The sequence below is a fragment of the Bufo bufo genome, chromosome 2 (genome assembly GCF_905171765.1).
Source record: "Bufo bufo chromosome 2, aBufBuf1.1, whole genome shotgun sequence".
In the NCBI taxonomy this organism is placed as follows: domain Eukaryota; kingdom Metazoa; phylum Chordata; class Amphibia; order Anura; family Bufonidae; genus Bufo; species Bufo bufo.
The window spans coordinates 433,644,242-433,716,330 of NC_053390.1; positions in this window are offsets into that span (position 1 = coordinate 433,644,242).

Sequence of the window (72,089 nt, forward strand, 5' to 3'; positions counted from 1 at the left end):
TGGTTAAAGAACTGCCATGACGTCTATACACGTGGTAGCTGCACGGGGTATGTGCAGCTATCACGTATATAGATGGATTGCAGTCGTGAAGGGGTTAACCTCGCCGCTGCGAGTAATATTCTGACCAGAGACTTGGTGATTAACCCCTTAAAGGGACACTGACAGGCCCAATAAGCATATTTAGGTATATATATTACAGTACAGGTCTTCTAAAGTGTATTAAAAGCATATAAGTATACCCCCTGTCCACCTTATAAATACAGTAAACTGAAGTTTTATAACCTGGTTGAATCGTCTTCATTCTGCCCAAGGGCGGCGTTTCATCTCCACTTCTGCCTAGCCAGCCGCCCCCAACTGCCGTTTTGAAGCGCCGCCCAGCTCATCAATATTCACTTCGCTGGGCAGCTACTACTGTCCCCGACTTCACAAGATCCGGCGCATGCCCAATACAATCCTATGGGCATCAGCCTCCGTCTCATCTTCAGCGCATGCGCCCGGCACCTTCACTGGCCGGGATCACATCGCGCCTGCGTTCAGTCTGCATCTTAGAGGCCGCTACAGCCTCTGCGTTATGCGCATGCGCCGGGCACTGTTCAGAGCAGCGCTTCAGAGCGCTGCTCTCTTATACCTCAGAAGGGGTTAATACTAGTGGTGAAGATGAGACGGATTCAACCAGGTTATAAAACTTCAGTTTACTGTATTTATAAGGTGGACAGGGGGTATACTTATATGCTTTTAATACACTTTAGAAGACCTGTACTGTTATATATATATATATATATATATACCTAAATATGCTTTTTGGGCCTGTAAGTGTCCCTTTAAGGACTTGGCCCTATTTCACCTTACGGACTTGGCCATTTTTTGCAAATCTGACCAGTGTCACTTTAAGTGCTGATAACTTTAAAACGCTTATCCAGGCCATTCTGAGATAGTTTTTTCGTCATATATTGTACTTCATGACACTGCTAAAATGAAGTAAAAAAAATTCATTTTTATTTATAAATAAATACCAAATTTACCAAAAAAATTTAAAAAAATTGCAAATTGCAAATTTCCAAGTTTCAATTTCTCTACTTGTATAATACATAGTAATACCTGCAAAAATAGTTATTACTTTACATTCCCCATATGTCTACTTCATGTTTGGATCATTTTGGGAATGATATTTTATTTTTTGGGGATGTTACAAGGTTTAGAAGTTTAGAAGCAAATCTTGAAATTTTTCTGAAATTTTCAAAAAAACTATTTTTAGGGACCAGTTCAGGTCTGAAGTCACTTTGCGAGATTTATATAATAGAAACCACCCAAAAAGGACCCCATTCTATAAACGACACCCCTCAAGGTATTCAAAACTGATTTTACTAACTTTGTTAACCCTTTAGGTGTTCCACAAGAATTAATGTAAAATAGAGATACAATTTCAAAATTTCACTTTTTTGGCAGATTTTCCATTTTAATAATTTTTTTCCAGTTACAAAGCAAGGGTTAACAGCCAAACCAAACTCAATACCTAATATGTATACTTTTTTTTTTATTTATGTAAGGCCTCATGCACACGACCGTTTTTTTTTGCGGTCCGTTTTTCCGTGATCCGTGACAGTTTTTTCGTCTGTGGGTCTTCCTTGATTTTTGGAGGATCCACGGACATGAAAAAAAAGTTGTTTTGGTGTCCGCCTGGCCGTGCGGAGCCAAACGGATCCGTCCTGAATTACAATGCAAGTCAATGGGGACGGATCCGTTTGACGTTGACACAATATGGTGCAATTTCAAACGGATCCGTCCCCCATTGACTTTCAATGTAAAGTCAGGAGTTAATACAGTTGCAAGAAAAAGTATGTGAACCCTTTGGAATGATATGGATTTCTGCACAAATTGGTCATAAAATATGATCTGATCTTCATCTAAGTCACAACAATAGACAATCACAGTCTGCTTAAACTAATAACACACAAAGAATTAAATGTTACCATGTTTTTATTGAACACACCATGTTAATATTCACAGTGCAGATGGAAAAAGTATTTGAACCCCTAGACTAATGACATTTCCAAGAGCTAATTGGAGTGAGGTGTCAGCCAACTGGAGTCCAATCAATGAGTTGAGATTGGAGGTGTTGGTTACAGCTGCCCTTCCCTATAAAAAACACACACCAGTTCTGGGTTAGCTTTTCAGAAGAAGCATTGCCTGATGTGAATGATGCCTCGCACAAAAGAGCTCTCAGAAGATCTATGATTAAGAATTGTTGACTTGTATAAAGCTGGAAAGAGTTATAAAAGTATCTCCAAAAGCCTTGCTGTTCATCAGTCCATAGTAAGACAAATTGTCTATAATGGAGAAAGTTCAGCACTGCTGCTACTCTCCCAAGGAGTGGCCGTCATGTAAAGATGACTGCAAGAGCACAGTGCAGACTGCTCAATGAGGTGAAGAAGAATCCTAGAGCTTCAGCTAAAGACTTACAAAAGTATCTGACATATGCTAACATCCTTGTTAGCGAATCTACGATACGTAAAACACTAAACAAGAATGGATTTCATGGGAGGATACCACAGAGGAAGCCACTGTTGTCCAAAAAAACCATTGCTGCACGTTTACAGTTTGCACAAGAGCACCTGGATGTTCCACAGCAGTACTGGCAAAATATTCTGTGGACAGATGAAACCAAAGTTGAGTTGTTTGGAAGAAACACACAACACTGTGTGTGGAGAAAAAGAGGCACAGCACACCAACATCAAAACCTCATCCTAACTGAGAAGTATGATGGTGGGGGCATCATGGTTTGGGGCTGCTTTGCTGCATCAGGGCCTAGACGGATTGCTATAATCGAAGGAAAAATTAATTCCCAAGTTTATCAAGACATTTTGCAGGAGAACTTAAGGCCATCTGTCCACCAGCTGAAGCTCAACAGAAGATGGGGGTTGCAACAGGACAACAACCCAAAGCATAGAAGTAAATCAACAACAGAATGGCTTAAACAGAAGAAAATACGCCTTCTGGAGTGGCCCAGTCAGAGTCCTGACCTTAACCCTATTGAGATACTGTGGCATGACCCCAAGAAAGCGATTCACACCAGACATCACAAGAATATTGCTGAACTGAAACAGTTCTGTAAAGAGGAATGGTCAAGAATTACTCCTGACTGTTGTGCACATCTTATCTGCAACTACAGGAAACGTTTGGTTGAAGTTATTGCTGCCAAAGGAGCTTCAACCAGTTATTAAATCCAAGGATTCACATACTTTTTCCACCTGCACTGTGAATGTTTACATGGTGTGTTCAATAAAAAAATATGGTAACATTTAATTCTTTGTGTGTTATTAGTTTAAGCAGACTGTGATTGTCTATTGTTGTGACTTAGATAAAGATCAGATCACATTTTATGACCAATTTGTGCAGAAATCCATATAATTCCAAAGGGTTCACATACTTTTTCCTGCAACTGTATACCATAGGATCAGAGTTTTCTCCAATCCGATGGTATATTTTAACTTGAAGCGTCCCCATCACCATGGGAACGCCTCTATGTTAGAATATACCATCGGATTTGAGTTACATCGTGAAACTCAGATCCGACAGTATATTCTAACACAGAGGCGTTCCCATAGTGATGGGGGCGCTTCTAGTTAGAATATACTACAAACTGTGTACATGACTGCCCCCTGCTGCCTGGCAGCACCCGATCTTTTACAGGGGGCTGTGATCAGCACAATTAACCCTTCAGGTGCTGCACCTGAAGGGGTTAATTGTGCGTATCATAGCCCCCTGTAAGAGATCAGGGGCTGCCAGGCAGCAGGGGGCAGACCCCCCTCCCTCCCCAGTTTGAATGTCATTGGTGGCAAGTGTGCGCCCCCCCCCCCCCGCCCCCCCCCCTCTATTGTAATATCATTGGTGGCCAGTGTGCGGCCTCCGTCGGTCCCCCCCTCTATTGTAATTTCATTGGTGGCCACTGTGCGGCCTCCGTCGCCCCCCTCCCCCCCTCTATTGTAATTTCATTGGCGGCCGGTGTGCGTCCTCCGTCGGCCACCCTCCCCCCCTCTATTGTAATTTCATTGGTGGCCAGTGTGTGGCCTCCGTCGGCCCCCCTCCCCCCCTCTATTGTAATTTCATTGGTAGCCAGTGTGCGGCCTCCGTCGGCCCCCTCCCCCCCTCTATTGTAATTTCATTGGTGGCCAGTGTGCGGCCCCCCTCCCGGCCCCCCCTCTATTGTATTAATATCATTGGTGGCCAGTGTGCGGCCTCCCCTCTCCCCCCCCCCCCCAGATCATTGGTGGCAGCGGAGATTCTGATCGGAGTCCTAGTTTAATCGCTCTGGGGCTCTGATCGGTAACTATGGCAACCAGGACGCTACTGCAGGCCTGGTTGCCATGGTTACTTAGCAATATTACAATATTAGAAGCATCATACTTACCTGCTGGCTGCTGCGATGTCTGTGTCCGGCCGGGAGCTCCTCCTACTGGTAAGTGACAGATCATTAAGCAATGCGCCGCACAGACCTGTCACTTACCAGTAGGAGGAGCTCCTGGCCGGACACAGACAGCGCAGCAGCCAGCAGGTAAGTATGATGCTTCTAATATTGTAATATTGCTAAGTAACCATGGCAACCAGGCCTGCAGTAGCATCCTGGTTGTCATGGTTACCGATCGGAGCCCCAGAGCGATTAAACTGGAACTCCGATCGGAATCTCCGCTGCCACCAATGATCGGGGGGGGGAGAGAGGGGAGGCCGCACACTGGCCACCAATGATATTAATACAATAGAGGGGGGGCCGGGGGGGGCCGCACACTGGCCACCAATGAAATTACAATAGGGGGGGGCGGGGGGGCTGCACACTGGCCACCAATGATATTCAAACTGGGGAGGGAGGGGGGTCTGCCCCCTGCTGCCTGGTAGCCCCTGATCTCTTATAGGGGGCTATGATATGCACAATTAACCCCTCGGGTGCAGCACCTGAGGGGTTAATTGTGCGGATGACAGCCCCCTGTAAGAGATCGGGTGCTGCCAGGCAGCAGGGGGCAGTCATGTACACAGTTCGTAGTATATTCTAACTAGAAGCGTCCCCATCACTATGGGAACGCCTCTGTGTTAGAATATACTGTCGGTTCTGAGTTTTCACGAAGTGAAAACTCATCTCTGAATAAGCTTTTATGCAGACGGATCTTCGGATCCGTCTGCATGAAAGTAACCTACGGCCACGGATCACGGATGCGGATGCCAATCTTGTGTGCATCCGTGTTCTTTCACAGACCCATTGACTTGAATGGGTCCGTGAACCGTTGTCCGTCAAAAAAATAGGACAGGTCATATTTTTTTGACGGACAGGAAACACGAATCACGGATGCGGCTGCAAAACGGTGCATTTTTCGATTTTTCCACGGACCCATTGAAAGTCAATGGGTCCGCGAAAAAAAACGGAAAACGGCACAACGGCCACGGATGCACTCAACGGTCGTGTGCATGAGGCCTTAGTTTTACACAATAATATCATTTTTGAAACAAAAAAAAAATCATGTTTTAGTGTCTCCATATTGTGAGAGCCATAGTTTTTTCAGTTTTTGGGCGATTGTCTCAGGTAGGGGCTCATTTTTTGCGGGATGAGGTGACGGTTAGATTGGTACTATTTTGGTAGGCAAACACCTTTTTGATCGCTTGCTGTTGTACTTTTTGTGATGTAAGGTGACAAAAAAATTGTTTATTTAGCACAGTTTTTATTTTTAATTTTTTACGGTGTTCATCTGGGGGGTTAGGTCATGTGATATGTTTATAGAGCCGGTCGATACGGACGCGGCGATACCTAATATGTATACTTTTTTTCCCCCCTATTTTCTTACCAATTTTTTTTTACTTTATTTGGGGAAAATTAAGTTTTTGTTTACTTTTACTTGAAACTTTTAATTTTTTGGGGGGAAAATGAAGTTTTTTCAACTTTTTTTCACTTTATTTTTTGTCCCACTTTGGGACTTGAACTTTTGGGGTCTAATCCTTTACAATGCATTCCAATACTTCTGTATTGGAATGCATTGGCTGTATGAGTAACACTGTGTGTATTACTCATACAGCTTCCGGCCTGTGAGATCCAGGGGGCTGGATCTCACAGGCTCTTCACCGAAAGGCAGCGCAATGCCTTCCTTAGGCATCGCGCTGCCTTCCATGCCACCGGGTTCGCCCCACAGCCCCATGGGGACCCAATGGCACCGCCGACCGCACAATAAAAAGCCGCAAACCGCAGGTCTGAATTGACCTGCGGTTTGTGGCGATCGCCGACACTGGGGGGTCACGGGACCCCCCCGTGCATTTAGCCGTGGTGCCTGCTCAATGATTTGAGCAGGCACCGTGTTCCAATCACCGCCCGCCGGGCGGTGGTGATCGGCACTATAAATGAAGTACTGGTACGTCATGGGTCCTTAAGGACTCGGGATCTATGCCGTACCGGTACGCCATGGGTCCCTAAGGGGTTAAAGGTAATTCATCAGGTAGTATAGATAAGAGCGCAATCTTGGGACTGAATTGTAGTGGCACATCTGTTAACAAAAGCAGTGACCTGTTCTGTTTAAATATCTCGTCCCAGAATGCGGACAGCTTAGAGCAGGACCACCAGATATGCACAAAATCACCAATGCAGGTCTGACATCTCCAGCACAGGTTTGAGGTTGTTCCATATAACCTTTTCAGCTTGTCTGGCATCAAATACCATCTGGTAAGGATCTTAAATGCATTTTCTTGGATCACGGTACATCTGGAAATTATTTTCGGTGCTAATAGTGCAGTTTCAATTTCTCGTTCCGAGAATTTTACCCGTAAGTCCCTTTCCCATTCCCTGACTAAGTACAAGGAAGAAGGTAAATCTAGTACTAAGAGATTACGGCTAATCTTAGAGAGAATCTTTGTCGGTTGTTTTACTTGAGCAAGCAGTTTTTCAAACCAAGGGTCCTCTGTTTTGTTCCCTTGTGTTATGCTAGTTTTTATACAAGATTTAATATAGTCAAGTTGCAATGCGTTAAGGTTGGGTAGTTGAAATTTGAGGTAGGTCCTCTAAACTACCGAAAGAGCCCTGCTGATCTAATACAGCTTCGACATTCAGGGCACTCCTTTTTAAATTGAGTGGCAGTTAATGATAACCGTCATGAGAAGGATCCAGACAGTCTTTTAATTGTAGCAGAGGAGACGGAAATTTTGAACAATTGTTTCTAATCTCCGTTTTTTCCAAACTCTCTAGGTAGCGTTAATCAGGGGAGAGACCTCTGAAAGTGGCTTTAAGGTCCTCGGGTCTGAGAAAATCAGGTATCTCAAGGGTACCTGGGATATATCCTCCTCGAGTGCAATCCATTGTTTATGAGGAGGGCTTCTGATCCAGTCTATTATTCGTGCTAGGTGAACTGCGTGATATGTTTTAAGAATATCCGGGTAGCCTAGTCCTCCACGAGCAAATGGAAGTTGAAGGATCTTAAAAGCCATTCTGGGTTTTTTGTTTCCCCAGATATATTTGGAACTAAGTCTGGGAAGTGAGTGAAGAAATGAGCGGGAAGTTTAATTGGCAAAACCTGTAGGAGGTATGTTAGTTTAGGCAAGATCAGGGAGTTAAAGATATTTTTACGATCTAGCCAGGAGATGGAAGACGATGCCCAGGAACTCAGTATTGTGGGGATTTCTGCGAGTAGTGGTTTGTAGTTTAGATTGTAAAGCTTTGATGTGTCTGAGGTGATATTAACCCCCAAAAATGTGATAGAGCTTGTGGTCCATTGAAATGGGGAGTTGTCCCGGAGGACCCTCATCTCCCGGTTCGGTATGTGTATTCGAATTGCTTGCGATTTAGATGGGTTGATTTTATAATTGGATAAGTATCCAAACTCTTCAAATATCTGTACTAGTTTAGGGAAGGCTTGTGGGAAATATGTTTCTGTTGTATGGGTATCTAATGTTATTTTCTATTTTTCTATTTTCTCCAGTAGAAATGTTCTTGAGAAGCAGCATTTGACTGAAATCAAAATTTTCCTTTCATAGCAATTTTCTCCACATTACTAAATAGTTTTCATAATTGCATGGAATGTCTAGTAATTAAACTGTTAATCCATCTAACAATATTTGACTAACAGAATAACACTAAATGTAAGATAATAAACAGGTTTTAACTTACTTACATTGTGCATGAAGCATGGGCTCTTCTTGTGTTCACTCATTGATGAGGAAGCGTGTGGTCAATTGATGGACAGGAACAAGCTGCTGTGTTATGTGAGTATGTGCCATGTGTGTATGTATGAATGCTGTTCTAAGACCGAGCATACAATATTTGAGTTAGAAATGAATAAACAATACGTAGTTAAAAGAGGTCATATTACTTAGAATGACATATCAGATATATTGTAGCATTATACAACATATTTCATTATTTGTGTTACCAATTATATATCTAAACATTTATACTGGAAATAAGATAAAGGAAATTTGTCTAAATTGTGTTAAGAATAGGAATAATATTGATGCCTTATAATAACAATGTGATACATATGTACAACAAGACACTTGATTCTAGTGTTATAGATTAAATGTTCTGAATTTGTCTGTTGGGGGCAGTGTGGACCACTCCATCCTGTCATTAGACGCCGCAAATGCGTTTGACAGGATGGAGTGGGCTTTTTTGTGGGCAACGATGTCTCATTTCGGCCTTGGGAAATCTTTTTTGGAAAGGACTCAAATGCTATATGAACACCCGGTTGCATATATTAATATCAATGGTATTGGTACTTCTCCTGTTATGATGCGGAGAGGGATGAGACAGGGTTGTCCCCTGTCTCCTCTCCTCTTCGCGCTCTTTATAGAACCGTTGGCTTGTCGGATCCATTTAGAGAATAGTATAGATGGCTTCGGGGTGGCGGGAGTGAGCGATAAAATAAGCCTATATGCAGACGATGTGATTCTGTTTCTGGACCAGGGTTGGAAAATCCTCCCCTATGTTATAGAGGTAATAGAATATTATGGTAAATTATCAGGCTATTTGATCAACTGGACAAAGTCATCGCTCCTCCCGCTGAACCGGAAAGTTGTAGATGTGGGGAGCCGAGTTCGTGTTTTGGCTCCTAACGATACCTTAGATTACTTGGGGGTTAAGATTGGGGTTCCTATAAGTAGGTTTTATGAGCTCAATCTGGCCCCAGTTTTGGATAAAGTCAGGACCAAAGTTGGTGCTTGGCGGAAATTGATACTGGCACAGACAGATCGAATTGCACTGATCAGGATGATTATCTTGCCTATGGTTCTGTTCCCGATGTGTGCTTCCCCTATTTGGATTGATGATATCTTCTTTCACAGATTGGAGACCTTGATTAATGACCTAATTTGGGGGAGGAAGAGGGTTCGTATAAAGCAGAGATATCTATGGTTGTCGGAGGTAGATGGTGGACTGTCACTACCCTTTCTTCAAGGTTATTATTTTTGTGCACAGATTCAGCGGTGTTGTAATTGGAAAGATAGTTTACTTTCACGGTATTTGAATAAAGTTATTGATACACCAATAGGGAATATTTTTTCATGTTTGGAAACTGGGTCTATGGGAATGAGGAAGTCCTTGTTGATCCCTTTCTCAATACAGAGGGTGTGGAATAGGCTGAAGGAGCTCCTTAAAGTCCCCGGCCCGTTTGTTTTCACCCCTCTGTGGGGGAACGGGGGGCTGGAGGAATTTTTCAAAATTACAGAGTTTGGTTATTGGTCACGTAATGGTATCAATAGGGTGTCTCATCTATTTCACTTAGGCCATTTTAAATAACTTTCGGAATTTGGTTTTACTGACACTTCACCATTAGATTTATTTATCTATACACGTTTGAAACATTTATTTGAAGATTCTAGGAATAGGAGCCGTATTTTTCCACAAGAGAATATATTTTTTGATTACTGTGATGCTCAGAAGGACCAGAAGGTGGAATTATCTAGATTATATGCTAAACTCCGAATGGCACTGGCTACTGTTACACCTTTTAAAAGCCCAAGTAAATGGGAGCAAGAGTTGAATTGCCCCACTTTACAGTGGCCCACTATCTATAGGAATGTGAGAAAGGCGACAGTTTCCAGTGCTCACAGACTAATTCAATTTAAGATCCTTCATAGACTGTACTATACGCCCAAAACCCAAGGAAAATTCCCCCAAAATAGGGACCGGGACTGTTGTTGCCCTAAATGTGGATATGTGAATGCAAACTATGTCCATTTGCTCTGGAGCTGTAGCAAAATAAGACAATATTGGGATGAGGTTTTCTCTGCCCTACAAAAGGAATCCTTAACGAACTATAACCCGGGGATCTTGATAGTGATCTTTGGAGATTATGGCTCAGAAACGGAAGTCCCCCCCCAGGTTAGACGGATCTGGATGAGAGGATTGATGGTTGCGAAAGCTATATTGGTCAGGCACTGGGGCTCTGCCTCCCAGCCCTCGTCAAGGGAGTGGGGTCTATACCTTCAACAAATTAAAATATATGAGGATATTGAAAGGAATCGGAGAGTCGCACGCAGAACCACGTAGAAATAGCTAATGCTCTTGTTGTATGTTGTACTTGATTGAACTGAGGGGAACGACAGTCAATGGGGGGGGGGTTATAATGATGTCTATGATTCCTATATTATATACATGGATGTGATGGATATGTTATATACTGCTATATTATATACACTAATGTGATTGACATTGATCTATGTACTAATTCTATGTGTTTTCTAAAATAAAAAAATAAAACAATAAAATAAAATAAAAATGTTCTATAACAGACCTGGGCAAACTACGGCCCGCGGGCCGTATACGGCCCGGCGGACCTTTTAATCCGGCCCCCGGGCGGAGCCAGAGGCGTGCCAAGCAACGATACCCCTCCTCCGCGAATGAAGAGAACTTCCGACTCGGCGTGCTGCGTGTGGCATGGCGCGGTGGCAGGGAGGCAGCGTCAGCGGCAGTACTGTCTAGGTAAGACACAGCAGGGGGGGGGGTGCCTCGTGCGAGCCGTACCCGGGACCCGGCCGGCCGCAATTATTCCCTTCTCTGTAACAGCGCAGCGCCCGCGGCTCTCATAGTATCGGCTGTGACTGTCTGACACTGACAGTCACAGAGCCGACAAGCATGAAGCTGCGGCCGCCTCCCCCTGTGCTGTGTGTAGTCAGTGTGACTAACACATGGCTGATCATCTCTGAGCATTACGTTTCTAAAGGCAAGGGGGGGGGGGGGAAGGGTGTGTACTATTGTAAGGGGGGGGGGGGTGTTCTGTATATGATGGGGGGGCCGGGGGGGTGTTCTGTACACAAGGGGACAATGGCTGGATTCACAGGGGACAATGGCTGGATTCACAGGGGACAATGGCTGGATTCACATTGGACAATGGCTGGATTCACAGGGGGACAATGGCTGGATTCACAGGGGACAATGGCTGGATTCACATGGGGACAATGGCTGGATTCACAGTGGGACAATGGCTGGATTCACAGTGGGACAATTGCTGGATTCACAGGGGGACAATGGCTGGATTCACAGGGGGACAATGGCTGGATTCACAGGGGGACAATGGCTGGATTCACAGGGGGACAATGGCTGGATTCACAGGGGGACAATGGCTGGATTCACAGGGGGACAATGGCTGGATTCACAGGGGGACAATGGCTGGATTCACAGGGGGACAATGGCTGGATTCACAGGGGGACAATGGCTGGATTCACAGGGGGACAATGGCTGGATTCACAGGGGGACAATGGCTGGATTCACAGGGGGACAATGGCTGGATTCACAGGGGGACAATGGCTGGATTCACAGGGGGACAATGGCTGGATTCACAGGGGACAATGGCTGGATTCACATGGGGACAATGGCTGGATTCACAGTGGGACAATTGCTGGATTCACAGGGGGACAATGGCTTTCACTAATATGAGTCACAAATAGTGAAAAATGTTCATTGTTTTGGGAAATTTTGTTTAATAAATTTAAATTTTTTTCTTGTAAGGCAACCTCACTTTTTCATTGTTTAACTATAACAAGTACTCGTACCAGTTGTCCAACAATGATATTTACTGCTTTTTATAAAGAAATACAATTGATTTTATGCAGTATTGAGTTTAGCCTTTTGGCCCGGCCCTCCAAAATATTTTCAGTTTCTCATGTGGCCCCATCAAAAAAATAATTGCCCACCCCTGTTCTATAACATCATAAGTTATATTAAGTTGAATATTTGATGATCCAGTATATAGAATCATAGGTAAATGTTAAAATTTAATTTACATATGTTTCATGGCAATATTTGTATGGGATTTACTTTCTATAAGATTGTTTTATTTTGGTTTTCAAAAGTGGTTTTATTTATTTATAGTGATGATTTATTATTGACACTACACACATACACAACTATATCCTCATATACAGGAAGATATTATATATTTTATACATGCTAGTAATAGATTGGTCTATGTGAATGAATAATATATACTCAAACTGAACATTTGTAAGGTTTTCAAGATTCTTAGGTTACTTTATGGTAAAGCACTCATGTTTTGTTTATGCAGGAGTGATGTCCACAGGTGGTCAAGGCATACTCATGTCTCCCAAGAGTTAAAGTCTAAGAATAATAGTCACATTTAGTTAACTTGAGTGTCAATAAGTATTGGTATATGAAAGAAAGTATGCAAATAAAAGGGTATAATGAAATATTATATAGTTATCTATTACACAATTGTATCAATCATCTAATCAGGATATGTGAGTATGGCATGCATGAACTACATGGTATTCATGGAGTTACTGTAACTGTTATTTGGGATATTGTATTCCAGAGAGTTAATCCTGGATCACTGATAGGAATTGAAACTCATAAATGGTCTTTTAAATATAAGGGTATTGAGGATATTGAGGATTCATGTAATATATGGGAAAAACAAATCAAAGAACGTAAAGTTAAGAAATTCCAACGAGATGTTAATGACTTTGAACAAAACCGGGTATATAGATGGAAACGAGGCCCTAGGTAACCACATAGTAGAAATGCCTCCACTTCCTCATTTGTCTCTACTGATACCGAGAGAGGGACCCATGAAGGTGATACTAGACCATATTCTACCAGATTGGGTAAGAAACGCAAGGAGGATACCATGTATAAAGTTGTGAATAAAAGTAATTATCGCATCGGGGATGGTCGCGATCAACAGTTGCAGGTAATAAATCTATCAGATATTAAGTTGACACAGACACAGGTGGATGTTCTTAGTCTTGGTTTGAGCTTTGTCCCTGAGCATAAGTTTGATCTTTTTACAGCGATCAAGGACTTAAACCTGTTCGCACGTAACTTAATTTTTAAGATGTTTTAGCATAAGGATGAAGGGGCCTTAGCAACATACACTGATGATGAATACACCGCAATAAGAACACTCTGCGATATTCTGAAAGAACAGGAACAGAACAGTGAGGTAAGTAGGATACCACGGTCATTGGTACCAAAATCAAAAAAATTCCCGCCAACTACAATGTATCCGAATATTGACATTTTTTGTCAGATTGGTAACGGAGGATATGCGAAGGATGTCAGGTAATATCATTAGAGATAATTTAAATATGAAACAACGGCAGGCACTGAGGGAATTGAGCCAACTATCAGGCGTGGTTATAAAACCCTCCAACGAAGGAGGGAACGTGGTTATCTGGCCCACGTCACTATATGAGAAAGAAGCCTTTTGACAGTTGAGGGATCAGAAATGTTACAAGAAACTAACATATAATCCGTTGGTGAACTTTCAAGGTGAACTGGTAAAGATGTTACAGGACGCCCATGCTGAAGGTGTTATTTCTGAGAAAGAATACAGATGTTTATGGATCGAAAATCCAACTATTGAGACTTTCTACATGTTGCCAAAAGTCCATAAAAATTAAAAGAACCAACCTGGACGACCTATCGTATCAGGTACAAATAATTTTTGCGAACCGATTTGTAAGCTCATTGATTATACGTTGCGTCCATTTGTTGAAAGCCTCCCCTCATATTTGAAGGACACAGGAGATGTACTCCGGAAGGTTGAAGGACTACAATTGGGAGAAGACATGGTCATTGTAACGTGTGACGTTGAGTCGTTATATACCTCGATACGAAATGAAGACGGCTTAACGGCAGCTTCCTATTTTATTAGGACGTCTAATATCGACAGTGAGTATGGGACTTTTATACTCAGCCTATTGGATTTTGCACTACGTCGTAATTTTTTTTAATTTTAAGAGCTCCTTTTACCTACAGCTCCAGGGAACAGCTATGGGGGTGGTGTGCGTGCCCGCCTAAGCCAAACTGTTCCTGGGGCTGTGGGAGAGGAAGCTCTTTTTGACTGAACCATGCAAATATGTCGATAAGGTGCATATGTGGAGTTGATACATCAACAACGTTTTGATGATATGGCAAGGGACGAGGGAGCAACTCGCTGAGTTTATGAAATTATTGAATAACAATGAGATGAATATTAAATTGACTTACAAAGTTGGTAGAAATGATATGGAGTTCCTGGATATCCTCCTACAGGTGGACCAAAGAAGTATTAAACATACTGACATCTTTCGTAAATCCACGGCAGTTAACAGCCTCCTTCATGCAAGTTCTTCTCATCCTAGGAGATTGATTGAGGGGATTCCGACAGGACAATTTCTCAGATTGCGTAGATTATGCTCCCGTGAGGATATCTTTTACAAACGGGCCGAAAAATTGAGTGACCAGTTTCGAATCAGAGGATATAATGATACATCTCTGAGAAGAGGCTATCTAAGGGCTAAGAACTCTAAGAGGGATACCCTTTTACAACATCGCCTACCAAAGAAAAGAACAGAGAATAAGATGGTAAGATTTATCACCTCTTTTAATTCATCCCACAAGGAAGTTACAAACATTCTACAAAAACATTGGGGCATATTATTGATGGATAGAACATTGAAATGTTATTTATCACCTCAACCATCTATAACATACAGGAGAGAAAAAAACCTGCGGGACATGTTGGTACATAGCCATTATGAGGGTACCACCCTGAATAAGGCGTTTGATTCCAAGGATCCAAAATGGGGCTGTCGCCCCTGTGGAAGTTGTGTTGCATGCCCCAATGTGGAAAAGGTGACATCATTCACGGACAGGACTGGTCACACGACATATCCGATTACCCACATGATTTTGTGTAATACATTTGGAGTCGTGTATGTGGCTAGCTGCCCGTGTAAATTGTTATATGTGGGTTTAACTTCCAAGGAACTAAAAAGATGAGTGAGAGAACATGTTCTAGGAATCGAAGCAGCAAAAGATGAAGAAGACGTTACGAGATTGAAAACCATTCCCCATCACTTCAAGTCTCACCACAACAGCAATGGATCCTTGCTGAAGGTAAGAGGTATAGACAGGATTTTGGTGGGAAAAAGAGGGGGCAGTTGGAAACAATTGCTCGCACAAAGGGAAGCAAGATGGATTTTCAAATTGGATGCTGTAGAGGGAAGGAGTATTATGATAATATATGTATATATGCCTTTTAATATATACATATATATTGGCCATGTGTGGCCAGTATGGGCCCAAGTATGTATATAATATATATGTGTAGGTGGGCTTATTGCTGCCCATTCAGACCCCCAGTTTTATATGTATATCTATATATGTATATATATATATATATATATATATATTTATGGATGTGCCCCAAGCACCTATATATATATGGTTATAATATGGCCAGAAGATACCCCATGGATGGCCCGCCCTCTGGAATGTGCCTGCAGGAGGAGGAGACAGACAACTGGACAATTATGTCCAGTTTTGGCCTCTTCAAAGGACAGAGGATCAATAAAGATCCTCTGCCCTTTGATAACATCTCCGGCAGCGCCGGAGATGATATGCCTAACAGGGACATGGGAACAAAGAGTTCCCATGTCCCTGTGTGCCGCTTACCTCTGGCGCTGTAATTACAGCGCCAGAGGTATGCATTGTCTTCACAGGCGGGAGGATCAAAGGATCCCCCTGCCTGGAAGCGTGCTCCAGGATGCGCGGGCTGGCGCGGTGACATAATATCGCTGTGCCAGCCCAGGTGGACTGGGCTGAGCGCGGGAATACGGGAGCGAGCACGGCCAGGTTTAAATACCCCAGCCGTGCGGCGCTGAAGGCAGAACCCTTACCTCCCCCCTCCATAAAAGAGAGCGCAGGCAGCCATGCGCCGGGCTGCGTTGCACTAGGAGAACACAGATCCCGGACACCCCTTGCAAGAAGCACAGAAAGCTGTGCTGCGCTCTCGCCCCAGAAGCAGAGCGCAGCAGGTGCTCTGGAGAGAACCCGCTCCCCCCTGCAGTTCCCTACAGCCAGGAGAGCACGAGCGGCGCTCTGAAGAGGAATCCCGACCTGCCCCTGAACACCAGAGAAGCGCAGGCAGCACCCAGCCCTGCACTTACCCGACCAGCTCAGCCCCAGACAGAAAGGAGGAAGTGGCAGGAGGACAGAGAAGCCACAGGAGAGTAGAGATCGAGCAGCTGCTGAGTCCTGCAATAACCTTGGATGGCTAAGTAGCATTGCCATTATCCTTAACCCCTGCATTCCCTGCCCTACAGAGCATTCCCTGGCCTGCAGAGCATTAACCCCTGCAATTCCCTGCACCCGTTCCAGGTGTACAGCCCCAGCATTAACCCCTGCTGCCCTGAACTCCAGCATTAACCCTTGAACCCATGCTGGGCTGATCACCTCCCTTGCTGGGCTGTTTTAACCCCTATGTAACCCCTGCAGCAGTAACCCCTTCACTGCTGCTGCCTTGTACCCCTACAGCATTGTTAACCCTTTCTTGGTTTACCCCTGCCCAGTTAACCCTTGCTGTCCAGCTACATCCCTGTCAATATACCTGGCCTGCAAGTATTAACCCTTGCAGTGCCACCATTGCGTTAACCCCTTGTACCCCGTAGGGACAGTGAGTATATAGGTTGGGTGGGTTGATATACGTATGTGTGTATGTAAGTGTAATGTATAGTTAGTGTGTGGGGTGGAATTGTGTATTGTGTAGTGTGGTTAGGTTTGTATTGTGGTTATTGTAGTACTATATAGTACTACGTCTATATGTATATATACAGGGGCGTAGCTAGAAATGACTGGGCCCTATAGCAAAAACAAATTATGCCCCCCCCCTCTCGGATCTCCCACCCCTACATACTGCTAGCGTCTGAAGACATCCGGGGCACGAGCCCACGTGAAGCCACGCCCCCACCCCATGAAGCCACGCCCTCATCAGCACTGGGGGGCCTTCACAGTAGTTATTAACCCCTTTCAGCAGTCACCCCTTCAGTGAATGGTAGTAAAAAATTGTTGTAGAGCAGCACAAAATGGATCCGGAATGCATCAGCCGTGGTGGAACCGCCAATCCAACGCCATCCCATAAGTACAAGTAGATAAGTAGAAAGGCTACTGTTTAGCCGAAACGTTGTGTATTTATGTGTGCACTCTTGGTCCCCAAATAAAAAGTCACACTGGATATGCTGCTGTGAAACTCTCTCCTTATCCCCTTCAGTGAATGGGGGACTGCTGAAAGGGGTTAATAACTACAGTGAAGGGCCTAGCCGTCTGGGCAACCCCACAGATCATCCTAACCTATGGTCAGCCTAATTTAAAATTAAGCAAACCCCCCAACGATAAACTAATCACAGAAGTTGGAACCCATCAACCCCCCTTGTACTTGTTCCGCTACTTGCAGGCTGCGTGGGTATTGGGGGATGATCTGTGGGATTGCCCAGATGGCTAGGAATAGCCTAATAGAAAAAAAAATCCCACCAGCATAGGGTTGCACAGCCTATTGCTTTAGGGTGTGCACCCTAAAGCACAAACACACACGCCGCGCGCGCGTGTATGTATGCATATATTATATACACATACACACACACACACACACACACATATATATATATATACACAAATACACTCTGCATACAGACCCACACTATCAATATAATGAAGGGAGAAGAAATCATTTTTAAACGTACCCGTATTTTTCGCCCTATAAGATGCTCCAGCCCATAAGACGCACCTAGGTTTTAGAGGGGGACAATAAGAAAAAAATATTTTTCATTACACCCGAGGTCAGACCACCAATCAGACCCTCAATGTTAATCAGACCTCAGCTGACAGACCCAATAAGACCCCCAATGTTAATAAGACCCCAATAAGATCTCAGATCAGACTCCAATGTAAATGACCCCCAATCAGACCTCAGATAAGAGCCCCAGTGCCTCATATCAGCCCCCAGTGCCTCATATCAGCCCCCAGTGCCCCTCTTCAGCCCCCCAGTGCCTTATATCAGCCCCAATCGCTTCATATCAGCCCCCAGTGCCCCTCTTCATCCCCCCAGCAGCCTCTCTCCAGCCCCCAGTGCCTCATATCAGCCCCCAGTGCCTCATATCAGCCCCCAGTGCCTCATATCAGCCCCCCAGTGCCTCATATCAGCCCCCCAGTGCCCCTGTTCAGCCCTCCAGCAGCCTCTCTTCAGCCCCCCAGCAGCCTCTCAGCCCCCCAGTGCCTCACATCAGCCCCCAATGCCCATCTTCAGCCCCAACTTACCTCATATCAGCCCCCCTTGCCTCATATCAGCCCCCAGTGCCCCTCTTCAGCCCCCCAGCAGCCTCTCTTCAGCCCCCCAGTGCCTCATATCAGCCCCCCGTGCCTCATATCAGCCCTCGGCAGCCTCTTTTCAGCCCCCAGTGCCCCTCTTTAGCCCCCAGTGCCTCCATCAGCCCCCAAATAAAAATTAAAAAAACACTTACCGTTCCTGCTCCAGATGCTGCCACTCTTCACCGCCCCACTCGGTAATCCTTGTATAGTCTGCTGTGTGGGCACGCACAGTGTGAGGTCACGGCCCAGCCTCACACTGTGCGCGGCCTTTACAGTGGAGCGCCGAGGACCAGGAAGGAAGAGGTGAGTATAGCGCTTCCCGGCCCTGACAGAACCTCAACGCCTATGCCCACCACCAGCATAAACATTCAACGCACTGGACAAAACATTCGGGGCTCCAGCCCCGAATGTTTTGACCTAACGATGCCCCAGTGTACGCCACTCGCCACATGAATTTAAAAAAATAAAATAAAATCCTCAGCCGGCAGCCCGGGCCCCCAGTGGCATAGGGCCCCATAGCCATTGCTATGGCTGCTATAGCGATCCCTACGCCACTGTATATATATTTATATCCATTGATTTATTAATATATAGATATAGCTGATTATTATACTTGTATATATGTATTGTGTAATAAATATTCTTTATTGTTCATAATACAGCATATAGTGTTTTTAGTAGTAGCCCCTGTAGTATAGTAGTAGTAAGTCGCACGTAGTGTAGTTCAGTGGAGTGTCTAGGCAACAGAGGTGTAGCTAGTTAGTTAGGCAATTAGCTAGCTAACATAGTCAGTTTCTCTATTTTAGGTATAAATAGACGGAGTCATCACTAGACGACTCACGCCTATTTATGAATATTAATTATTGAGATTACCCTAAATTTCAATAATTAATATTTCCCTTAACAGATACAGTTGCCCCTCTGGGCCTGAATGAGAATCTGAGTTTCTACCCTTTTCTATGAATGATAATGGAGTTAGTAGAGGTTCTTTAACTAACTAATTGATTGAGATGTTCCATATGTATTGTTTTTAGTGTGTAAAGTTTTGCCTTAGTATAATATGGTTTTATGGTGCAATGTTAGGATTATTGCTCTTTTAATGTGTGATGGCTTTTAATTTTTGATTAATTCATTTGAGTTTGTGTCTTGGTTTTGTGGTAGGACATCAGGAATCAGAGATATCCGGTTTGAATGGACTTCTGAGAGAACAATTAATATAATGGCAAGGATAGCATTATCAATATTAACAATACTTCTTATTCTTGATTTTCTATTTATTTGCATCTTTTAATATTTTTACAAATTTTTCACTATTTATTTATTTAATATGGAATATTTATGATTTTATGACTATATAATTGATTATATATATATTTATGTCACATTTTATGAATTATTTAATTATCCCATTATTTATTTTAACAATGGTTTTATATATATTTGTTTATTTATCACTATTTATTTATCCACAGGGGATATTTATATAAATATGATTATACGGTATATTTTCACATAATGGATTATATGTATACATTTCATGAATTTAGTTATTGTAATTTTTGCATTATATATATTTTTTTGCATGAGTTTGTTTTCATGTCACTTTGCACTTTATTTACTGTGTGGCACTGGTGGTATTCATTCGTCACTTTATATTTATATATTTATATTTTTATGTATTAAGATTAAGGTGTATTGATTAATTGTCCGAAATCAGGCGGCCAGTTGTTTTATCCTCCAAGGACCAATGACCAGGCCAGATATAGATCACCTTACCCAGCGCTGTAACGGTCACGTCCACACACACACAGGAGGAAGGGTAGTGACCACTGCGCTCCACCCTCACCCCTGGCCCTGCCTACTTGCCTCACGAGTCCTGATGACAGGGGACAACTGGACGGCAATCCCTAACTTAGGATATGTGCAGGGAAGACAGACAAGACAAAATACGGAACATGAACGGACCGGGTCAGAACCAAGAGAGCTACGCAGTACAACGGATTAAGCAAAGAATGGTCAGGAGAAGCCGGGGTCAAATACCAGGAGAGTAGCGAAGTACAAGAGGAGTCCTAAGAGAGTAGTCAGGTGGGACCCGAGGTCACAATACCAGGATGTATGCGCAGTACAGGAGGAGCAGGCAGAGGATCGTCAGGGAACAGGATCAGGTAAATATTCAGTAGTCCAACAAATAGCCAGGAACCTAGAAATTAACAGGCAACCTGTAGCCAGCAGGCTGCCTGTATTTATAGTGGGGAGTGAGGGTCATGTGACGTGGCCAGCATCACATGACCAACAGACCAAACAGTCGAGCACCGAGTGATCAGCTCGGCGCTCAAGGCAGACTAGGAGCAGGGAGCCACCCAGCTAGTAAAGCCGCCCTGGGAATGAGGTCAAACACAGAACCTCATTCCAAAAGCTAAGCAACAGTTCTGCGGGCAATGGGGGACCGAGTGCACCCTCGGAACCCTGTGACAGTACCCCCCCTTTTACGAGGGGCCACCGGACCCAAGACTTCAGGCGATGGCTTTTCAGGGTGTTCTAAATGAAATTTACGAACCAGTCTAGGAGCATGAACCTCCCTGGCAGGTACCCAAGATCTCTCTTCAGGTCCATACCCCTTCCAGTGAATCAGATACTACAAGGAGTTACGCACCTTCCTGACATCCACTATTTTAGACACGACATACTCGACAGCATCATTAACAAGAACCGGCGGAGGCGAGGCTTTCGATGGTACTACCGGTTCAAAATATTTTTTAAGTAGAGATTTATGGAACACATTATGAATGTGGAATGACTCGGGCAGCTCCAACCTAAATGATACCGGGTTAATCACCTCCGTGATCTTATATGGACCAATAAAACGAGGAGCAAATTTTCTAGAAGCTACCTTGAGAGATAGATTCTTGGAGGACAACCATACTTTATCCCCAACCTGAAAGTTCACCCCCCTTGAACGTCTCCTATCGGCCTTGAGTTTTTGAGAACTTTGAGCCTTTTCTAGGTTCGATTGAACCCGGGCCCAAACTGTGCACAGTTCGGAGGAGAGTTTATCAGCTTCAGGGTTAGAGGAGGAGACGGACGACCCAGAATGAAAACGGGGATGAAAATCATGGTTACAAAAGAAAGGGGAGACCCCAGCAGAAGAATTGACACGGTTATTCAGAGCAAATTCAGCCAACGGAAGGAATTTGACCCATAATTGCTGGTCATCAGCAACATACAACCTCAGGAATTGTTCCACAGACTGATTAAGGCGTTCAGTCTGCCCATTACTCTCAGGATGGTAGGCAGAAGAAAAAGACAACGAAATTTTACATCTTTGACAGAAGGCCCTCCAGAATTTGGACACAAACTGCACACCCCTGTCCGAAACAATATTTTCCGGGATGCCATGTAAACGAACAATCTCTCTCACAAAAATAGAAGCCAGGGTTTTAGCATTCGGAAGTTTAGACAGGGGAATGAAATGAACCATCTTGCTAAACCTATCGACCACTACCCAAACCACAGTCTTACCCTCCGCCAGCGGTAGGTCAGTTATAAAGTCCATCGAGATATGGGACCAGGGTCTACTGGGAATGGGTAGGGGTCGTAGGTTACCAGCAGGGCGAGTCCTAGGTGTCTTAGACCTGGCACAAACCTCATAGGCTGACACGTAGGACTTGACATCCCTGGTCAGAGTGGGCCACCAATAAGATCTAGAAACCAGATCCTTAGTGCCCTCAATACCCGGATGTCCACAAAAGGCAGAATCGTGACACTCACCCAACAGCTGGAGACGAAATTGTACGGGAACAAACAACTTATCTGTTGGGGTGGATGCCGGTGCCAGATGTTGTTCAGCCTTAATGCGAGCCGAGATATCCTGGGTTAGAGCCGCTAAGAAGATGTTTGCTGGTAGGATGGATTCAGGCGGCGTCTCAGTGGGTTGAAAAGCATGGAAGCTCTGAGATAATGCATCTGCCTTTACATTTTTACTTCCCGGCCTGAACATAATGGAGAAATCAAAACGGGTAAAAAACAGAGCCCATCGGGCTTGTCGGGGATTCAACCTCTTAGCGGACTCGAGAAACATTAGGTTTTTATGGTCAGTGACAACAGTTACTCGATGCCTTGCCCCCTCCAAAAAATGTCTCCACTCCTCAAATGCCCATTTAATGGCCAACAGCTCCCTATTCCCTATGTCGTAGTTTCTCTCCGTGGGAGAGAATTTCCTAGAGAAGAAGGCACACGGTCTCAGGTTAGTGAGGCTAGCAGGACCTTGTGAAAGGACTGCTCCTGCGCCGTCCTCGGACGCATCCACCTCCACAATAAAGGGTCTCTCCTGATCAGGCTGGATCAGAATGGGAGCGCTACTAAATGCCTTTTTTAATGTTTCAAATGAAGAAATGGCCTTGGTAGACCAATTCTCCAAATCCGCCCCTTTCTTAGTAAGGTCGGTCAATGGCTTAGCAATTACAGAAAAATTCATGATAAATTTACGGTAGTAATTAGCGAAACCCAAAAACCGTTGTAAAGCCTTTAAGGATGAAGGCCTTACCCATTCCTTAATTGCTAAAACCTTACCAGGATCCATCTTAAAGGCATGAGGAGTCAAAACATGCCCTAGAAACAGTATCTCCTGTACACCAAAGACACATTTCTCTTGCTTAGCGGATAGCTGGTTCTCCCTCAACACCTCTAATACTTGTTTGACATGGGACACATGAGATTCGAAATCAGGAGAGAATATCAAAATGTCGTCAAGATAGACAATAATAAATTTACCTAAGAACTCCCTAAGAATATCGTACATTAAGTTTTGGAACACAGCTGGGGCATTGCTGAGTCCAAAAGGCATCACCTGATATTCAAAGTGTCCTATCGGAGTATTGAACGCTGTCTTCCATTCGTCTCCCTCCTTGATTCGGATTAGATTGTATGCCCCTTTCAGGTCAATCTTGGAAAACCAGGTTGCCCCCAAAACCTGGTTAAATAAATCCGGAATCAATGGGAGAGAGTATCTATTTTGGACAGTGATTTTGTTTAATCTCCGGTAATCAATACAAGGCCTAAGACCACCATCCTTCTTTTTAACAAAGAAAAACCCTGCTCCCATAGGAGAGACTGAAGGTCTAATATGCCCTTTAGCAAGGCTCTCCTTAATATAATCTTCCATAGCCTTGCGTTCGGGCCCTGAAAGATTATAAATTCGACCTTTAGGAAATTTGGCACCCTCAATTAGCTCTATGGCGCAATCATACGGTCTGTGGGGGGGTAGAACCTCTGGAGTAAGGGACGAGAACACATCAGAATATTCCTTAATAACAGAGGGTAATGTATTAGACCTTACTGAAACCCCAGCCTGGACCACGGACAAGCATGAGTCACACTTAGGTCCCCATCTCACCAACTCTCCTTTAGACCAATCAATTGTGGGGTTATGTAAACGGAGCCAAGGCAACCCTAGTACCACCTCAACCGGTAGGTTCTCCAGGACTAGAAGAGAACATCTCTCAGAGTGGCACACACCCACGGACAGAGAAATTTCAGAGGTACATGACCTCACCGTACCACCAATCAGGGGAGTAGCATCAATAGCCATGACATGGATAGGTGTAGGTAAAGCAAACATTGGAATACCCAATTTACAAGCAAACTCAAAGTCAATAAAGCTGGCCGCTGAACCGGAGTCAATAAAGGCCTGACCCGGCCACTTATTAACCCCCAGAGAAATTGTTATGGGTACCAAAAGCTTACCTTTAGAAAAATCAGGGTGTACCTGGTCTTTAGGTTGTCTTGCTTTAGAAGACTTGTCAGAGAGGTCCCTCTTAGGACACTTGTTGATCCAATGGCCAGGATCTCCACAGTAGAAGCACTCTCCGCGTCTGCGACGAAGATTACCCCGGGTCATGCCAACCTGCATGGGTTCCTCGGTGGAGACCTCAGTGTTGTCCCTAGAAAAGGCCTCTGGCTGGACCACCATCTTAGAACAGAACTGTCGTTCTTGTCGTCTCTCTCTAACTCGTCTGTCAAGTCGGACAACTAGGGTCATCATCTCCTCTAAGGTCTCAGGAATTTGGTAATTGACCAATAGATCTTTTAAATTATCAGATAGACCAGACCTAAACTGACTCTTCAGGGCTGGTTCATTCCATCCTGAGGGGACACACCACCGTCTGAATTGGGTGCAATACTCCTCCGCAGGGAGATGGCCCTGAACCAGTGCCCTAAGAGCTGTCTCGGCTACCAGGGCCCTGTCTGGTTCGTCATAGAGGGTACCCAGGGCCTGAAAAAAAACCTCCACAGAAGTTAGACAACTGACCCCAGGAGGTAATGAAAATGCCCAGTCCTGGGGATCACCCTGTAGTAGAGAAATGATAATCCCCACGCGTTGGCTCTCGGGACCGGAGGACACGGGGCGCAAACGGAAGTAGAGTTTGCAATTCTCCTTAAAGGAGAGAAACCTCTTCCGGTCTCCAGAAAAGGGTTCTGGGAGTTTGATCTGGGGTTCAAAATATGGACTGGAGGACAGAGGAGTGGAAGAACCTTGCCCTAACTCACAAGAACTGAGTTTCTCTCCTAGCTCCTGCACCCTCTGTGTCAAGTTAGAGACATGGTCAGTCAGGGTAGTAAGAGGATTCATGATACAGTGGTTATTGGGCCTGTTAATCTATAACGGTCACGTCCACACACACACAGGGGGAAGGGTAGTGACCACTGCGCTCCACCCTCACCCCTGGCCCTGCCTACTTGCCTCACGAGTCCTGATGACAGGGGACAACTGGACGGCAATCCCTAACTTAGGATATGTGCAGGGAAGACAGACAAGACAAAATACGGAACATGAACGGACCGGGTCAGAACCAAGAGAGCTACGCAGTACAACGGATTAAGCAAAGAATGGTCAGGAGAAGCCGGGGTCAAATACCAGGAGAGTAGCGAAGTACAAGAGGAGTCCTAAGAGAGTAGTCAGGTGGGACCCGAGGTCACAATACCAGGATGTATGCGCAGTACAGGAGGAGCAGGCAGAGGATCGTCAGGGAACAGGATCTGGTAAATATTCAGTAGTCCAACAAATAGCCAGGAACCTAGAAATTAACAGGCAACCTGTAGCCAGCAGGCTGCCTGTATTTATAGTGGGGAGTGAGGGTCATGTGACGTGGCCAGCATCACATGACCGACAGACCAAACAGTCGAGCACCGAGTGATCAGCTCGGCGCTCAAGGCAGACTAGGAGCAGGGAGCCACCCAGCTAGTAAAGCCGCCCTGGGAATGAGGTCAAACACAGAACCTCATTCCAAAAGCTAAGCAACAGTTCTGCGGGCAATGGGGGACCGAGTGCACCTTCGGAACCCCGTGACAAGCGCGGTGCGTTCCATGTTGGAACGCACATGTGTTTCCGGTCAGGTGAGCTGTTGGGAGACGGTCAGCTGTCTGAATATGTGGACAGAGCCCGGTACCGGATATCCAGCATGCGTTCCAAGGTGGAACGCATTAGCGTTTCAGTTTCAGTACAAATGATACATTCTGACCTAACCTCTACACTGGCACTTTGGATGACTGGGAGGCTGGCACATATTATTATATTATCATTATTTTTGAATTATTGAATAAAGATGGGCCTGGCTGTATTCTCTCACAAACCTGAAGTGACAACGTGCGTTCCACGGCATATGCGGCGAACATATTTTGGATTCCTGTTATGTAAGTGTTCACCTGTTGTGAATTAAGTGGAGCACCAGTATATAAATATATGGGTAGCTCATTAGCACACTATCCCCTTGAAGAAGTGTAATATGTTTACTTATTTATCTCTGCAGCTTGTAAGTTTAGATTCTAACCAATATGATTCCCTACCGCTTGATTAAGCGTGACTTTAGAGGCAATATGTGTCGCACTATGCACTTTATTATGTAATGTTACCGTATGATAGAGCGGTTTAGAGATGTGGGATCTTCTTACTATTGTTAAACTGAGCTAACAGAGATTTCATATTGTTACTACTGACGGTGTATTTTATGTATTTGTGTATGGTTGTCATCGCCATCTACAGTTTTTATATATTTGTTGCTTTTCTAAACAAAGGTTTATATTTACAGTTATATTTTAAAGAAGAATACAATGATATTTATTAGAGTAATATCTCATATCTCATGCAGAATATTACTTTATTAAAAAGGTAACGATTTGGTTTTACTGTGCAAAGATATATTTTGTGATATCAATTAAATTAATCAATATAATTTTTATTAATAAAAAGTCCACAAACATACACAAAAATACATCACTGAAGGAATCACAGATAAAAAGGTTACACTTACATAAAGGTGATTTTGTATTAGGATAACATTTTCAATAATATATAAACATTTATATCATGTTGAAATATAATATGGTAATAAATTAATGGTATGGTACACTGTGATAATATACGTATAATATAGGTATAATATAGCTATAATCACCAACTTTGGTGTAGAAGATATATTGAAGATATCTTCAATCAAGACTAAAGTCAACAGGAAATGTAATGTTTTATAGAGACTGTGATATTAATGAAGTCTATAAACATAAAGACTGATGTGCACAGAGTCCCAGGGAAAAGACTTGGAGGTAAACAAATCTGTTACATTCTGGAAAATGTGTGACGATAGAGAGCGCTGTAGACTGACCCAAGACAAGGGTGAAGAGTATCTGAAGCACACCTGTCCATAAACCAAAATGGAGAATTGAGCTCAAGGAGAGTGAGTGCTGAAGAGCTTCAGTAAGTGATTTAGAGTTAGAATAGCTAGGGTTCAAAAGGTGAGATACTGTATTTAGCGCCTATGTACTGCCTAGGTTGTTAGTTTTTTTCCAGAAAAAGCTATTCCATTGGATTGCCATAAACACCTCTGTGAAGTTCAGGAAACTGCTACTTATGATACTAAAGTTAAATGCTTTGTTTAAGGACTACATTCATTTCACTTGATGTGTCAATAATCATGCCGAGAGTGTGAAATTCTTCATATGAGGCTGAATGGACAGTTACTCCAAATTCCTTATAAAGTTCTACCATGTTAAACCTGGTGAGAAAGGAGGGTAATGACAAAGATGTCACAGCTGTTCAGAGGGAGTTACATGACGCTTCTGAAGAAGACCAAGGACTTCCTGGTATTATAAGTCAAAATCTGTACCCAGGAAAGCTGTGTTACCACAAGTCATCAGAAGTGATAGATCTTGTACATGAACATCATTGGGATAATATGATACAATTCAATTTAAGGAGTGCACATCATCTACATACAGTTCTATCAATCCTATTATAGACTTTAGGTGAGTCAAATTTAAGATGAACCAACACCGAAAATAACACACACATATAATATAATTTTAATCAAAAATTCTCACAATATGCATCAATAAACATTAAAAATAGCAGCAATGTAGAAGGTGTTGACACTGAATGTACCCTCCTGAATCCACACAGTCTGTAAAGACATATAGAGGACATATAACACCACAATTGACTAGTACAAAATACTATATCCGTGGTGAAGTAGATATCCAAACCCAAATCCATACAAATTATATTAGTGCCTATATAATTAATCAAAAATAAAAACCAAGCCCAATAGGGGCTCCTGCAACCAACATAATTTACAGACAATAAGGCAACATGAAACATTAAGATGCAAACAAAGCTGGAAGTCTTACAGACCGGGATTAAGCAGGGACCTTCACCCCTAATAAATTTAATATCACCCAAAAATTGAACCACAATCTTCACGGTGTGAAAATCGAAAAAACTTTATTGACATTGTATAATAAGTACATACATGATAACAAGAGGCAGCACAAAGGTGGAACACAAGGATGAGGAAAAGCACCCAAGAGGGGGCCGAGAGGTCAGCACACCAAAAACAGGGAAAAGGATAATGAAAATGAAAAGCACCAAGACGCCTGTAAGCAGTAAGCCCCGGGCAAAGGCTGCAGCAGAGGCAAATATAAGGGCAAAAGCTTGGTGGTTAGAAAAAAATAATCATACCCTGGATGGTGTGTCAATCTCTCAGCCGCCTCCTTACCTAACGCCGTTTCGCCAGTGACCTGGCTTCTTCGTTTTGTATTCAAATAAAAACGAAAATTACATCTAACGTGAAACTTTTCTGCCTGTGATTTACAATATCTATAGATACGGTGCTGGGAACCCTATTCACAGCCCATCTCAAGCAGGAAGCGACAAAGCATTACATATTAAATGTATAAACCCATACATTAGTAAGACACGCCTGTATCTATGGTATAAATGACTGACAGAGACAGACAAGGGAGTTGTCTTACTTACACTGACTCCATTGGGGGTGGTTGCTGCTGAAAATAATGGAAGAAACACATGGAGCCTTAGAAGAAGATTCCTAGCCTTCAACAATGATACTTTAAGGACATTCATATTCACTCATGGACAATAGACTAAGACTTTTCCTAAACTATTTTTGCAAGTAATCAACTTTGATGAAGACCGAAAATAAATCACATTATTCATTTTTTATATAACTCTTGTTGAATACTGGTGAATGAGTCCTCCGGGTGTTCCTTACTCCAAATAAGCATACACTAGATTTGGAGAGAATTATCAAATCAGTTTTATATTTTTCATACATATTTATTTTACATTTGGCGTGATATTACAGTGCACTGCATCGTTCGCCTTACGGCCTCTGTCCCTATCGGTAAACCAGCATTGGAATCTCATTGTCATGCCCTGCTCAGGCTATGTGCGGAGGTCTGCCAGATTAGCAGCACGTGTCTAGCATTTATTTTTATATTCTTTTGGAGTCAAGCTAGATCTGCCTCCCTTCAGGTGCACTGGGTGGGGTCGTTGGTTTCAGTTTAAATCACACCCACTCCCAGTGTTCCCTGTGGGTTATAGCTTCTGTCTGGCTCTGTGTTTGCAAGGAAAGAAGGATTGGCTGTTCCTGCTCAAAAGATAAGTTGGTTTTTTGTTCTTTTGTGGTTTGATGTCTAGGCTGTTAGAGAGACGCCTGCCCCTCCAGGTTCGGAGGGAGCAGGCTGCCTCTATTTCCCCTTTCATCATCTTAGGGATTTTTAGGGTATTCGCAGCCCAGGCACAAGGACACGTTATTCCCACCTTAAGGGTCTGAACGTGGGCTTAGCAGGATAGGGAGAGCTGGTAGGGATTTATCAGGAGGTGACCTTGATCCCCAGCTTCTCGCCTAGAAACTTGTTTGTTTATTTATCTGTGTTTCTATATCCTGTCCGCCGTGACAATACTGTGACTGCCATTGCTCAGCGTTTTTTGAGATGGAGTCAATTGATGTGCTAGTTGATCGCATGCAGGGATTATCCCTAGAGGTTGCGGATCTGCGTAATTTGGTCACATGGTGTCAGAATGCTCTGGCATCAGGTACAAATCAAATTTATGGGGAGCCTAAAGTCGCGCTCCCTGATAGATTTGCAGGGGCTGTGGATGACTTTATCCGCTTTAAAGAATCATGCAAGTTGTATTTTCGGCTGCGTCCATCTTCATCTGGTGATGAAAGTCAGAGGGTTGGTATAATCATTTCTCTGTTAAAAGGGGACGCACAATCCTGGGCCTTTTCTCTGCCGCCTGGTTCTCTGGCCCTCCGGTCGGTGGAGGAATTTTTTAAAGCCTTGGGATTAATTTAAGATGATCCTGATCGGGTCTCGATGGCGGAATCTAAATTGCGCAATTTATTACACGGTGAACATACTGCAGAGGCTTATTGCGTTGAGTTTAGGAGATGGGCTACCGAGTCAGAGTGGAATGACCCCGCGTTACGTAGTCAGTTTTGTCAGGGGTTATCTGAGAGATTGAAAGATGCCCTTGCCTTTCATGAGTACCCAGATACATTGGAGAATGCAATGTCTTTGGCAGTACGGTTAGATAGACGTATTAGAGAGAGGTGTAAGGCTCCCTCCGCGCAAGGGATCCCTTCTGCGAGTGGTTTCGTCTCACCTGCTCCCCAGGGTGATATTACATGTAACTCTGGGGTAGGGGAGGAACCCATGCAGCTGGGTCAGGTATCTTTCCGTTCTGGTCATAGAGACTTTAGAAGGTTGCATAAACTATGTTATTACTGTGGAAAAAGTGGTCATTTTATTTTTGCTTGTCCTTTCGTTAAACCGCATGTTGATGAGAAAGAATCACCAAGAGGTTTACTTAAAGAAAAAGAAAAAACATTCCTGACACTTGGTAGTGTGAATGGAGTGGTTGAGCAAGCATGTATGCAAGCTCCCTGTAGTACTCGTTTTCTCCTTCCAGCTATGGTGGCGCTAGACTCAAGAATTTTTTTGTTGAAGTATTCATTGACTGTGGTGCTGGGGTAAACCTTATTGATTTTCTTTTTCTTCAAAATCTGGGTCTAAGTACTTGCACTTTAGAAAGAGAGATTCCGGTTTTTGCAATTGATTCTTCCCCTCTTTCTCAAAGGAGTCTCACTCATATTGCTCATGGTATTGTGTTAAGGGTGGGTGATTCACACGTTGAGATTATGTCTTGTTTTGTCATGAAGGACTTACCCGCTCCTATAGTCTTAGGGTTACCATGGTTGACAAAACATAACCCAATTATTAATTGGCAAGCAAGACAGATCATTGGTTGGAGTGAGTTTTGTTCAGATAATTGTTTTGGCACATCTATCTCTGGTGTGCCTACTACGGCTCTACCTCTGTATCTCTCAGATTTTGCGGATGTCTTTTCGGAGGGTGGGGCTCAGGAATTGCCCCCTCATTGTGACTATGATTGTCCAGTTAATCTCATCCAAGGGGCTAAGTTGCCAAAGTCTCGGCTTTACAATCTTTCTCAACCTGAAAGAGAGGTCATGCGGAAGTATATTGCCGAGAGTTTGGCAAAAGGTCATATTAGGCCATCTAAGTCTCCAGTGGCAGTGGGTTTATTATTTGTAAAGAAAAAGGATGGATCGCTGAGACCTTGTTTGGATTTCCGGGAATTGAACCGTATTACGGTCCGTGATCCGTATCCCCTTCCTTTGATCTCCGATCTTTTTGATTAGATTGTTGGAGCCAAGGTGTTCTCCAAGTTGGATTTAAGAGGGGCCTACAATCTGATCAGAATCAAGGAAGGGGATGAGTGGAAAACGGCCTTCAACACACATGAGGGTCATTTCGAGAATCTGGTTATGCCTTTTGGGTTAACGAACGCGCCAGCGGTATTTCAGCGATTCGTCAATGACATTTTTCATCATTTTGTGGAGAGGTTCGTAGTAGTTTACTTGGATGACATTTTAATTTACTCTCCTGATCTGAAGACCCATCAGGATCACGTGAGACAGGTTTTGACGATCCTTCGGGAGAATAAATTATATGCCAAATTGGAGAAATGTGTGTTTTCTGTGCAGGAGCTTCCGTTTCTGGGTTATCTGCTTTCTGACTCTGGTTTTCGTATGGACCCCGAAAAGGTCCAGGCAGTTCTGGAATGGGACCGACCGGAGAATCAGAAAGCTTTGATGCGGTATCTGGGGTTTACTAATTATTATAGAAAATGTATTTTGAACTATTCTATCGTTGTGAAGCCTTTAACCGATATGACTAAGAAGGGCGCCGACGTCTGTCTGGTCGGATGAGGCATTGCAGGCCTTTTCGACTATTAAAGAATGTTTTGCGTCTGCTCCCATTCTGGTGCAGCCCGATGTGTCTCAGCCATTCGTGGTGGAGGTTGATGCATCAGAGGTGGGGGTTGGAGCAGTGCTGTCTCAGGGTTCATCTCCTGGCAAATGGGTTCCGTGTGCTTTTTTTTTCCAAGAAACTCTCGGTCGCCGAGAGGAATTATGATGTAGGAGATAAAGAATTGCTGGCCATCAAATTGGCCTTTGAGGAATGGCGTCACTGGTTGGAGGGGGCATCTCACCCCGTTACTGTATATACGGATCATAAAAATTAGGCTTACCTGCCATCTGCCAAGCATCTGAACCCTAGACAGGCCAGATGGTCACTGTTTTTTACCAGGTTCAATTTTGTAGTTACTTTTCGCCTGGGGGTTAAAAACATTAAGGCAGATGCGTTGTCTCGCAGTTTTCCTGGGGGATGTGACTCAGAGTATCCTGCTCCAATTTTGGCTGATGGGGTGGTGGTCTCCGCTCTGTATCCCGAATTGGAGATGGAGGTGTTGGGAGCCCAGGAGGGGGCTCCTGGTTCTTGTTCCCCAGGGAGGTTGTTTGTTCCTGACGGATTGCGATATAAGGTGTTCAAGGAACATCACGATACTGTCCTTGCTGGACATCCTGGTGGTAAGTCCACCTTTGATCTTGTGTCCCGGAGGTTCTGGTGGCCCGGGTTACGTAAGAGCGTTGAGGATTACGTGGCAGCCTGTGAAACCTTTTCACGGTCAAAGGTTGCTCATACTCGACCTGCTGGTTCACTTCTTCCTTTGTCTATTCCCTCTCGTCCTTGGACGCACTTGTCTATGGACTTTATTACGGATCTGCCGAGTTCCTCCGGGAGGACAGTAATTTTAGTGGTTGTTGACCGTTTTAGTAAAATGGCTCACTTTATATCGTTAGCTAGTCTGCCCAATGCCAAGACTCTTGCAGAGATTTTTGTAGATAATATTGTGAAATTGCATGGCATTCCTTCGGATGTGGTTTCGGATAGGGGCACACAGTTTGTCTCCAGGTTTTGGAGGGCGTTCTGCTGTCGGCTTGGCATTCAACTTTCGTTCTCTTTGGCTTTTCATCCGCAGTCGAATGGGCAGACAGAGTGTACTAATCAAAACCTGGAGACCTACTTAAGGTGCTTTGTGGCTGAGAATCAGGAGGACTGGTCCTTATTCTTGTCCCTAGCAGAGTTTTCTTTGAATAACCGTAGGCAGGAGTCCACGGGTAAGTCGCCATTTTTTGGCGCATACGGTTTTCATCCTCAGTTTGGTACCTTTTCTTGGACTAGTTCCTCTGGGATGCCAGAGGAGGAGAGATTTTCTTCTGCCTTGTCTTCTATCTGGCGGAGGATACAAGTGAATTTGGAGAAGATGGGTGAGAGGTATAAGCGAATGGCTGACAAGAGACGTATGACTGGTCTGGACCTGTGTGTGGGTGATCTGGTGTGGTTGTCTACTAAAAATATTAAATTGAGAGTGCCATCTTGGAAACTGGGTCCAAGATTTATTGGACCGTACAAAATATCTGCGGTGGTCAATCCAGTGGCGTTTCGTCTGGATCTTCCGCAGACTTGGAGGATCCATGATGTGTTCCACAGGTCTTTACTGAAAAAATATGTGAAACCGGTGGAAACATCGCCTTTGCCTCCTTCTCCTGTTCTGGTTGATGGAAATTTAGAGTTCGAGATCTCCTGGTACACTGGAGGGGATACAGCCCTGAGGAAAGGATGTGGGTTCCGGCTCGAGATGTTAGTGCCAGCCGTCTGGTGAAGGCTTTTCACAGATCCCACCCGGATAAGGATGGGCCAGGGTGTCCGGAGGTCACCCGTAGAAGGGGGGGTACTGTCATGCCCTGCTCAGGCTATGTGCGGAGGTCTGCCAGATTAGCAGCACATGTCTAGCATTTATTTTTTATTTTTTTGAGTCAAGCTAGATCCGCCTCCCTTCAGGTGCACTGGGTGGGGTCGTTGGTTTCAGTTTAAATCACACCCACTCCCAGTGTTCCCTGCGGGTTATAGCTTCTGTCTGGCTCTGTGTTTACAAGGAAGGAAGGAATGAAGGATTGGCTGTTCCTGCTCAAAAGATAAGTTGGTTTTTTGTTCTCTTGTGGTTTGATGTCTAGGCTGTTAGAGAGACGCCTGCCCCTCCAGGTTCGGAGGGAGCAGGCTGCCTCTATTTCCCCTTTCATCATCTTAGGGATTTTTAGGGTATTCGCAGCCCAGGCACGAGGACACGTTATTCCCACCTTAAGAGTCTGAACGTGGGCTTAGCAGGATAGGGAGAGCTGGTAGGGATTTATCAGGAGGTGACCTTGATCCCCAGCTTCTCGCCTAGAAACTTGTTTGTTTATTTATCTGTGTTTCTATATCCTGTCCGCCGTGACACTCATATTCTGGCTTTCAGCCAAGTCTGTGGCCTGCCTTGTGGCTAACAGAGCCAAACCCCCTTATACCTGCTCATTCAGCATCTCAGCTTCAACTGCCTCACACAGCGCACATTACCTCACCCCCCTGGGTCCTGACTTTCTTCAGGTTGCTGTATACATCTCACACAGTTCCCTTTGCTGGCTTGGGGATAATCCTGCAGCATTACACACAGGATGTTCCCTCTACAAACACAGAGCTGACATAGATCGGAGGAGTTCTCTCCTCTGTACTCTTGTACTGGCCATGAAGATGTGTCTGCAGAGCATTGCACAAGAACAGGTAGTCGGAATATCCTGTGTGTGTCAGCAATGTCATTGTACTGTACAGCTGGGACTTGCAGTCCCACACATACAACATGACTACCTCAGCAGTCAGACTGCAAGCAGGGCAGCAATTTAATTCACTCCCTTTGCAAAGCAGGGGGTGAGAGGTGGTCTTTGTTGACACCCACAAATATTCATGAGGAAAACCCCAGAGATTGTTGTTACATGCCCCTCACAGCTCTGCAACTGCATGTAAAAAAAAAAAAAAAGCACCGGAAGAGAACTAGGAAAATGAGTAAAAAAAATGTTTTGCCTAAAACGTGCTTAGCCTAAGCATATATTGCAGACCATCAGATTTACAAGGCTTTATTTTTATTTTTTTTACATAACTCTGACAACCCCTTTAAGTACTTAAGTCAACTAGAGAAGTGCTGCGTAAGGAAGTAAGGAAGATTGTTCAAAATCAACACTTTGCCCATCAGCTACATATGCAACCATGAAACGTGTAACATATGTGAATGTCTGTGCATTTTGTATACCAACTGCCAGTCCATGCTATCCTGATGTATTTGCATTTGAATTCTTCAGTAAAGAACTATTCTGCTGCACAAATGCCTTAATATTGCTTCCTGCACTGCCACACTACACCAAAATTCATAGCTGCATCAAGGGATCCTGTCTTGCACCTCAAAAACTTCAACATCAAGGTCACCTTAGCCATCATCAGGCAGGAGAACCCCAGAACAGAAGTGTGCCCCAAAGGAAGAAAGGTGCACCCTTTCCATCGATGCATGGCACAGCGGAGAGAATAAGTGAGTACTATTACCACTATTCTTGCTAATATCACTCCTATCCTCCTCCTTTACTCTCCTCCGCTACAGCCTGCTCCAACAGCACCACCTGCAGAGCTGAATACCCTCTCTGACAGTGCACTGAAGGGTGGACAAGACAGTATATTTTCGGAGAAAGGGCACAGTCCATGTGTTCGTTCAAACGTTGTTTATCCATTTGCTGATGTCCATTAGGTAGTCACAGTGGTTGAAAAAACTGTTCCATCATGTTCAGCAAACTGTTTTGACTGCTGTTGGTGCTGCTGCTTCTGCTACTTATAGCAGTAGCACTGGCAGAAGCGATGGAGCGGTGACTCGGAGCAGTGGGGGCCTCCCTGAACAGACATGCAACTAGGAGGCATCTGTTCAGCAAGAACTCCATCAATCTGGGTAGAGTGTAACTTGCAACACATTTTTCACATACATGGAATTCAATCCGTGTTTATTCTGAAGCCCAATCTAGAAGCCCTATATAAATAATCAGAGAATCGCAGTTCTGGAGCTACTGAGGAAGAGGCAAGTAGCCTCGAAACGCGTCTAGCCACCAGCGAACTGCGGCTTCTTCATTTTTTGTTACCGGTCCGGACCTAAAGTATAAAGATATTGTGCGCACAAAGGAAGAAATCTTACACAGTTCTCCATAACGCATAGGACCTGTGGATCACCTGACCAGACCATCTGATCTGGTTGTCAAGATCACCTGACCTACAGAGTCACAAGACACACCCACTAAGCTACACAGTGGAGCGCTCCTGACTCATGAAATCAGCGTCCCTGTGAACGGCCTCTACTCTTCGCTTCCTGGACTGTGCCCGAGTATACACGTGAGTAGGCAGTTCTTCTGCCAAGACAATTCACAGGACACGCCAGTAGACATCAAGCGGTAAGAGTTCTCAGTGACATATATAACAAACATCACTATCCACATATTTTGGGCTGTCTGTCAGATTCCTGATGGTGATCTCGATACTATGACTCCACGCATGTAGGAGTGGGACTTCTTCCAACCTGTTTATCATCTAAAGGAGACCTAATATTTCCGTTTGTTTACGTGACCCATACCCGTATGGACTGAGTTATTCTGACAACTTATAGAGTTAAATATTGGATTATATTGCTGCTATCATTGGACACATTGCTGCTATTGCATCTTTGCTGCTTTTTATCCTTGCTGCTATATTTCTGCTGCTACCTTATATTGCTGCCATGTTGAATGCTGTGTATATTGATTGAATGTGATTGCTGACATGGGATTTTAGTACAGATTTTATTATTGAAGTAAATTGCTGTTCGGGTTAGAGTCATTGCAGCCGAATTTGTCATGAGGACTAAAAGACATACCTTTCGGCTGTATTTGCAAACAATAACAGTGTGTCCAACTTGGAAAGCAGGACACATTGTACCACATGTTCTCGTTCCAGGGGGTAGAGCTATAATCAACTGGTGGCCCTAATCTGTTTACCATGAGCCAGGGGGGCTCAGCCCATCCTGCAACGGGTAAGGGTACCTTCCTGTTTTTAGTTTGGACTTAACTTGCTTCATGCCTGTGAAAAAAATAGTAGAGTTGGCCAGTTTAGTCAATTCAGAAAAACTGAGGGGCGTGGCGAAATAGGGCATACTGGCTGAACTCACAGGACTGTGAGTACAGATCCAACAGTCTCTCAATTTTTCAATTTCATTCATTCCTTCAAACAGCACCTGATGGTGCCGTATCAAAGCATTGTCCCATTCATCATTCAGTGGACGAAACACTACTGACACGCTCAGGGTCAGAGCCACTGTCAGCAGGAGGATCTTCATCCTGTGGTTCCAAGACATTCTTGCAGTGAGAAGCGTGTATCCAGTTGGGTTTTCCTTCAACCTTTACAGTGGGTGGTCAACAGTACTTGAAAGGAACCATCGAATCTTGGAACTAGTCCTTCTCTCATATGCCTTTTTACCACCCAGTCTCCGGGTGTCACGGTGAGGAGTGGGGGAAACCCCCCACCGTGCGATGTTAAAGGGATAAAGGGATAATGGGAAGCTGCTAGGCCAGGACGACAGGATCAGGGAGCAGGTCACCTCCTAAATACGTCCTTAATTCTGACCACAACTCCTAACCGTATGAGCCAACCCAGATGGTAGGAGGGCTCATACTCCGGAATGTCGGGTCCCTACTAGCCCTCAGGGAATCCCTGGACTAGGAGCAGAGTAAGACGACCTGTTCCTCCACATCACGGACGAACAGGAGTCTAAACTGGCCAAGCTGCAAGGAGAGGAGTACATATACAGCATATGGATATGGCAGGTAAGTGAAAGCAGTTCCACTACTACCTACCACAGACACACAGACTGGAACCCGTGCACAAGTGCTGATGTCCACACCAACACAAAAGGACACAGCACATACCACAGATCACACAGTACCAGGACACCATAACTGCAAAGGTGAGACATCACAGGAACATAATCATAACATCTAAACATTACTTATGACCACAAGGGTGGCCCTCACTGGACAGTTGGCATTAGAAGACCAGGAGGATGACTCCAGCATACAGCATGGCTGGAGTACCCCTCAGCTTCAGGTCTCCAGAGGAAGCTAAATAGCCCAAGCAGCCACACCCACTCACACACACTAGGATGGGAGTTAACCCTTCCAACACCAGACAGAGTAGTGAAACCACTTCCTGGATTGTGCTCACTGCTAGATGCTGCAACTGCTGGTTCCTCAGATAAGTCTATTCCTTTATTTATTTTCCTGTTGGCTTGATTCTAGGTGACCCTGACTCCCTCCGTATTGAGTGCAGGGAGCCGGTGGTCGTGTCACCTCACTATTATAGGGTTTTCAGGTGTTACTCAGTCTAGGTACGGGGGCATGCAACTTTCTATCATTAAGATCTTTGCATGGGCTGAGCAGTCAGGGAGAGCTCTAGGGCTTTTTGTAGGACTCACCCATATGTTCCTTAGTTTGGGATCAAGTCAGTTGGATCTTTGTGACTTCTAGTTTTCTGCCACACCATCCGTGACACCGGGCTGCAAGTTGTGAGTTCCTTCTACTGAGTGAGGATCTGCAAGTAAAGCAAACACTAAACGCTAAACTGGGAGAACTTCCAAAACAAAATCTCAAATGGGGACAACCCTGTCCTCTTGTTTGGGGTAGTCCTTACTGAACATAGAGCCAGAGGCAAGCACTCTGTCCAGAGCCTCTGGATCTCCCGCATGGCCTTTTATCCGTTTAAGCGCTCAACTCTTACCATGGCACCTTTCGATAGGTGAGTGGGCCCGTGGGCCTCCTGAGCCATAGCTGGGTACAGAGAGCGTGGTAGACACATTTTGTCCTTGTTTTTCAATACTCCTTGGTCATGTGGCCTAGCCCCTTGTTTAGTCCACAGTTCTCTCTCTTCAAGTGGGGCCTGTTCAAACAACCTAATTAAAATATCTTTAGATATATCCACAGGCTTTAAGGCTCTTACCGGGGAGGCATCAGCATTTATTGGCTGGAGCCAGGGGCGTAACGATCGCGGTCGCAGGGAGTGCGACTGCGACCGGGCCCGGCGGGGGGAGGGGGCCCGCTGTACTAACATGTAATGAAGCGCTGTGAAGGGGCCCGGCATGAAGTACAGTGACAATGCCGGGCCCCGTCAGGGCGCTCCATTACATGTTTAATATGAGGCAAGGTGGGGGAGGTTTGCGCAGAGGGGGTGGGAGGAAGAGGGAGGACGCGCGCACTCACTCACATACACTCGGCCCGGCAGTTCTTGTCACTGCCGGGCTGTCTCCAGATCATCAGTGAAGCAGGAGCTCTAGCGCTCCCTCTGCTGGCCGCACATCGGGCTGCTGGCTGTGGGAGGAGCTCTGAAGGCCCGGGAAACTGCCTTTAGTACAGCCAGCAGCGCGATGTGAGTGTGGCAGCGCAACATCAGGGAAGAGGGTAAGTATGTGTTTTTTTTTTATTTTCCTAACACTGCAGACTGGGGGCAAAGGGGAAGGGGGGGGGGGTTGATGGGCACAACTAGAGTGAGGGGGCACAAAAGTGGGCATCTCTACTGAGGGGGCACCTAATCTGCCATAACTACTGTGAGGGGGGCACATAATCTGGCATAACCACTGTGAGGGGCACATATGTGGGCATATCTAATGTGAGGGGCACATAATCTGGCATAACCACTGTAGGGGGGCACATATCTGGCATAACTACTGTGAGGGGGGCACATATAAAGGCATAACTATGAGATGGCACATATAAAGGCATAACTACTGTGAGGGGGGCACATAATCTGGCATAACCACTGTGAGGGGCACATATGTGGGCATATTTAATGTGAGGGGCACATAATATGGCATAACCACTGTAGGGGGCACATATCTGGTCATAACTACTGTGAGGGGCACATAGTCTGGCATAACTACTGTGAGGGGGAACATATCTGGCCATATCCACTGTGAGGGGCACATATCTGGGCATAACTACTGTGAGTGGGCACATATCTGGGCATAACCACTGTGAGCGGGCACATATCTGGGCATATCCACTGTGAGGGGCACATATCTGGCATAAATACCGTGAGGGGGCATATATTTGGCATAACTACTGTTAGGGGGCACATATTTGGCATAACTACTGTGAGGGGCACATATCTGGGCATAACTACTGTGACAGGAACAAAGGTGGGCATAACTGCTGTGAGGGGCCACAAGAAGGACATAACTTTTGTGAAGGGACCACAAGGTGGGCTTAATTACTGTGAAAGGCCACAAGATGGGCATTACTACTGTGAGGGGCCACAATGTGGACATTAGTACTGTGTGGTAGCACTTAGGGGAAATGTCCTAAATTACCCTGCTATACATTGGCATAGCTCAGTCTACCAGGCCAGCAGAGCGCCCCCAGCTGGTAGTTTCACAGGGGTAGTCACCATCCTTTCCTTATGTGATTATTCTTTTTTTTCTATCACCACAGGGACCTTGTTCTGGATCCAGCGGACATCACACCGACGCCAGCGACACCCTGGATGAGGTAGGACCAGATTTTATTAGGACTGGGTGAGTGTAGCCATGCATTGGGCTCTTTCACACGAGCGGATCCCGTGTGGCTAATCTGCTGTGTGAAAGAGAGCCAAGCCCCGCTCCGGACAGCAGAGACACCGAGCAGTAACATGATTGATAATGCTCCATGCCTCTCTATGATCGTTTTGCTACAAAATCACGGTGACCACTTTATCTCCCTGTGATTTTTTAGTAAAAAGGTCACAGAGAGGCACGGAGCATTATCAATCGCGTTACTGCTCCGTGTCTCTGCTGTCCGGAATGGGGCTTGGCCCTCATTCACGCAGCGGACTAGCCACACGGGAAAGCCATTAGTAAGAAAATCTGCCGCTTCTTTATAAAAATCGGGGGGTAGGGGGGCCCCGATACAAAGTTTGCACTGGGGCCCATAACACTCTAGTTACGCCACTGGCTGGAGCGCTGTCAGGAAGCAGGGGGTGTTACCCCTACTCGGGGACCGCGGGCACGGCGCAGGGCACGGGTTCCCCTTCAGCTCGGTAGAACACCTGGTGCCCGAGTCGCGCGGCGTGTGTGCATGCGCAGTACGCAGGCTGTGCGCGCATTCCCGGGAGCATAGCGTTCCTCCCTCAGACAGTCCTTCCAGCAAACAGAGTTCCTATGGGTTCTGCAGCAGTAATTCTTGCATGTACATTTAACCCAAACACTCCTCACTCCCTGAGAGGGATTGCAGTCATGATCAGACTTTATGAGTCACAACTTCAAAGAATCAGTACAGGAATTTCCTCTGCAACATTGCACAGGTTTTTTTTTTCTTCTTCTTCTGAGGGGAGACACAATCAACAAGTATACACGATAAAGATAAACTTTTCAACTTCTTGTTTACCCACTTGAACATTAACAAGACTAAAACAAGTGGCACCTCACCTCTTTAACAACAAGTAGGGCTCATCTCACTGGCAGACAAGATTTTTCCCCGGCTTCCGCGGTTGACCTGCCGGTCGGACCACCCCTTCTGCCCCCTCGTCTGGCAATTCCTACAGACTCTCACAGGCAGAAATATCTTGTAGTCTCCGTCAGTCCCGTTCCTGCGCTCAAAGCGCAACCTCCTGCCAGGGGAATTCTCTTGCCCTGGTTAATTGCTACCTGGGTGGCGCCTGACACACAACACAAACCACAGAAAACACAGAGTAGAATATCCACAATAGAGTAAATTTTCCTTCTCAGTCTGAAGTTCTAAAAGCCCCAAATGTCAACACCAGTTACTACTCACAGTATGATCATCGTCCAGCAGACAGACAGCCATGATGTAACAAAACAAAGCAACTAGAGGCAGGCAAGATTGCTTACCTTCTCATGGGGCCGCGGTCGCCTACTCACGCGCCTTTCATAATGCCCTGAAGGTCATTTATGTTGGCTACCGATGCTTCATTCTCTCTCAAACACCCAGTTTCAACCTCACAAACTACTTTTATACATATGTCAACAACTCCTTTGTATCCATGATCCCTAATCCAAACACCATAAGTTTGTTTAAACTTTTCCCACACTTCCACTAGAGTCTTTGCTGTCTTGTAACCCTCTGGGACACTAAGATTATCAGCCATATCTGTCAGTTGTCCACAAGTTTTGTCATTCAACACCAAAGAATACAATTTCCTGACGTCAGTTTCTCCTAGTCCTTAACATAGAGCTTCCTCACTTGTACCAGTGTACTCTAGAAAACTAAAATTATTTTTCCAGCGAACCCAACTCAGTTTTCCCTACTATATACCTAGTGTATTCTGCACTGAGCCTCAGCTTATTCAACCCCTCAGGCCTCAGGGGTTTCCAGGGCTCCTGATTTCCTTTTTGGTGTTCTTAGTTATTTTCCGCAAAACATACAGGACAACAGATATCTATATCAGCAATCCCAGCTTACTGTCTCAAACGTCATAGTCAAAAGTCTTACCCAATAATCATAGGAATATCATCTCTTTAGAGTTCTTTACCAAAAACAGGCTGGACTGTAAATCAGCTTTTTAGACTCCAACTCCACACCGATTGACAGACAGGAGATGAGGCACAGATTTTAGCAAGATAAAGTCTCTTACCTTGCAGCGCTGCTTTAAGTGGATCTGTACGACCTCTGACTGTGGTTATCGGGGTGTCGCGGGAGAGGCGATTAGGCCAGCCCCACGTTGGGGGTCAAGTTTTGTGAGGGCAATTACCCCTGCGTCTATGATTATGGGTTCCGAATTTAAATAGCTTATGTGCACAGAGAAGGCTGATACAGACACATAATGGTTGTAATCAGTAATCTACTTTATTGTAAATTAGCAGACAATCTTATACCATGATTATTGGTAGACGCCCAACAGCCGTACGTCACATAAAACCACAAAGACAGAAGAAATGAAGCATCGTTATCAGAAAAGATGTGAACTTAGCGTAGCAGAAGCTATAATTTCTGAAAATAGAGCGGGGGGGGGGAGGTTGTCAGCTGATTCCCCCCCCCCCCCCTGCAAAGAGCTGACACTTCAGCTAACATTTTATTAACCCTTAATTGAACTCTGGTTCAGATAGATATAGGATATACAAGATGGAGTTCTATCTCTCACAGCCTCTAATGCCACCAGATGTAAGGCAGCTATCCTATTTGTCTATCTCCCCCTACAGCTGTCTGCAGATGAGGTGCTGGCTTATCTAATATCCGAGTCATGTCTCAAGGCCTATTTAAAAGCTCGAACATTGACTTATAGGATAGCTGGCTCACATCTGGTGGCATCAGAGGCAGAGCTTGTTAAAAGCTCATTAGCATCCCGTTCTTCCCAGAATTCCACAGGAGCATGTATGGCCTACAAGTCTCCTCACGCTGATTAAGATGCTCTCTCCCCAAGGAGAGATAGTACCCCCAAAGACAGACCTAGGCCTCTCACCCTGTTAAGTCGGTACTATCTGGTCTGCACTGATGAGGGGCAATCACCGCAAAACAACTGTCTGCAGATGAGGTGCTGGTTTATTTAACACCTCAAGTACCAGGTCCATTTTTGGTTTTGCATTTTTGTTTTTTCCTCCCCACGTTCCAATAATATTTTTTCTTTTCTTTTCATTCACACAGCCATATAATGGCTTATTTTTTGCAGGACAAGATGCATTTTTTATGGCAGCATTTAATTTACCATTTCTGTTATTGAAAAACAGGAAAAAAAATCTTTGTGGGGTTAAATTGAAAAAATTTCACCTCACAATTTCACCAAGGTTTTTCGGGTTTTGACATCACGGTGTTCACGGTACGCTAAAAATGATATGATGTTCTTATTCTGCAGCTCAATACGAATCCAGCGATACCAAACTTGTGTAGATTTTTTTTTTACTACTTTTAGGCTGGGTTCACACTTGAGCGTTTTACAGCGCGTTCAAACGCGCTGTAAAACGCTCAACACATGAAAACCAATGCTTCCCTATGGCCCTGGTTCTCACTTGAGCGTTTTACAGCGCTGAAAAACGCGCTGTAAAACGCCCTACGCTCAAACAAGTACTTGAGCTTCTTTGGGGCGTTTTGACGCGCGTTTGTGGCCATAGGACATTGCAGTCAATCACACAAACGCGCGTCAAACGCGCGTTTACTATTGCAAAAAACGCTCGTCAAAAACGTGCATCAAAAACGCGCGTTAAACGCGCATATCAAAGACGCTCAGGTCTGAACCCAGCCTTAGAAAAATAAAAACCTTTGAAAAAAATCAAACATTTCTTTGCATCGCCATTTTCTGACAGCCATAACTTTTTATATTTTGGTTTACAGAGCTGTATGAGGGCTTTTTTTGAATTAATGAACTATAGTTTTTATTGGTACCATTTTTGCGGTACATACAACTTTTCGATCACCGGTATAAAAAATTTTTGGGGGGGGGAAAGTGACTAGAAAATGGCGAATTGTGTGTTTTTAATTTTTTTTTTCCTGTTACAGCATTTACCGGACAGGGATTTTAAAAAAATATTTCAATAGTTCAGACAATTTTCAAACATGGTGAGACATAACATGTTTCATTTTTTTTTACTGTATATATGTTTTTATATGTAAAATTGGTAAAGAGGGGTGATACAGACTTTTAATGTTTTTTTTTAACTTTTTTATTTTTTAACTATTTAACCCCCTTAGTGGGTTAGAACCTGGTTGATCGCGGCACCTGAGGGGTTAAATGACAGGGGTGGCACGATTGCTGGTCCCTGTCAGTGCAGCCGGGTGCCGGCTGTATGATACAGCCGGCACCAACCATGTATGGAGCAGGCCTGCTGCAGAGGCCCGCACCATACATCCCCTGCACCACCTTGACGTACTGATAGGTTACTGTGGCTTAAGGGGATAATATCCGAGTCATGTCTCAAGGCCTATTAATATGGTCGAACATTGACTTATATGATAGCTGAATTACATCTGGTGGCATCAGAGGCAGAGCTTGTTAAGAGCTCATTTGCATCCCTCTATTTTATTTTTGAACCACTCTGAATCTACTGCCACCATTTTTACCATTTAAAGCTGAAATTTTCTGTTAGGCTATTAGGTAGAAATAGGCATTTATAGATCAAATAACAGAAATTGAGGGGCATCGGCTCCATGATAACACTTGCATTAGGAGGACCATTAACCCCTTAAGGACCCTGAGATTTTCCATTTTTGCGTTTTCATTTTTTACTCCCCGCCTTCCCATGGTCCTAACTTTTTTATATTTCCATTCACATAGCCTTATGAGGGCTTATTTTTTGTGGGACAAGTTGTACTTTATAATGGCACCAGACTTGGCACCATTTTAGGTTGCATACCATGTAGTAGGAAGTGGAAAAAAATTCCAAATGGGGTAGAATTGGGAAAAAAAGCAATTCTGATAAAAGGTTTTTATTTAATTTTTTTACACTGTGCACTATGCAGTAAAATTGACCTGTTATCTTCATTATGCAGGTCAGTACGGTTACAATGATACCACACTTGTATAATTTTTCTTGCGTTTTAATGCTGAAAAAAAAAAATAAAACCTTTGAGGGGGAAAAAAAATAAATTATAACCATATTCTGACACCTATAACTTTTTTGTAGTTATGTATATGGGGCTGTGCGAGGGCAAATTTTTTGCGGAATGATCTGTTATTTTTAGTGATACCAATTTGAAGTGTGTGCAACTTTTTGATCACTTTATATAAAAAAATTATTGGGTAGTTGAAGTGAAAAAATCCGCAACGCCATTTGCCGTATGCCATTAATATTCTGCAGTTAATATTGTTATATTTTAATTGTTTGGGAATTTTTGCACGCGGTGATGCCCATGATATTTTTTTTTATTGGTTAAGTATTTTTATTTTAAGGAAAGGAGGTAATTTGAGCCTTCAGGTTTTATTTTTTTTTTTGTTATTTGTAAAAACTATTTTTTTTTACTTTTTTTAAGTCACCTTGGGTGACAATAACTGGCAATCATTAGATTGCCCATTATGGTCATTGATGGCTAAATAGCCATCATTGAAAACTTCATTTGCACTATACCAATACAATGCTGCCACCTAGTGGCCTGTATTGGTATAGTCCTGAAATAAGCTCCGAAGCCTGCTTGAGGCTTCAGGCTATTTCATAGATATAACAAGTTCCACGATCTCAGTCGGGGAACATTGTTACCGAAGCGGAAGTGCGCGACTTCCGCTTCCGGCCTACAAAAATGCCGTGCTCACATTTTGTGAGCGCCAATAGTGGTTGGTCGGTTTGAAGGTATTTTGGTGTGGTATAGATTTGTTAGAAATATTGATAAAAATGAACATAAACAAACTACACTGGGTCTCAAGTGCCTGGGAGACCGTTAACTGTAGTGTCATACACGCCAATGTGTAGTAGATGAATACAGCTAACAAGTTAAAACAAATAAGTAAAATTCGTTTAAAAGGATACATGTATCATAAAAATACTATAGTATCGTATACTTCTTTACTCACTTCACGAGGGGGGGTGGTTTACCAGGATAAGCATAATACACCTGTAAACCAAAGACCCCCCCAGCCTGGATCGCTTCTAGAATCTTACAAGATGAAGGCAGCCAATCACACGGGTGCTTCTGTTCACTTGTCTTTATTAGGGTATATATCCGGCTCAACGCGTTTCAGGACAGGCACGTCCCTTCATCAGATTTGACTAACCCTCAAATCTTCTTTCTTCCTATGTGCTCACATTTTACCATGGCTTCTGAAGGGGAAAATGTATGCGATCAGCCTTATGGCTGATCTCCTACATGTGCCGCGGGTCTCTGCTATTTAAAATAGCAGAAACCCGGCGGCATTGGCTCCTGCTGCAAGTGCGAGCGGGCATGATATTTGGGGACTGGCCTTCCGCCGTACATATATGGCGGAGGTCCTTAAGGGGTTAATAGCTCTATTACATTTTCTGTGAAGGAAATAATTTATATACCGAAAGGAGCTTACTAGCCGCATGCACGATTTTTGACTCCGCTTCAAAAATCTTCCTCTGAGCAGAAACCTAACCGACCCCTTCACAGTCTATGGGGACCATAGGCTACGTTTGGCTTAGTTATGTGCCGAATCCATCCATTCCATTCCGAACAAGAAGGCTGAACTCAGCCTAAGGCTCATGCACTCAAACTTTTTTTGCGTTCCGTATACACTCTCCCCCACAAAATTTTATGTCGTCCTCGACATACGCAGACTTTAGTATGAGAATCATAATTCTCTTGCTCATCTTCCACAATCATGGGGAGCCAAGGTTAAATAGTAACAGATTTACTTGAGGAACTGTCCTCCTTGCGACATCTACTCCCGGTTATGTCACAGTTTCCCACCCTGCCCACAGCGCTATGAAGCCTGGGGGAATATTGTTGCCTTTAGCTAACTAGTACAAACCCCTTTAACACTGATTTGTGCATGTTATTGTGAAGATAAGAATTTATATAAAACTAGGGGACACCTTATTACTTTTGTCCCTTTTTTTTTTCTCTTTACCTAGTTTTCATTGTTTGAAGGTTATTCTACTTGGAGTGTCTGCAGTAAGAGTGCAAGAAAGTTCCTTTTGTTAACCACAGAACATAACATTTAGCATTTTCAACATAAGAAGATTATAATAAACCATAGCATTGAAGACATGGATACGGTAACCAATTTTTAGAGTCCTCAGCAAAAAGGTCTGGGCTTAGATACCAGTTAGGGTAAACTTGTGGGGTATAAACACAGTCTATAACCTTTACTGCTGCATTCCTGGCAACACTACTGGGTTGACCCAAAGTGTCATAAGTCAGGACTTTTGGCTGTCTCCTGGTTCTGCTGGGTTGTATCCGGCGTAGCGGTAAGGCATCTGAAGCATCCTCGAAATCGCCTTCATCGCTGTCAACTGTCTCTGTTGGGTTTTTTTTTGGTGAAGCGTTTTCTTCTTCTGTGTCTCCTACTGGACATGTAATGTGTTCAGGCGGAATCACCGGCTCATTCTCTGCAGTTTCCATTGTAGCTTCCTCTGTACTTCCCTCATTTGTTTCCAACTGGCAAGGATGGAACTCTGCTACTTCAGGATTCAGTTCTATATCTTCCCTTGTGTGATTTCTCTGAGTTACAGGGATGAATGATCTCCATTGCTCTTGTTCAAGATCTGATTCCTCTTCTGATATTTCTTCAGATATCTGTGTCGCTGGTTGAAAAGTCTTTGAAACTTGGTCTCGTCTTTTAGTGCTTGGTCTGTTAGGAATCTGCTGACCTTGGTCAACGGGTAAGTAATCACAAGGCAATAACAAATTACGGTGCAGGATTCTTACTCGGCCCTTTCCAGTTTCTGGCTTGACTTCATACACTGGGCTATCTTCAGACTTTTTCCTCAGGACGACATGTACAGTGTCTTCCCAGAACGATCTCAGTTTTCCTGGTCCTCCTCTTTCAGTAAGGTTTCTTACAAGGACTCTACTGCCAGGTGAAAGTTCTACTCCATGAATTTTTCTGTCATAGTGCTCTTTCCCTCTTTGTGCAGCTTGGGTAGCTACCTTTGAAGCAACCTGATAGGCTTCAGTCATCCTCTCTGTCCATGTTTTTACATACTCATAGTGATTCTTATATTTTTCTGTTACTGGGCTGTCAAACATACTGTCTATTGGTAGTCTTGGAGATCTCCCGAACAGTAGGAAAAATGGAGAGTACCCAGTCGCTTCACTTTTGGTGCAGTTGTATGCATGTATTACCTGGGCAAATGAGTTCTTCCAGTCTTTCTTGGAATCTGGTGACAGGGTCCGAAGCATAGACAACAGAGTTCGGTTGAATCTTTCGCATTGGCCGTTTCCTTCCGGATGATACGGAGTTCGATGATTCACAGTCTCGTTGGGTCCTTGAATCTTGGAGGAGTGTCTTCATCTCTATCATCTCTTTTTGCATCTGCAGAATCAGCTTTTCCAGGTCAGAGTTGCTCTTCGATAGCTGTTGAATCGTTGGGCTACTTGCCTGTTGTGGAGACCAAGGTGTGGTGTTGGCAGTTGTTGTAAGGACTCTTGGTTCCTGAGGACACTATAAGGTGTTAGACTGACATTCTTTGCCTTTGGTTGAACTGCTATGTTGAGCTTTCTTTTGCTTCTGTTCCCTTTCAATCTCCATATTAGCGGCTTCATTTGTTTTCTCTATGAGCACCTCATCTGGAATGGAAGGGTCATCTAAATACTGCTTTAATTGGAATTTGATGTGGTCATTTCTTAGTCCAGTACATACTGATCTTAGAAATTTCTTCTGGATCAGCTCAGTCCCAAAATGTTCTTCCGAGCCTTCACCTTGGGAGACAAATAGCATCCGATCTTTCAATTCAATAGCTCTGAACAGGAAATTCTGTAGAGTCTCGTTGCTTTTCTGGGAAATATTAAGGAGTTGCTGGTACAGTTCTGAGGCATTCTCCTCCTTGTAGTGACTTTTCAAGATTCGTCTAAGTTGCACTAGAGTCAGTCCATTTTTCATCTCCAGCATACCTCTAAGGCTTAGGCCAGGGCTAATAGCTTTGACCACTGCTTCAATAATCTCAGTCTCAGGATATCCTTTCTGTAGTCCCAGGTCGATTTGGTGCATTAAGTTGGTGTAGGACAGCTTATCCTTCTGCTCTTTTTCTCCAATCTGGCCTGTGATCTTGAAGTCTTTTGTGATTGTCACCTCTGGTAAGCTACGATGGTGTAGTCGCTGAGTAATCGGGACTGCCACTGGTTTTGGCTGACTGTTACTTGAGTCTTTACTTCTGGTACTCAGCTCTCTAATCTGTTCCTCCATTATTCTGGATGTTTCCTCTCCTGCATAGTGTGATACTGTCGCTTTAAGTCGGCCACTTGTTCTGATTGAAGGTCTTTCTCACTGAAGCTTGGGACTTCTGCATTGTCCCTCTTCTTCTCTAGTTCGCTAATGAATCCCTTTGTGGCTTGCAGAAATTGTGTCACCGCCTTCTCACTTTCAGCTTCGACCAGTTCATCTATTACCTCATTAATGATCCGCATAAAATGGCGCCGGGTTTTTCCTTTCGCCATGCTGGCTTCAGGGGCTTTGATGAATTGGCAAATCTCGATGAGATCACCCACTGGCAAGTGGATTAGGTGACCACTGATTTCATCCTGCAGGCTTTCTAGATCCATTTGTGTTCGCTGGCAATGCGGCAAGTGTTAATTTCTCCTCTATGCTTCGTGTAACCTTTTTTTTTTTTTTTCACTTTCGGGACCGCGTCGTCTTCACTCGCTCCCCGTACGGGCCACCAATTTTGTTGCACATATGCTGAAAGTATGGTCAATAATTCCAATGTGGGAAGGGAGCGGGCTGGGTGAAGACAGAAGTGATTTTATTAAACATGTCCTGGAAAGAACAAACACATGACCTTCAGTATATGGGGATACAGGAAATGTAGCAGTAAATCCTGTCCTCCCATATTAATATACATCTCTATATTCAATAATACATTCTCAATAACAGGTATAACTTTCCTATAAGAGATATTAAACCATTAACATGAGAGTTGCTCTCGGATTATTTAATCTGCATCACAGTAAACCAATAGTGCAGTATAATATCATAGAGTGACATCAGCTTCTATAGTAATCATAGTCACTACATATTAGTACCATGTGAAACCTCATTATACTTCACTACCACTTGTGCATATTTTATATATTCCCACTGCATCACAGCAGCCTTAGCTGATTATAGGAATGTGTTTTACATCATTTTAGCCTATTTATGGCTCTGAATTTGTGTTCCCTTACCTGGAAAGAACAAACACATGACCTTCAGTATATGGGGATACAGGAAATGTAGCAGTAAATCCTGTCCTCCCATAAACCAAGATCTGCATTATTCAGTTCCCCTTTACTGTTTGTAGCTCTGCTATTCAAGCTTTCACTCTGCTGCCATCTACTGGTGGTTAATAGCAATGTCATGAAGTTAATATAATACAGTCATACTTCTGGACTGTTGAAGCTAGAAATTATAAAGATATTAGTTTATTCTTATGGGGTGCCTATTTTTGACATCTCTTACATATATAGGCTGTATTTTGATTCGGGATACGGTCTGTATACGGAACCATTCATTTCAATGGGTCTGCAAAAGATGCGGACAGCACTTTGTGTGCTGTCCGCATCTGTTGCTCCATTCCGTGGCCCCGCAAAAATTATGAGGTATGTCCTATTCTTGTCCGTTTTGCGGACAAGAATAGGCATTTCTATAATGGGCCTCCTGTTATGTTCCACAAATTGCACACGGACCGCAAAAAACGGCACGGTCGTGTGCATGAGCCCTAAGCCAGATATGGTATCAATTACTTCAGTTTCCAACAAACTAAAGTAAGTGTATAAAGTTGAATTATAGTCACTATTCATATGAAATGCATATGACAGATTATGCACATTGATAATGAAGCCGTTCAGTCATATCCATACATTTTATGTGCAACCTAAGAAACCTGTAGTTCTGTACCACGTATCATTTGCCACTTCCATAATCATGGTTATGGCTTGCACACATGGACTTGCTCAGGGAATGCCTTCATAAGACTAATGGTACTTTTACACAGACCGATGATCAGGCCAGTTGTCAGGGATGAGCATTTGAAGAGATCCTGTAGATAGATAGATAAAAAGCAATAGGCTTGGCAGCACTGCAGACAAGGTAGAAACTGGAGTGCCAGCGGCCACGGAAGCAATCCAACATCCAGATCAATATAAAAAATTAAAAAATTCCACGGCACTTCCAAAAAATAAATAATGTGTTTATTACACCAGGTGCGACGTTTCGGTCCTCTCAATGGAACCTTTGTCAAACAATTGTTTGAAAAAGTTTCCATCGAGAGGACCAAAACGTCGCACCTGGTGTAATAAACACATTATTTATTTTTTGGAAGTGCCGTGGAATGTTTTATTTTTAGATAGATAGATCTTGCATATTCAGTGCCTGCAGAGAACATGTTGTCATAGAGCATACTAGGTTAAAGTAAATAAGGAAGGAGGTACATATAATTAAACAAGAGGAAATTATTCTTGGAAGCATAACGACTGCATATAATTATAAGAGAGCTATCATGAAAAAGTGAAGGAGCTACTCATGATTGGCAGTTCAGCATGCTGTGTTCAAATGAAAGGCACCCTTCGATACCAGGCTTGTGTGCTCTGTAATCACAGCAGATCTTCTTATCAGAAGCAGGGTCCCACAATGATCAGAGCACATCATTCACATCACAAGGCTGGACTTTTCTGGCCTGTGCTGTCTGCTGCTCAGTGCAGGAGGCACCATATGACATCACTGCATCACAGCTGCCTGCAGCAGAGGTCACAGGGTGAATGGTGAAGCAGGGAGCTGACAGCTCCCTGCTTCATCATTGTATTCAACAGTATCTGAGACAGAGAGATAAAGCCTCTCTGGTCATCAGATGAAAAAGCATCGGTTGAAAGTACTGTTAATGCGGACACCAAAATCATAATTTATGGCAGCAGATCGTTCTGAGTAAACAATTTGGTGCAGATTTGGACACTGCAGATTTCCATAGCCGACCAGCCACATGTGATCGTGTTCTTAAGGGGTATCTCTGAATGACAACTTTTCACCTATACAAAAATATAGTTGATGGGAGTCAGATCGCTGGGACCCACACAAGCACAAGAATGAGGGTCTCACCATGGGCACAATGAAAGGCTCACAGTCCCAGTGCATAGGTTCAGCTTGGGTTCCTGAGCAATTATACTCACATTTGCCAGCTGCAGCCCATCCATACCTTTTTAGCAGCATTATCTTAAGTGACCCATTGATGCAGAACTAGCGGCCAAGGTCAATGCTTGAGTCTTAAAAGATCAGCAACCCCCAAGACATATGTTTTAACCTCTCTTTTATATATATTGGAAACATAACAAGATAACAAAAAAAACTAAAAGGTCAGGCAGTGGTGCACTTTTAGGAGTCTATGTTTAAAAAATTTCTCTTTTGTCACAAATAGGTAGGGATAAGTGCAGCCCTATCTCCACCCACACCCCTATCCCTACCTACTTGCACAGTCTGTCCTAACCGACAGGGTAGAACTGGATGGCAGTTCCTAGCTTACGTACATGCAGGGAGCTAAAGAAAGGAAAACAATGAACAAGACAGGTCACACAGAAGCAAGAGCTTTCCAGGCCGGTACAGAATAGCAATAGAAGCAAGGGGTCCGAGGACAAGGTTCAGGAGGTAACATAACCACAAGGGGTATTACAATATCAAGTAGTACTAGCCGAGATCAAGAGCCAGGAGATCACGTCAGTACCGGGGGTAACACCAGGTCAGAGTCAAATACAAGCCGAGGTCAGGAGCCAAGAGGACGTGTCAGTACAAGGGGTAACACCAGGTCAGAGTTAAATACAAGCTGAGGTCAAACAGAGAGAAGTCACACATGCAGGATACTCTAGTGAGGTAGTAAGACCAGTCACAGGCAACCTGTGGCCAGATGGAGATGGAGGACGCCGGCTGCACTCAGGAGGCGCACGCGCCCGGGTCCTTCCCGTCCTCTTGTCACCATGAAGACGCGGACGCGGGATGCGTCTTCGCTCCTCCTCATGAGCAGGATGCAGAGGGAGAGCGCGTCGCCAGCATCCTGTTAGATCTTCATTGAACTATAATCAGCTCAAAACAGGTCATATGTAGAAGCACACCACTGCTGGACCTTTTTTCTTTTGTTTTACTGCTATGTATCTTTTCGTTGGGAGTACATCTTCAGATGGCTGGTCCTTGGAAGCTGCATGCTTTGTGAGGCCCCCCAAAAAATGCCCTAGTTGACGTGTCTTACAAAACCCCAGGTGAGTACCTTCGTGTACAGCGTTTGAGCTATTTATCCCAGTAATTGATGTTATTACCCTAGTGAGAGCCGGGTCTGGTTGTATCTCTCCCTCAGCGCAGAGAGCCACAGAGGCTGTGGGAAGGATGGGAGTTGTTGTACTCAGGGGAGCACCCAGGAATTTTCTTTAGGGGGGGTCCGAAAGGCAAAAAAATGCGGCATGTGTAGTGCGCTATGCTAATTGAATTTTTCAAAGCCCCCTTTATATTTAAAAATGCAGGGAAAGGGTGTAGTGTGTTGTGCTGATTCTTTTACTTGGCGATTCTAAAAGGCCTGCAGGAAAATAAAAATGTGGCGCGCTAAGCGCGCCGCAATTTTTTTGGCCCCGCCCATTATTAAAAGCCCCTCCTACATATAATAGGCCACTCCCAACAAACACTGTACAGCTGACATTCTATAGTTGCGGCCTGTCTCTACACATCATACGGAGAGGGGAGGGTCTGTCCTGGCTGCACTGCCTGCTTATATAACAGGCTACAGCCAGGAAGCTCCTCCGCTCTCCTCCCTCCCCTGATCCTGCTCAAGGCCTGTGGTTCCCCCCACCATCTGCCACCCGCCCGTGGCCTGCTGCCCCCCTTGACCGTCCTCACCCAGCTCTGAATCCTCCTTCTGCAAATGGCAGGGGGAGGAGCCGGAGCATCTCCTCTCCTACATAGCGCCCCATACCTCTTACATCCAGTGATGTCACCTTTGTTGTAGACGTTCTCTTCCCTCATCTTCTCCATTCAGACCAGACCGCCATGATGATTTTTCAGCCATCTCCCATCTCTGCAGAGATTAACAAACAGACATTAGTTTCCCACATTTCCATCATCTTCACATCTTCTGAACACCCTTTCCTGCCACCCCCAATACTGTGCCCGCTGTGCCCCCAATACTATACTACAGAAACAGTCCCCCTGGAAATACTACTACCACACAGATAGTGGCCCCTCAACAATTATTGGCACACAGTGCTCTAAAAAAATAACTGCGCCCAGACACTAATAGTATAAAGATAATGTCCCCCAAAAATTATTGTGCTAAGCTGATACTGTGGCAGGGTGCCCCCCAAAGTAACAGGGCTCCCCAAAATAGAAATAATTCTCTGCCAGAGCACACTTAGTAGTAATAACGCCCCTATAGTGCCCATACTAGTAATCATGTTCCTCATAGCCCCCCAGTATTAGCAAAGCTCTGCATAATACCTCCTAGTACTAATAATTCTCCCTACAATATGACAGTACATGAAATACCCCCGCTTAGTGCCCGCTGTTGAGCTAATGTCCCCATAATGTATGCCAGTATAAAATACCCCTATATAGTGCCCCAGTAAATGCCCTCATAGTGCTCCTCTCCCTTCCCCATAGTGTCCCCCATAATATGCCAGTAAAAAATGCCCCTTCTAAGTGCCACCATATGCCCCAATAGTGCTCCACTCCCTCATAGTGCCGCTCTCCCCTATAGTGCCTACCATAATGTGCCAGTAAAAAAATGCCCCCTTAGTGACACCAGATGCCATAATGCCCCCATAATGTGCCAATAAGAATAAAGGCCCCTTTAGAGCCCCCACTTCCCCTTAGTGCCCCCAAATAATGCCCCTATAGTGCAACCAGATGCCCCATAGTGCCATTCTCCCCTATAGTGCCCCCATAATATGTCAATAAAAAAAAGCCCCTTTAGACCCCCCAGATGCCCCCATAGTGCTCCTCTCCCCCATGGTGCCGCCCCATAAAGTTCCACCATATGCCCCAATAGTGCTCCACTCCTCCATAGTGCCGCCCTCCCCTATAGTGCCTCCCATAATGTGCCAGTGAAAAATGCCCCTTAGTGCCACCAGATGCCATAATGCCCCCATGTGGCAATAAGAAAAAAGGCCCCTTTAGTACCCCCAAATAATGCCCCTATAGTGCCACCAGATGCCCCATAGTGCCGTTCTCCCCTGTAGTGCCCCCCATAATGTGTAAAAAAAAAGCCCCTTTAGAGCCCCCATAGTGCTCCTCTCCCCCATGGTGCCCCCCAAATAATGCCCCTATAGTGCCACCAGATGCCCCATAGTGCCGTTCTCCCCATAATGTGTAAAAAAAAAAGCCCCTTTAGAGCCCCCATAGTGCTCCTCTCCCCCATGGTCCCCCCCCATAATGTGCCAGTAAGAAGTGCCACCTAAAAAAAAAAAAGAGTACCACCAGATGCTCCATAGTGCCGTTCTCCCCTTTAGTGCCCCCATAGTGCCAGCTCCCCCCTCCAAAAAAAACAAAACAACAAAAATAAAATAAAAAATACACTGATACTTACCTCCATCAGCAGCGATGCGATGCAGGCTCTTCCGGCCTGTGTCCCTGCTGTGTGCTGCCCGGCTCAGGCGCGTGATGATGACGTCATCTCGCCTGAGCCGGCCTCTGATAGGCTGCAGGCATTAGTGCCTGCGGCCTATCAGAAGAACAGGGGAGGGACACGCCTCTCCCTCCCCTGCCGCAGCACAGCACAGGCATCTGTATCGCTGTCCTAAGGACGGCGATACAGATGGATTAGATATGGAGATGAGCGCTTCCACAATGGAAGCGCTCATCTCCTAGTACTCCCACTGCCCCCCCGGCCCCCCCCACCACCGCCGCGGCCGCAATTACATCCAGGGCCGCGCCGCCTGTGGTGATCGGCGGTGCGGCCCTGAAGGATTAAAAAAAAAAATTCGGTTGGTTGTTCTAGGGGGGGTCCAGACCCGCTGGACCCCCCCTGTAGGTGCGCCACTGGTTGTACTCATGGTGGCAGCTCTGGCTCCATTGCTCCCTGGAACATGCAGGGCACACCCTGCTATTGGGTTTCTCCTGCCTGTTGGTGGTTTGGTGTGCCCTTGGTGTTGGTGGGTTTTGAGGTGCATGGCAGGGTTCTCTGGCCCAAGTTACCAGATAAAGTACAGTGGCTGCTCGTTAAGTGGAGGTGATCCACTGTATTTACATTCAGCGATCACCTCCACAGTATGGGTATGCTATTGCTTTCTTCCATACAAAATCATTGCTCCTGGGCAGCAGAGCAGGGGCGAATTGGCCATAGACCTTACAGGGAAATTTCCCAGTGGGCCGATGCCCATGGGGCCACCTGAGACCTCATCATGGCTGGCCAGTGGAAGTTTTTAGGGATATATTTTGTGCTGCTGGCAGTATTTTGTGCTGGACTGTGGTATTTGGCTCTGTTGGGGTGGTATAATGTGCCACAATATGGTATTGCTGGCCCTGCCTTCCATCAATTTGGAGCCGACTACAAAACTGGGCCAATTTTAGTCATTTTTCCAGGGCCACTTTAAGTTCCAGTCCGCCCCTGCATCAGAGTGTTGTTTAGATGATCTGTTGCCCAGGAATGATGATTGAGGATTCAGATCATTTCACCCGATGAATGAGCATTTCGCTTGTTCATCGGGTCATTTGCAGCACCTCTACACAGGTTGATTATCAGGAACGAGTGTTCGTAGGAATGCTTGTTCCAGATAATCGGCCTGAACATCGGCCCATGTAAATGCAGCTTTATTTTTTTCTAGTATTGTCTTTTTTGTATACATAACCAATATAAGAAAACTACTGATGTAGCTTCTTTGATGAGATATCTGTTTACCACAGTTGTATTTACCACTTGCCTACTGAGTTGGGAGAGGTGGGAGAGATAACAGTTAAAGGTGTGAGGATGAGAGAGGCGCCAAACAGATTTTTACAACTTGGAGAGTTTCCAACAGCTTTTAATTACCACTAGTAGCTATGAGGGCAAATTAATGCAGCGTTTCTTCACTTGCTCAAAGGCTGTGGTGGTGAGGGGGAGGGGATTTTCAGATGTGATAGTATTATATCTTTCCACATTTTACTTGCATAATTAAAATTCCATTCACAGCTCAGTCAATGGCAAGCTTGAGGAAATGAACATTTTAATCTTTATTCATCATGAGAGACTCAAAATAATAGTAAATGCACTGAGAAATACAGACATGTTATATTACATCGGGATATGGATTATTGCTGTGTATTATATTGCTTTATTGGAGCTGCAACTTACCAATGAGCTTTCAATAAAAACATAGGGGGTCAGTTATTAAGACTGGTGTTTTGCAAAAACTCTATTGATATGGGACGCCTTTAAGGCATTTATGAGGAGCTTATTCGTTAGTAATATTTCCAATTTAAGAAAGGGGTATTGGTATGAAACAGAGGGATTTAAAAGAACTAGCCATAGGCACCACAAAGGACTTTTCTAGCAATAAATAAGAAAATAGGGAAATTATGGAGAACGCAAGCCATTTTTTGGATAAGGCACAGCAGAGGCTTTTCTTTAAAGGGACAAAAATATTTTGCCGAATAGGGCCGCCCAGGGAAATTGTTGGCTAGGGTGATCTCAAATCAGGACCAAAAAAATTTAATAGCAAGTATTCGTTCACCTGAAGGATTAATTATAGAAAATCAAGAATCTATAAAAGGAATCTTTGTTAAGTATTATATAAACCAGATAAGAATATTCCAGATGAAATGATGGATGCATATTTGGATTCCATCTCTAACGGACTCTCAAAGAGGCTTGCTCAGGAAACTCCTCCCCTGGTTCAGATGGATTCCCATATGAATTCTATCGTAAATATAGGGAGGTTATTCTCCGTTGTTTATTGAAGGTATTCATGGAATCATTGGGGGATAGTACCCTTCCGGAATCAATGACAGAAGCTGTAATAATATTAATATTAAAAAAAAGGCAAGGATCCCTTAGATATGGAGACATATAGGCCAATTTCTTCATTGAATACTGATGTAAAGCTTCTTTCAAAGGTTCTCGCTACAAGACTTGCTAAGATTATTACATCAATTATAAATTCTGACCAGAATGGTTTCATTCCCAATATGGGTACGCATTATAATCTGCATCGCTTGTTCGCGAATATACAATCTTCCGGGGGGGGGGGGGGGGGGTCTCTCGCTCCATCCTGTCTCTTGATGCCGTTAAGGCCTTTGATAGGGTGGAGTGGAGATTCCTCTGGAAGGTTTTGGAAAAAATGGGATTTGGAGTCAGGTTCATAAACATGGTTAAGCTTTTGTATAAGTCCACTAAGGCTAGTTTGAATATTAATGGGAGTTTGACAAATAGCATCGTATTGAATAGAGGTACCCGTCAAGGATGCCCTCTTTCCCCATTACTATTCGATATATATATCAAGCCTCTTGCAGATAGGGTAAGGCAAGATTCTGGGATTGAAGGGTTTGGGATACTGGGAAGGGAGGATCGCATTTCTTTATATGCAGATGACGTATTATTTTTTATACATAATACCATTATTACACTCCCAAGAATTATTCAAATAGTTAATTCCTATGGTGAAGTTTCAGGTCTTGATATTGACTGGTAAAAAAACACTCTTATGCCTGTAGACAGATTTCAGCTTTCCAATGAGGGGCACCTGAATATCTTGAAAATTTCTGATTCCTTTGAATATTTGGGTATGATGATATCTCCTAAAATTGAAGATTATTTGCACCTTAATCTGATTCCATTGATAAGTAAAATGAGAACTAAAATTGCGATGTGGCTTAGACACCCTCTATCTAGAGCTGATAGAATATCCCTAATTGAGATGGTGATTCTATCCCAGTTTCTATACATTCTGAGGAACTCCCCAAAATGGATTGAGGATAAATTCTTTAAATTAACTGAGAGAATTATTAATTATCTAATTTGGGGAAGAAAGCGTGTAAGACTTAAAGTGGAACATCTTTATAAGCCGATAGAAAAGGGAGGGTTGAACCTTCCATATTTTAAGGGTTACTTTATATCTGTATATAGGTGAACAGGGCACTCAAGGATAGCTGCGACCGTGTATTTAAGGCAAAGATGAGCTTTATTGATAATATAAATATATTTGATGCATATAACAATCAAGAATGCAGTAGAATAAATAGGTTATTAACAAATAAATATAATGAATATTCGACAGAGCAAAGGCTATTATTCGATTAATCAGCAAATATTCAATAGTCCAATATTGTAAATCTTGGATCCAATGATTGTGAACATCCAAAGACTTGTTTGCAATAAGTCTATTCGTTTTTTACTTTCATATTGAGACAACAGTCATATGCTTTGCAGTTATTCAAATAGTCGCGGCGGCGTCCCGCCAAAGCGACGTGAATGGCAGCAACTCACTGCTGAAAAGCTTGCAAGCGAATTAAGTCCATTACCTTTGTATCGACCAAGTGTTCGTCCGAAATAATCACAAGAGCCTTCAAGTGTACTTACTCCCAGGATCTGCCTTTAGATATTTGTAGCAGTATTCAATCAGGAGATTAAAGCCGGCTCTCTGTTCGGTTATGGTCGATTTAATGGTAAGGTAGGTTTTTCAGTACAAAGATGGGGTGTAGCACCAGACGCGTTTCGGGGTCCAACCCCTTCCTCAGTGGTATGCTTCACCCCATCTATAACCCCTCTTTTATACTGGATGTTACTTGTTTAACTTGGTCTCAATCCAATCTTCATTTCCTGTCTGTCGGTACTCAGGTGTTCCACATTGTATCACAATCACAAAGAGAGATGTCAGATGTGGAAACTAAAAAATACTTTTGCTGACTTTTGCAATGCATCATATTTCTGCAATTTCACCCAGTTATATACTTTAAATTTCTACATCCATTGATGCAAAAAACGCATCTGGACACCATGCGTTTTTAATGCGGTTTCCATGCGTTTTTCGCATTTTCACTTAAATAAAGGTACATATTGCCCATCAACAATATATATTAATTTTAAAACATTGAGAACAATATCAAATACCATTTCTGTCTGTGATACTCTGGTATTCCACATTATATCACAATCACAAAAAGAAATGTCATATATGGAAGATAAAAAATAAAATGTCATATGTGGAACCTAAAAAATGCTTTTGCTGGCTTTTGCAATTCATCACATTTCTGCAATTTCACCCAGTTATATACTTTAAATTTCTGCATCTATTGATGCAAAAAACGCATATGGACACCATGCGTTTTTGATGCGTTTTTTGATGCGGTTTCCATGCGTTTTTTTTTTTGTTTTTTTTTGCATTTTCACTTAAATAAAGGCACATATTGCCCATCCACAATATATCTTAGTTTTAAAACATTAAGAACAATATCAAATACCACTAAAAGTCTCTATTACAACTTTAAAAGGCAAATATAGACAGGATGATAATCTACCAAATGACTCCTAAATAAATATGTTAAAATGCACAAATTCTATAAAACTGTCAATATAGACATAAAAGATATAAAAATGATTCATGTTAATACGAGGGATGTGTTAGGGGGGGCGCCCACGTCTAGAGGAAAAACCGACTGTAATATAAACAGTCAGTTAAACGTCGAAACGTCGGCGCCCACCAATTACTTATAAGAATCCAAAGAGTTCAAACTCTGCATTGAGTCCTCTTGGTATCAGAGTATCGAATTCAAAGATTCGCTTGGTTTCAAGTCTCGACATCCTTTCAATATGGTTGCCACCTCTCCATTCTTTCTCCACTTTATCAATGGCTAAAAACCTCAAACCTGAGGGATCCTGATTATGTGTAATTTTAAAGTGGTATGATAGCGAATGGTTCTCAAATCCCTTCCGTATATTATTTATATGCTCCGAAATACGTTTTTTTAAAGATCTTTTAGTTCTGCCTATGTATAATAATTTACACGGGCATTCCATAGCGTAAATAACATTCTCTGAATTGCACGTTAGACAATCCTTTATTAGATGACGATGATTGTTATTAATGGACACCAATTCGTTGGTTCTTTTTTGGAAAGATGTTAGTTTGCAGTTCCTACAGGTACCACACCTAAAAAAGCCCTGTAGACCTATCCAACTTGAAATGGTGGATTCCCTATTTAATTGTTTTTTCACCGTAGGGGCCACTTTTATACTTCAATTAGGTGCCTTTGTAAAGGTGATTTTTGGATTAACCGGCATTAAGGTTCCTATAATCTTGTCCTTTTGTAACAAATGCCAATGTTTGGTCACAATTTGGCGTATTTTTTTATAATCGTCACTAAAGGGCAAGATTAAACGTAATATTTCTTGGGGAGGGTCCACAGATTGTGTCTTCTCCCCAAAAAAGGATTTCCTATCCATATTGTTAACTTGCTCCAATGCTTTATCCAAAATTCCTGTGGGGTAGTTCTTCTCCAAAAATTTATCTCTCATCTCGTCAACCTCCAACTTATATTGGGTTTCCAATGTGCAATTCCTCTTAATTCTTCGGAATTGTCCTTGTGGGATATTTGATAACCAGCTAGGCAGGTGACAACTGTTAAATAAGATGTAACTGTTTTTGGCGGTAGGTTTAATGAAAGTACTGCATACTATATCTTGATTCACAATGCTAATATTCAAGTCCAGGTATTCTACTTTTTCCTGGCTTGTTACCCCTGTGAATTTGAGGTTTCTATCATTAGAATTAATATCTTTCAAAAATAATTGTAGACTCTCATTACCACTTTGCCAAACAAACAGGATGTCATCAATATAGCGTTGCCAGAGCACCAGGTCCGTCCCCAGCTTGGGCTGTATGATCTGCCGTTCCTACTCTTCCATAAACAAATTGGCATAGCTGGGGGCGAACCTGGTGCCCATGGCGGTCCCCTGTGTTTGTAAGTAAAAATTCCCCTCAAAATTAAAATAATTGTGATTTAAAATGAAGTCTATCCCTTCAATTATAAACTCAATTTGTTCCACTCCTAGTCTACCTTCCAATGTAAGTTGGGACCTAACAGCCTGTTTACCCTTATCATGCTCTATTATTGTATATATATATATAGAGCATGATAAGGGTAAACAGGCTGTTAGGTCCCAACTTACATTGGAAGGTAGACTAGGAGTGGAACAAATTGAGTTTATAATTGAAGGGATAGACTTCATTTTAAATCACAATTATTTTAATTTTGAGGGGAATTTTTACTTACAAACACAGGGGACCGCCATGGGCACCAGGTTCGCCCCCAGCTATGCCAATTTGTTTATGGCAGAGTGGGAATGGCAGATCATACAGCCCAAGCTGGGGACGGACCTGGTGCTCTGGCAACGCTATATTGATGACATCCTGTTTGTTTGGCAAAGTGGTAATGAGAGTCTACAATTATTTTTGAAAGATATTAATTCTAATGATAGAAACCTCAAATTCACAGGGGTAACAAGCCAGGAAAAAGTAGAATACCTGGACTTGAATATTAGCATTGTGAATCAAGATATAGTATGCAGTACTTTCATTAAACCTACCGCCAAAAACAGTTACATCTTATTTAACAGTTGTCACCTGCCTAGCTGGTTATCAAATATCCCACAAGGACAATTCCGAAGAATTAAGAGGAATTGCACATTGGAAACCCAATATAAGTTGGAGGTTGACGAGATGAGAGATAAATTTTTGGAGAAGAACTACCCCACAGGAATTTTGGATAAAGCATTGGAGCAAGTTAACAATATGGATAGGAAATCCTTTTTTGGGGAGAAGACACAATCTGTGGACCCTCCCCAAGAAATATTACGTTTAATCTTGCCCTTTAGTGACGATTATAAAAAAATACGCCAAATTGTGACCAAACATTGGCATTTGTTACAAAAGGACAAGATTATAGGAACCTTAATGCCGGTTAATCCAAAAATCACCTTTACAAAAGGCACCTAATTGAAGTATAAAAGTGGCCCCTACGGTGAAAAAACAATTAAATAGGGAATCCACCATTTCAAGTTGGATAGGTCTACAGGGCTTTTTTAGGTGTGGTACCTGTAGGAACTGCAAACTAACATCTTTCCAAAAAAGAACCAACGAATTGGTGTCCATTAATAACAATCATCGTCATCTAATAAAGGATTGTCTAACGTGCAATTCAGAGAATGTTATTTACGCTATGGAATGCCCGTGTAAATTATTATACATAGGCAGAACTAAAAGATCTTTAAAAAAACGTATTTCGGAGCATATAAATAATATACGGAAGGGATTTGAGAACCATTCGCTATCATACCACTTTAAAATTACACATAATCAGGATCCCTCAGGTTTGAGGTTTTTAGCCATTGATAAAGTGGAGAAAGAATGGAGAGGTGGCAACCATATTGAAAGGATGTCGAGACTTGAAACCAAGCGAATCTTTGAATTCGATACTCTGATACCAAGAGGACTCAATGCAGAGTTTGAACTCTTTGGATTCTTATAAGTAATTGGTGGGCGCCGACGTTTCGACGTTTAACTGACTGTTTATATTACAGTCGGTTTTTCCTCTAGACGTGGGCGCCCCCCCTAACACATCCCTCGTATTAACATGAATCATTTTTATATCTTTTATGTCTATATTGACAGTTTTATAGAATTTGTGCATTTTAACATATTTATTTAGGAGTCATTTGGTAGATTATCATCCTGTCTATATTTCCCTTTTAAAGTTGTAATAGAGACTTTTAGTGGTATTTGATATTGTTCTTAATGTTTTAAAACTAAGATATATTGTGGATGGGCAATATGTGCCTTTATTTAAGTGAAAATGCAAAAAAAAAAAAAAAAACGCATGGAAACCGCATCAAAAAACGCATCAAAAACGCATGGTGTCCATATGCGTTTTTTGCATCAATAGATGCAGAAATTTAAAGTATATAACTGGGTGAAATTGCAGAAATGTGATGAATTGCAAAAGCCAGCAAAAGCATTTTTTAGGTTCCACATATGACATTTTATTTTTTATCTTCCATATATGACATTTCTTTTTGTGATTGTGATATAATGTGGAATACCAGAGTATCACAGACAGAAATGGTATTTGATATTGTTCTCAATGTTTTAAAATTAATATATATTGTTGATGGGCAATATGTACCTTTATTTAAGTGAAAATGCGAAAAACGCATGGAAACCGCATTAAAAACGCATGGTGTCCAGATGCGTTTTTTGCATCAATGGATGTAGAAATTTAAAGTATATAACTGGGTGAAATTGCAGAAATATGATGCATTGCAAAAGTCAGCAAAAGTATTTTTTAGTTTCCACATCTGACATCTCTCTTTGTGATTGTGATACAATGTGGAACACCTGAGTACCGACAGACAGGAAATGAAGATTGGATTGAGACCAAGTTAAACAAGTAACATCCAGTATAAAAGAGGGGTTATAGATGGGGTGAAGCATACCACTGAGGAAGGGGTTGGACCCCGAAACGCGTCTGGTGCTACACCCCATCTTTGTACTGAAAAACCTACCTTACCATTAAATCGACCATAACCGAACAGAGAGCCGGCTTTAATCTCCTGATTGAATACTGCTACAAATATCTAAAGGCAGATCCTGGGAGTAAGTACACTTGAAGGCTCTTGTGATTATTTCGGACGAACACTTGGTCGATACAAAGGTAATGGACTTAATTCGCTTGCAAGCTTTTCAGCAGTGAGTTGCTGCCATTCACGTCGCTTTGGCGGGACGCCGCCGCGACTATTTGAATAACTGCAAAGCATATGACTGTTGTCTCAATATGAAAGTAAAAAACGAATAGACTTATTGCAAACAAGTCTTTGGATGTTCACAATCATTGGATCCAAGATTTACAATATTGGACTATTGAATATTTGCTGATTAATCGAATAATAGCCTTTGCTCTGTCGAATATTCATTATATTTATTTGTTAATAACCTATTTATTCTACTGCATTCTTGATTGTTATATGCATCAAATATATTTATATTATCAATAAAGCTCATCTTTGCCTTAAATACACGGTCGCAGCTATCCTTGAGTGCCCTGTTCACCTATATACGTATATGCTTTTCTAAATTGAGTGAGTGGCCTCAATTTACAGGAGCACCTGGTGTCGTTTGAGTGTTCTTAGTGCGACATCTTACTCAATTTTACTTTATATCTGCACAGTTATGGCTATACTGTGAATGGAAGAAAAGTTCTCTATGTAGGACCCTGGTGAGCAGATCTTCCTATGATAGCATGTTTACCCTATTGGAATCCAGGCAATTATCTAATATATAACAGGATTACAGAGAGGTTGGGAAATTGTTTAGTAAGTCCTGGTCTACTATTAGAGGTTGGTTCGGAATAAAGGGATCTTTAGGTTGTACGCCCCTTTAGGACAATTATTATTTACAGGTTTTAGATTAATTGGTAGGGGATTAGTATTGGCAAAAAATCTATATCTTTTATGTTACAAGTAGTGAGGAATGGGGAAATACTTTCATTTTTGGAGTTAGCACAAAGAGAGACTATAATTAACTTATCGTGGTTTAGGTATTTTCAGTTACGTTTGGCACTGCACAGTGTTAAAGAAAAGTCTTTGTTAGATGTAGACACTTCTACACCTTTAAATGAATTAATGGGGAATGTAGGTCACAAGGTTAAGATTGCTCAACTTAATAAATTATTAATTAAAGCACTATTTAATAATACATGCTCTCCTGGACAAAGGGCTTGGGGAGCCGAATATTCAATTATACAATTAGATGATTGGGAGAACATATTGTCCAACTTAAGACTAGTGTCCCACAACTTTAATCACGTTTCAGTTAAATTCAATATTTTACATAGAGTTTATGTTACGCCATCTAATTGTCCACGCTGTGATTCACCGGGAGTGGATTTTATCCATATGTTCTGGCTTTGTTCAGAACTAAAAGAATATTGGACTGCGATTGATGACTTTATTACCCAAAAATTTTATGGTGGAATGCTGGATATTGGGTGATCTCTCCAAGATAAACTGTCATAAATATAAAAAGACTCTTTTGATCAAAATAATGTTTTTGGCAAGACTTTTGATTGCCACGGGATATTCCAAATGTGATTATATGGCTTAACTTGGTTAACAAGATTAAAAAGGTACAAAAAGGTTCTTTATAAACAAAGAAACATAGAAGAAAAATGGATCAGGATATGGGGTGCTTGGAAATTTGAAATTTCTTTGCCTTGACTCCTCCCTTTTTAGAGAGACACACCGCAGTGGGAGGGAGGATAGGGAGGGTATTAAGGGGTTGGGTTAAAAAAGGAATAAAAGTAATAATGATTTGGATATGAATTTGTTTGGAAAATATTGTTTTATTCTTAAATAAAATTTAAAAAAGACCGGCGTTTTGGATGCTAGTCTTAATAACCCATCCCGAAGTTATGAAGAGATGCAGGCCTCTACAAAACTTTGCCGCATCTAGCACCAGTCTAAATGTCTTCCTAGCTAGCTTATATTTAAACCCTTTTCTACGCCTAAAACAGTGCCAGTTTTTTTAGAACTGGCGTGAGCAGGGGAAAAGTCGCAGATTGTGGTGCAACTAACAATTAGTGATGAGCGGCAGGGGTCATATTCGAATTCGCGATATTTCGCGAATATTTCGTAGAATATTCGTCGAATATTCGCAAATTCGAATATTCGTTATATTCTACGATTTTTTTTTACTCAAAAAATCGGCAAGGTAATGATCGTGTAATATGCAAATTTTTGCATTCTAATTTTCGAATTTTCGAATTTTTATTGCGAATTTTTCAACTTTTAGACAAAGAATATTATAGCACTATATTAGCTAAATTGCTCTATATTCGTTTTTTTCGAATATTCGCTATATTGCTATATATTCTTGTTTTAGAACATTATGAATATTTGAAAAAACGAAGTTATAGCAATATAGTGAATATTTGAAAAAAAAAAAACGAATATAGAGCAATTTAGCTAATATAGTGCTATAATCTTCTTTGTCTAATAGTTGTAATTTTTTTCTCATCTGAAGTTCAGATTGGAAAAAAATTACAACTATTAAAAAAAAGATTATAGCACTATATTAGCTAAATTGCTCTATATTCGTTTTTTTCGAATATTCGCTATATTGCTATAACTTAGTTTTTTCGAATATTTGTAATATTCTAAAACAAGAATATATAGCAATATAGCGAATATTCGAAAAAAACGAATATAGAGCAATTTAGCTAATATAGTGCTATAATCTTCTTTGTCTAATAGTTGTAATTTTTTTCTCATCTGAAGTTCAGATTGGAAAAAAATTACAACTATAAAAAAAAAGATTATAGCACTATATTAGCTAAATTGCTCTATATTCGTTTTTTTTCCGAATATTCGCTATATTGCTAAAACAAGAATATATAGCAATATAGCGAATATTTGAAAAAAAATGAATATAGAGCAAAATTCGCAAACACTACTCCTAAAGTCAAGTATATTGCAGCCTTCCTATTGGCCCACAAGCTAGAAGCAGGGAGGGATCATGTGTACTGATTTTTTTTAAAAAATCGAATATAAAAAAAAAAAATCGAATATTCGAAATTACGAATATATATCACTATATTCGAAATATTCGCGAATTTTCGAAGTACCTATATTCGCGATAAAAATTTGAAATTCAAATATTCATGATCAACACTACTAACAATATGATGTGTCCATAAAAATTGGGGGGAATCCGTTTTCTGACATAGAAATGTCATACATTACCGGGCAAAAGTCAGGCAAAACCATGTTTCTGCTCTGAAATCTTCTAAAAATCCAAACAATTTGGTGTGGATTTTGCCTCTGTGGATTTCGAATAGATACACTGTGGAGTTACCACTGCTAAAAATGAGCGGGGGACTCACTACATATGGCTGCACCTTAAAGAGAATCTCTCACCAGAGACCTCTCTATCCAGCTATTTGCAAATACACATAGTTGTGGTTCCCCTGAATAAAATGCTTTTTTTTGTTGTTGTTGATCTTAGGCTCAGTTCCAAGTTGCTTCTAAGCTAATTATATGTATAGTAAATTACTGTTAGTATTTTGCAGCTTTGGCTCCATCTAGTGGCTGTCTGTGCAAATAGTTTTTGGCTAGTCAGCATTTAATCTTTGAAAAGGTCCTCTCTGAGCTACTGTACTGCAGTCAATTTCTTCCAAAATACTGAATGACAAGCAGCATCTATGATACTCTTCACACATCCAGCCCAATCTGGCATCACTGGCACATTCAGAATGCTAGTCAGAATTACAGGATGTATATTCATGTATATTAATGTGCTGTGCTAATGTACCCTGTATTTCATGCTCCTATTGCACTGTAATCAATGTGTCATAGCATATTGTCATTCCCTCAATTTCACACCTATCCTTAGTTGGATATACTCCAGAGTGAATTGTTAGGAGGGAATATAGTTGCCTGTCAACTTATACCTCGCTCCCATATAAGGAGGACAGAATAATGGTACATTTTCTTAATATGCAAATTAGGCCTTTGGTGCATTGAGGGCATCAACATTGCTCTTATTACACCCAAATTTCATTAATTGCATCAAAGGCCTAATTTGCATATTAAGAAAAAGTATCATAACTCAGGAACGGAGCCTAACTAAAAAATTAAAATTTTAATCAGATGACCGATAGCTATGTGTCTATGCAAACAGTTGGATAGGAAGGTCGCTGGTGAAAGAGTCCCCTTAATTCTCTTGTATGCTAACTTTTCATATTAATGGTACAAAACAACTGCAGTAGTGCTCCTCACTGATAGGTAAGGATGAGCACCACAAACTATTAGGGTACGACCACATGGTGAGGTCATGCCACGGTTACAATGTGGCCACACCACGGTTGAGTACGACATGGCCGTACGAGCCGTCTCAGGCTTCAATTAACTAACTGGAACCACACTGTTTAGTGAGTCTGCATTGTTCATTGCTGTGCATGTGCGGTCCTAATTAGCTAACTGTAGCTCGCTGGTACTTGACTGCAGCGAAGTCACATTACATCTATGGCATGACCGCACCATCTGACTGTACCCTTTTGTCATCCACCACTAAATTTTCTTCATATAATGGGAGACAAGCTATACAGTCACAAGGTTTTAACTAAGGAATTCATTAAAAGTGTGGTACAATTATAACAGTGATGTCCCATGTCTGCTAATTACCTGCACTCTGACTTTCCCTTGTGTCCTTATTCAATGTCAGGCTGTCTTGTCTGTCTCATCACTGATCAATATATAGTCGATATTATGGTAACCGAGAAGGCTCAAGTTTTCTGCTGGAGATTGAACAAAAATCTTCTTTAAAATAGGAAAAACACTATGGCCCTGATTTACCAAACTGGTTTTATCTTAATTTTGGTCTAAACTGTGACTTTTCTGCCGTTTTACTTGTAGGACAAGTTTATGAATAGTGTCACGGTCCCTCCCATTACAGATGTGAGAAGATCTGAGAGACTGGTGGCACGTGAGGGTATTTGACAGTCTCTCTGTTTTTTCCTTGCAGTGTTGTTATTTTGCTTAAAGGGATTCTCCGAGCTTTTTGGCTCTTAAAAGTTAACCTGTTGAGGAAAGATTATTGCTCACATACTTACCTTCCACAGTGCAGCCATTCTTGAGATCTGCCTCCCGGTCACGTGGCACCTCCAGATAGCTTTTCTTGGCTTCCGGACAAAGTCCGTCTTCTTCTCTTCCTTTCTCCAGCAGGAGACGGATCGTCACGAGTAACGTGACCGCCTCCTGCTGGAGAAAGCTCCGTCCGGCAGTCTTCACAGCGCAGTAGGTTGAACACTAGCATGCATGTGCAGGACCGCCGGCTGTCAGTCGCTGTATCGTACAGGCTTCTATGTGAAGCCTGTACTGACTCCTGCACAGCGCAATGTAAACGCTGTGCAGGAGTGACAGCATAGCAATCAGCCACAGAGGCTGATCGCTATACTGTGCGTGTCACTGGGGGCACTGGATGGCAAACAAGGGGGCACTGGATGGTAAACAAGGGGGCACTGGATGGTAAACAAGGGGGGACTGGATGGCAAACAAGGGGGGACTGGATGGCCCATGGAGTAATGGATGGCACAAGGGGGCAATGGTTGGCACAATAGGGGAACTAGATGACACAAGGGGGTCAATTGATGGCACAAGTGGGGCACTGGATGGCAAACAGGGGCACTGGATGGCAAACAGGGGCACTGGATGGCACAATGAGGGCACTGGATACAACAATGGGGGAAATGGATGGCACAATGGGGGCAATGGATGGCACAATGGGGACACTAGATGGCACAAGGGGGCAATGCATGGTAAAAAGGGGCACTGGATGGCAAACAGGGGCACTGGATGGAACAAGGGGGTCAATTAATTGCACAAGGGGGTCAATTAATGGCACAAGGGGGGCAGTGGATGCAAAGGGAGGCACTGGATGGCAAACAAGGGGGCACTGGATGGCAAACAGGGGCACTGGATGGCAAACAGGGGCACTGGATGGCACAATGAGGGCACTGGATACAACAATGGGGGAAATGGATGGCACAATGGGGGCAATGGATGGCACAATGGGGACACTAGATGGCACAAGGGGGCAATGCATGGTAAAAAGGGGCACTGGATGGCAAACAGGGGCACTGGATGGCACAAGGGGGTCAATTAATTGCACAAGGGGGTCAATTATTGGCACAAGGGGGGCAGTGGATGCAAAGGGGGGCACTGGATGGCAAACAAGGGGGCACTGGATGGCAAACATGGGGGCACTAGATGGCAAACAAGGGGGCACTGCATGGCACAATGAGTGCACTGAATGGCCCAAGAGGGGTAATTGATGGCAAACAGGGGCACTGGATGGCAAACAAGAGGGGAACTGCATCACATAGTGGGGTGCTGTGTATGTCACTGTTATGGGGGCACTAGATGTCACTGGTTTGGGTGCACTGTGGATGCCACTGTTATGGGGCATTGTGGATGCCACTGTTATGGGGGCGCTGTGGATGCCACTGTTATGGGGGCGCTGTGGATGCCACTGTTATGGGGTGTAAGGGATCGTCTCTTTTCAGGGGGTCACACTCACAGATATCTTCGCAGACACGATTATAATATCCAAACTCTTGCTTTATTTCAGACACTTTAGCAAAGCACAGGTTAAGAAGTTGCAGCTTCAACTTATCACGTGTGACATCCACACAAAATAACAAACCCTTGCCCGGCTAGGCTCTAACTAAACACATAAGCGTATCCCTGACTCACCTAGAGAGCCCTGTTCACACATGGAACACAAATGTGGCTTTCCTCAGCAATTCAGTCCAGCAACCTCCAGGCTGTGACACT